Raw genomic sequence first — 72,089 nt, forward strand, 5'->3', positions numbered from 1 at the left:
GGGAAGGAAAAATGAGACATATTGTTAGAAATTGCTTTTATTTTAGATGAAGTAGTGTAATATCACTGAAACATAGTCTGGTAAGTTAAAGAGGTATACACACCTTAAAGCAATCATTAAAATAGCATAACAGAGTTATAGCTAATAAGCCAACAAAGAAAGAAAATCCAGAATCATAAAGCAAAGCAAAACAAAATAAAAACAAACAAACAAAACCCCTCAATTAACCCAAAATAAGTCATGAAAAAAGGAAAAAGAACTCTTGGGGCAAATGAAAAACAAACAGCAAGATGGCAAATTTAAAGATTTGTGTAAATTAGATTAAGTTGTGTAAACACCCCAATTAAAAGTCAAAGATTGACAGACTGGATTTTATTTTATTTTTCATTTTTTATAATAATATTTTTTATCATATTAGTCACCATACAGTACATCTCTGGTTTTTGATGTAAAGCTCGATGATTCATTAGTTGTGTATAACACCCAGTGTACCATGCAATACGTGCCCTCCTTACTACCCATCACCAGCCTTTCCCATTCCCCCACCCCTCTCCCCTCTGAAGTCCTCAGTTTGTTTCTCAGAGTCCATAGCCTCTCATGCTTCATTCCCCCTTCTGATTACCCCCCCTTCTTTATCCTTTTCTTCTCCTACCAATCTTCCTAGTTCTTATGTCCCATAGATGAGAGAAACCATATGATAATTGTCTTTCTCTGCTTGACTTATTTCACTTAGCATTATCTCCTCCAGTGCCATCCATGTTGTAGCAAATGTTGAGAAATCGTTCTTTTTGATAGCTGAGTAATATTCCATTGTATATATGGACCACATCTTCTTAATCCAGTCATCTGTTGAAGGGCATCTCGGCTCCTTCCACGATTTAGCTATTGTGGACAGAGCTGCTATGAACATTGGGGAGCATATGGCCCTTCCCTTCACTACGTCTGTATCTTTGGGGTAAATACCCAGTAGTGCAATGGCTGGATCATAGGGTAGCTCAATTTTTAACTTTTTAAGGGACCTCCACACTGTTTTCCAGAGTGGCTGTACCAACTTGCATTCCCGCCAGCAATGTAGGAGGGATTCCCTTTCTCCACATCCTCTCCAACAATTGTTGTTTCTTGCCTTGTCAATTTTTGCCATTCTAACTGGTGTAAGGTGGTATCTTAGTGTGGTTTTTATTTGAATTTCCCTGATGGCTAATGATTTTGAACATTTTTTCATGTGTCTGTAAGCCATTTGTATGTCTTCATTGGAAAAGTGTCTATTCATATCTTCTGCCCATTTTATGATTTCTTTATTTGTTTCTTGTGTATTGAGTTTGAGAAGTTCTTTGTAGATCTTGGATACCAGTCTTTTATGTTTTGTGTCATTTGCAAATATATTCTCCCATTCCGTGGGCTGCCTCTTAGTTTTTTTTACTGTTTCCTTGGCTGTGCAGAAGCTTTTTATCTTGATGAAGTCCCACAAGTTCATTTTATCTTTTGTTTTTCTTGCCTTTGGAGATGTGTCATGAAAAAGGTTAGTGTGGCCGATGTCGTAGAGGTTGCTGCCTGTTCTCCTCTGGGATTTTGATGGATTCCTGTCTCACATCGAGGCCTTTCATCCATTTGGAGTTTATCTTTGTGTATGTTAAAATGTCCATGCTACCCAGAGCAATCTACACTTTCAATGCTTTCCCGGTAAAAATACCAATGACATTTTTCAAAGAACTGGAACAAACAGCCCTTAAATTTGTGTGGAACCAGAAAAGGCCACAAATTGCCAAGGATGTGTTGAAAAGGAAAAACAAACCTGGGGACATCACAATGACAGATTTCAAGTTGTACTACAAAGCTGTGATTACAAAGACAGCATGGTACTGGCATAAAAACAGACACATAGACGAATGGAACAGAATAGAGAACCCAGAATGGACCCTGGGCTCTTTGGGCAACTAATCTTTGATAAAACAAGAAAAAACATCCAGTGGAAAAAACACAGTCTCTTCAATAAATGGTGCTGGGAAAATTGGACAGCTACATGCAAAAGAATGAAACTTGACCACTCTCTCACACCATACACAATGACAGACAGGATTTTAAAAAACAAAAAACAGAAAAACAAGATTCGACTGCTTGTTGCATACCAGATACACCCTTGAAGTACAGAGACAAAAATAGGTTTAAAGTAAAAAGGAGGAAAGATGTACCAGGCTACCACTAATGAGAGAAAGCTAGAATGACTATATTAATATCAGATAACTCATAGCAAAGAATATTATCAGGGATGTAGAGGGTCATTTTATAAAGCAATGAGAGTAAATTAATCTAATGGTATATAATAATCCTAACTGTTTATGCACCTAATAACAGAACTTCCAAATACTTGGGAAATAACCTGATAAAACTGCCAGGAGAAAGAAATCCACAATTAAAATTGGAGATTTCAACATTCCTCCATGAACAAGTAGATAATTGATAGAACAACTAGACAGACAATCAGTAAGGATATAGAAGATTTGAAAAACACTATAAATGAACTTAACTACTTAACATTTATAGAACACTCCACCCAACAAACAGAATGTCTATGATTTTCAAGTACAAATGAAACATTTATCAAGATAGATTATATTCTGGCCATTAAGCCAGTCTTGATAAAATCAAAAGATTCATGTCTTTCAAAGTATTTTCTTTAGTTCTGGTGGAATTAAATTAAAAATCAATAATGGAAAGATAGCTGGAGAATCTACAAATATTGGAAAACTAAATAACATACTTTGAAGTAAACAATGAGTCAAAGAAAAAAATCTAAAGAAAGATTCCAAAGTATTTGAACTAAATGAAAATGAAAATACAACATATCAAAATTTAGGGAAGCCCAAATATGTGATTTGTGAAGTAAAAGTAATGGGCAATTGGTTACACAAGGTAGTATGGGTGAATTTTAAAATAATTATGGTGAATAAAGGAAGCCAGAGGAAAAGCAAATATCCACAGTATAATCCTAAAATGGAGTATGGATTAGGAAGGCAGAGGAAGGAAAGATGATAAGGTGCATGAGGAAACATTTGGGCTTGAAAAATATGTTTTAGAGATGGTTTCATGGGTCATATGGACAAACCTGTCAAATTTTACAGTTTGAACATATATATTGTAAAATATATAGTATGTCAATATACCTTAATAAAATTTTTAAGAAAAAAAGAGGGTTCTGAGGCTCCATCTAGGCTCAGCTGAGGAGTACAGCAAATATGCTTCACAGATGAGAAATGTATTTCTTAATTCCTCCCAACTGCGAGAAGTAAGCCAAGGTGTGATAGAAACACATACAAAGGGCAGGAGGCCAAACTTTGGGAAGTCAAGATAGCATCCTAGAGAAATCCTATCTGTGTTCATCTTTAAACACTGGTAGGAAATGCTAAATGAAAAGGAAAAGAAGGACATTAGTTTTCCCCCACGGAGAGTCTTGCATAAGCAGAGACCCAAAGGTAAAGAAGAGAATGATTCATTTTAGGAACTTGAAATAGAGTAAATGATTCTTAAATAAAATAATGTTAGAGGCAAGGGGATATATGTGAGTACAAAGATCTGTGATGGCATTATGTTGACCTTGAGGAACTGGAATACACTGAGGCATTCCCTGCTTCAGTAAGGTTAAATCACTTTCATCAGTTTTCAATTGTGAACATTTTGATACATTCCACTTTTTTTCCAAGATGGCAATCCATATATGGTAAATTTTCTTTTAAAACAGGTGTTTCAAATGGCTCCAGTCTTTTTAATATTATGGATAAAAAGAGCTCACCATCTTGATTAAGGCAATGCTGTCCCTGATTAACATGAATCCATAAGCTGATATCCTCATTATCTGCCTACATATTATCAATTTCAAACTCCCCAAACATTTCCTTTGGCTGAGTCAATATAGATTTGTGTGTTAGCATTAAAACCCATACAAGCTGCAACTCCTTTGCGTCTAAAACAAGTATTTATCCAGCAAATTGCTATGTGACAGGCATAGTGCCAGGCACTAAAGAAATAAGAAGAAGAAAAACAAAGACCCTACAATTGGGGAAAAAGGAGATTGCGGAGTAATTAGAAATAAGTACATGGGCCTTATTTCCCCTTTACTAACCATAAAAGTCAATGTGCTCTGCTGAACACCAATTTAATGGATTTAGAAATATGTTTGAAGCCTGAAATTTTCATAGTTACCAATTTAGTCACCAAGGGAGTGTTCACCCATATTAAGAGAAAATGGAATGTGACCTGAATTTTGCATCCCAATGACTGTCTTAAGTACAAAACCCTTTCTGTGAGGTCAAGATTAGAAAGAGTAGGGGCACGGAACAATTTTTCTTAAAAGAGCAAGCTCTAGGCTTGTAGGTCTGCTTGATAACAAGGCTTTGATCTTTCTCATTTTGTTAATCTGTAAATCCAATCACACTTGCTGTTGAGCACACAGATCTCGTTCCCTTTCATGAGCACGGCATCCCTCTGAACTGCGATATGTCTAGGCAGAAACCTTCCCTCAGAGAATTCATGTTAAGTCTCATGACTTGGATTTATTGTTACAAAATGCATTTTAGTCTTAAAGGGAGATAGGAAGAATATGATAACTACTTTAAGTATTGTGTATAATTTAGATAGACTGAATCAGTAAACCACACACCGCTTTCTAACACAGCATATTTATTTTATATATTTGCATGCATGCATGTTATTAAAATTTCCACCAGAAAACAAGTTTTAGCAAATTTAACGCACTATATTAGATTTATAAAGGCTTCTAGAATTATAGTAGAACAAAACCACAGTATTTACAATGGAAAATAGAAACATCATTGAACTGGATTTTCTATTAGTCATTAAGGAAATGGAATTATTCAAGGAATGAATGAGACAATTTACTAGCTATAAAAAAAGTCATTACTTCAGTCCTTATACAAAAATCTATTGCCTATGAATAAAAATTTAGATGTTGGGAATTTGAAAAGTGTCATATTGGACATTTAGCAGTGTCAAAAATTGCCTGTACGATAATTTTTAAATAATAGTGGATAGAGAAGAAAGGACACAGAAAAATGAATATCATAATGGAAATTATTGAAAATATTGTCTATATAAAAATTTTAAACCTCTGAGGAGAAGAAAATGTCGAAAAGAAGGTCAAATAAAACAACAAAGTGGACAAAAATAAATTGTTTGCCTTTAAAAAGTCAATAATGTTTGCAATATGTGTCAAAGGACTAATTTCTTGATTCTACCTAAAAAATCTTGCAAACCAATAAGTAAAAGACAAATCAACTTAAAAAAAAAAATAGAAAGGGAGCCAAGATTAAGAATAAGCAGTTGAGGGCGTCTGGGTGGTTCCGTTGGCTTTGGCTCAGGTCTTGATCTCAGCATCCTAGGATGGAGCTCCCTGTGGGGCTCCCTGGTCAACAGAGATTCTGCTTCTACCATTCTCTTCCTCTTTCCTTCCCCCCTGTTCATGTGCTCGCTCTCTCTTTCTCCCTCAAATAAATAAATAAAATCTTTAAAAAACAAGAATAGGTGGTTTAGATAGAAACACAAACAACTCATAAACAAATGAAATTTTCTACTTTAGTCATAGTAAGAGAAATACAAATTAAAATATTAAGATTCCATATTTCACATATCCAGTGAGAAAGACTCTAAAGTTTGGTAATACACAGTGTTGGGGATGGTGTGGAGAAATAAGTACTGTTTGTGGGAGTGTAAATTGAGAAGCTCTTTGGAAGAAAACACCTATATTGACTAGAATATAAAACTGTACATAACTATTTAATCTAGCAATTTTAGTTTTAGAAATTTACCTAGTCATGTTCACACATGCAGAAAGATATATATAAAAAATGATTATTAGAGCTATATTTTAAAAAGCAAAAATCTGAAAATAACATTGATTCTATAAATAGAAAGTATTTATAGAAATTTTGTTACATTTACACAAAGCAATATGATGCAGCTATTAAAGAATGAGGTATATTTGTACGTGTTAAAATGAACAGAACTCAAGACATATCATTGGATGAATAAAAGCAGAAAAAAGCATGTATAAAACATTTATGTTTGCATTAATATCATGAAGCTACAGACTCCCATATCTATATACCATGGCAAAATTTTGGAAGAATACATATGAAACTGTTGCTAGCATTACCTCTCAGATGTATGATTAGAGCTCTGAGGTGGCAGGCAGACACTTCCTATTGTGTAACTTTTCATACTACTCAGATTATTTTTATTGTATCTATATACTATTTTTATATAATGAAAATATTTTAAAAACATCACTGCACTAAATATTTTAAATTTGATGACAGAATAATGATATCCACTGGTTAAGTGCTTATCGTGTCAAACGCTATATTATGTGCTTTAAAAACACTATTTCTAGACTTCACAGCTATGAGATAGCAGTTATTTCTATCTTCATTAAATGTTTAGTAAAAATTCACATAACTGATAAGTGCTGCATTTACTCCATTCAAATGTCTCATTAACCAGATGAGTTGGAAGTTTGGATTCTTAAGGACCAGTGCCAGGACCTAGCACATTTGTGAACATGGAAATAATTTGCTATCTTTCTGAAGTTTTACTGGCTCATTGATTTGATTTTTAAAATGTTCATGGGAGGGAGAGGACTCCTAATTCTAGTATGACACCATAGCTGGTAGTTGTTGAGTCCTTCTGTCATAAACAACCATAACATTGGGTAAAATATATGATATTTTTAAAGTATTGTACAATAAGCAGAATAAAACCAAGACCACCAAATAAAGGAAACAAATGATGTGAGCCTCATGATTGTCCTAATGTTCTGCTCAGAGGCATGTTCTTGCCATTAGTACTTGGAGCTAAAGCCAAGAAGAGAACAGGTATCTTGCTGAGGTAGAGAGACAGAGATCAGTTTGGAGCTACTGTGGGAGACTGGAATTCACAGGCAGGGTATTAGAAAGGTGCAGAAAAAGAGAGCTATAGATGACTCATAAGGCTCCCGTTTAGTCTTTAGCTGAATACTAAGCTATGCAGTATTGCATGAGACTCTGAAAGGCCAAGCAGAAAACAATTACCAGGGAGCTGAGAAGTGATGGAGATTTCAAAGTTTTGAGTTCCAAGCACCCAGAATAATAAGACCTTGTTGGATACCTCAGATAATTGGAACTTTAGAATGACCACATCTCAAGATTAGAGCTTTTATAGCCTAACCCTACTAAACCTTACAGAGAAGTCTCAAAATGGTCAAGCTGATAAACAAGTAAATTAGCAGCCTGAAAATAAAAAACTTTAGTCTCTTTAAGCAAGATAAAATATGGCATCTACAACATCTAAAATTGAATAAAACATCATGAGACATACAAAGAAATGGAAAAATGTGAATTATAATCAGGAGAAAAATAAATTACATGGGGAGTTACAGAAATGACAAAAGTGATAGAATTAGCTGACCAGGACACAGAACAGCTACTACAAATATGTTCAAGGACTTCAAGAAACACATGAGCATAAGAAGGGAATGTGTAAAGGATTTTATTTTAAAAATGGAAACTATAAAAAAATAAAATTTTGATTAAAAAACATAATATCTGAAAAAATTCATTGGACAGCTTATCAGTAAATTATAAACTACAGAAAAAAATATACAAGTGACACTGAAGACAAGAAAATAGAAACTGTTCAAAGTGAGACAGGAAAGAAGAAAAAAGCAAATCTCAGTGATGGAAAGAAATAATGGCTGATTTTTTTCAGTTTCCATGAAAAATAAAAACTCATGGTTCCAGGTCCAACAAGCCCCAAGAAATATAACAAAGAAAATCACACCAATATACATCATAATAAAAACGTCACAAACCAATAATAAAAAATCTCTAAAGTAACAAGCAAGATGAAAGGAAATAATAAAGATGAGAGCAAAAACCCATAAAAGAAAACAGAGAAAATTAACGCAGCCCAAGTTGGTTCTTTGAAAATGTAAATGAAATAAACTCTTAGTAAGAGAAATTAAGAAAGGACAAAATGTATTACCAATATAAGGAACGGACAAAAGCACATCACTGTATATGGTACAGACACTAAAAGGAATTTAACAGAATTCAGAAAAACTTAATGCCAATAAATTTGATAGCTTAGATGAAATGGATAAAAGTTCTTGCAAAAACATAACGTATCAGGGGCATCTGGGTGGCTCAGTTGGTTAAGTGTCTGCCTTCGGCTTAGGTCATGACCTCAGGGTCCTGGAATCGAGACCCAGGTCAAGCTCCTTGCTCAGTGGTGAGCCTGCTTCTCCCTCTCCTTCTGCCCCTCCCCACTGCTCATGCTCTCTCTCTGTGTCTCAAATAAATAAATAAATAAAATCTTAAAAGAAAAATAACATATCTATGGAAAGAGCCAGATGTCCATCGACAGATGAATGGATAAAGAAGATGTGATATATGTATATATATATACATATATATATACACACACACACAGGCACGTGCATACAAACAATGGAATATTATGCAGCCATCAAAAATGAAATCTTGCCATTTGCAACGACAAGGATGGAACTAGAGGGTATTATGCTAAGCAAAATAAGTCAATCAGAGAAAGACAATTATCATATTATCTCACTGATACGTGGAATTTGAGAAACAGGGCAGAGGATCATAGGGGAAGAGAGGAAAAAAAGAAACAAGATGAAATCAGACAGGGAGACAAACCATAAGAGACTTTTAATCTCAGGAAACAAACTTATGGTTGCTGGAGTGGAGAGGGGTGGGAGGGATGGGGTGGTTGGGTGATGGACACTGGGGAGAGTATGTGTTGTGGTGAGCACTGTGTATTTGTGTAAGACTAAAGAATCACAGACCTGTACCCCTGAAACAAATAATACATTGTATGCTAATAATTTTTTAAGAAAAAAATGTATCAAATTTTATCCCAAAAGAAAATCTGAATACTTATCTACTAAAGAAATTAAATTTATAGTTATACATAAATTTCCCACAAAGAAAGTTATAGGCCCAGGGGTATTCTCTGGTAAATTCTAGCAAACAATTAAGGAATAGGGTAATCTTACACAAAATCTTTCAAAAAGAGGCTTCATTGCCTGATACCAAAATCAAATAAAGAATTTATAGGCAAAACCTATCAAAGACTAATATCCTCAAGAATATAGGTTTCATAATCTTTTATGAAATATGAACAAATCAAATGCAGACACATATAAAAAGATAATGCATCAAGAACAACTTCAATTTTTCCCAGGATTGCAAGTTTGATTCACATTTAAAAAATATCAGTATAGGGGTGCCTGGGTGGCTCAGTCGTTAAGCACCTGCATTTGGCTCAGGGCATGATCCCGATGTTCTGGGATCGAGCCCCTCATCGGGCTCCTCCACTTGGAGCCTGCTTCTTCCTCTCCCAATCCCCCTGCTTGTGTTCCCTCTCTTGCTGGCTGTCTCTCTCTCTGTCAAATAAATAAATAAAATCTTAAAAAAATATATCAGTATAGTTCAACCTATCAGAATAAAAGGGGAAAATCATATAGCCATTCCAAATTAAAAAAAAAATTAAAATTTAAAAATTTTAAAAGGCAAGATTCCATATTAATTTATGAAAAAATTAGTACACTGGACTAAAACTAAGTTTTCTAAAGCTAATAAAGAGCATCTGTAAAAAACCCACAGTTAGCATCATTCTTTTTCTTTTTAAGGTCTTATTTAAATTCCAGCTAGTTAACACACAATGTAATACCAGTTTCAGGTGTACAACATAGTGATTCAACACTTCTATGCAACACCTGGTGCTCATCATAAGTGCACTCCTTAATCCCCATCACCTATTTAACCCATCTCTCCATCCACCTCCTTTCTGGTAACCATCAGTTTGTTCTGTACAGTTAAGAGTCTGTTTCTTGGTTGGCCTCTCTCTCTTTTTTCCCTCTGTTCAATTGCTTTGTTTCTCAACTTCCACAAATGAGTGACATCATATGGTATTTGTCTTTCTCCTTCTCACTTATTTAACTGAACATAATACTCTCTAGCTCCATACAAGTGACTGCAAATGGCAAGATTTCATTCTTTTTTATGCTTGAGTGATAGTTCATTGTATATACTATACCACTTCTTCTTTATTCATTTGTCAGTCCATGGACACTTGGGCTGTTTCCATAATTTGGCTATTGTAGATAATGCTGCTATGAACATCAAGGTGCATGTATCCCTTTGAATTAGTATTTTTGTATTCCTCGGATTTAGCGTCATTCTTTTTTTTTTTAAGATTTTATTTATTTGATAGAGAGGGCGAGAGAGCACAAGCAGGGGGAGCAGCAGAGGGAGAGGGAGAAGCAGGCTCCCAGCTGAGCAGGGAGCCTGATGTGGGGCTTGATCCCAGGACCCTGAGATCATGACCTGAGCCGAAGGCAGATGCTTAACTGACTGAGCCTCCCAGGTGCCCCTGGAGTTAGCATCATTCTTTATGATGAAAGAGTGAATGCTTTGCTATTAAGACTGGGAATAAAGCAAGGAATGTATGTCCTCATCATGTCTATCCAACATGGAATTAAAGATTCCAACTAATACAATTAGTCAAGAAAAAGAAATAAAGACAGAATATTTGAAAAGATGAGTAAAACCATCTTTATTCACAGAGAACATCTTGTTTATGTAGAATATCCTAAGGAATCTATGAAAAAAAGTCCCTATCAGAACTACTCAATTGTAATTAATTATTAAATTGTATTTAAATTATTAAAGTATGTTTAGAATGACAAAGTAAATTATAACTAATTATTAAGTGTATTTAGAATTACTGAAGTGTAATTAGGAAGGTCATAGAATGTAAAATTAATAAAATTTGTGTATATGTACAGAGATGATTATAAACAAATTACATTATTCATATATCTTCTCCCATGGTCCAGCCTTTGCACTTTCCTTTGTTGGTGGCTTTGTTGAGCTCTCTCTTTCCTTTGCATGAGATTTCTCACATGACTGGAAGTAAAAAAGGAAAAATCAGCAAAACACAGTAACATATTCAATGTAGTAAGTGATTCTAGATACTACATAAGCCAAATTCTACAATATTAATATGGTTTTAATCAAACCATGAGTTGAAGGACTTTCATGCTTAGTTATGTTTATTAATGTCCCAAAGTCCTTTTTATTTTATTTTATTTTTTTTTAAAGATTTTATTTATTTATTCGACAGGATAGAGACAGCCAGCTAGAGAGGGAACACAAGCAGGGGGAGTGGGAGAGGAAGAAGCAGGCTCATAGCGGAGGAGCCTGATGTGGGGCTCGATCCCATAATGCCGGGATCACACCCTGAGCCAAAGGCAGACACTTAACCGCTGTGCCACCCAGGTGCCCCTCAAAGTCCTTTTTATAATAGAATGGTACTTTTAAGATTCTTAGAGTGAGTACAGTTCAGGTAATTACATTATTCTGAAATGATTTACTGTTTACGTTGAATATGTGGAAACTGTTCCTCTCTTAGAATCCCTGATCTTGTGTGTCTATTTATTAACTTCATTGCATCAGCATATCTGTTGTTGAGAGTAAGGATCAAACATGAGCAATTTTAAAAGCATTTCTGTTAATTCTAATGTGTGGACAGGATTTACTAAGGATGAAAGTACAAGCAGGCTAGAGTATGTAGAACTAGAGCCCTTCCAAGAAAGCTGTGATTTCGTTGTTGTTGGATGTAGAGAAACATTCTGCGTGAATTTTGAGGATTCAAAGAAGTCAGTTCAAAATGAAATGAGACTTCTAGAGAGTATAACGTAAAGGATTTGGATGGGAATCCATAAAGGATGGGTGTTTGGGTAAAATGCATGAAAGAAGAAGATGAAGGGATGAGACAGGAGAAAATGCCAGAGGTTCTTCCCCACTCCCACCACCATTTTTTTTCCTTTTTCCTCTTCTTTTTCTTCCCCGCCTTGGTAACACCAAGTCTGAGAATATAGGAGAGATTAAAATTAGATGAATATTGGGAACAGTGAATTCTAGCTAATTTATCAGACAGAAGGTAACATTTAGAGCAAGAAAACTTGCTGGTAAAGATAAATATTCAAGAAGGGAACAATACCATCTCTAGGCACTTGCTGAATTGTTTTTTGTTGATGTTTTCTGAGCAAGCTTATGGGTTTCGTGTATTATGGCCTGTCGAGACAATAAGTGCTCTTACAATTTTCTTTCCTATTCAGATGGTGTGGGGGGTCTTGGAGAGCTTGTGTATTCCTTGGCAGCTCATTGGTGTCAATTTTTATGCCATGACAGGGTTAGCTGAGGACAAGGATAGGCTTTGGGACCTTAGCATATGATGTTTTCTTCCTCTAGAAAGTTTTAGTTTACTCCTACCACATGGCCCCTTTTCCCCCAGGTAAGTCTAGTCTTTCATAATGCCTCTCAATTTTTCTGTCTTCAGGTAGACCATTCCTAACACACCTGACCAGGTTAATTACTCTATTACTCAGTATCAGTCTCCTGTATACCCCTCCTTCTTATCTCAGTTGCCATTGTCATTTGACTTTTATTTTTAAGATAGTTCTTTATTATTACAAGTCTTTCTTCATAGATGAAAGCTTCATGGTGTAGTGACCATGTCTGTTTTGCTCAGCATATCTTTACATCCAGCTCAATATCTCTACAAAAGCTCAATAAATACTTGCCGAATGAATGAAGAGTGGCCATTGGGAAGAAGGAGAGGAAGAGAAAGAGAGAGAAAACCTGTTGCAGTGATGGACCAATTGAGATCTTGTCAGAGATAAGAGTTTTATTTTGCCATTGTTTTCAGATAATAACTCTTTACAAGAGGGAAGCCTGAACAAATCATGCAACTAACATCATGACTTTTGGCAATTATATCCTATACAAACTTTTTTTTCACTGTAAGAGGTTGCAGTGGAGAGGTTATACTCTGGTGTGTCAAGAAAGAAGCTACAATGGAACTCACAGGGGAATCCAAGTGCCCTGGATGAGTCAATCTTCTCTGCCACTTGGCCATTGGGATAGGGAGGAGTGGTGGTGCCCCTTTCCTGATGCTCGTTGTCCTAAAACTTTCCTTCCAACCAAACTACATAACAATGAAGACACCGGAGTTTTTCTTGATATAATAGTAGCAAAAAACATGTGTTTAGTGCTACATAGTTCATATAAAATTTTACAGCTGTTCTTTTTAAATTATTCCAAAGCTCTTCAAATAGCCATAATTAGAAATGGAGACAGGCTTAGGGAAGTTAAAAAGCACTCTTTCCCAGTTCATAAGAGTGCCAGAAACTCATAGCATCTTATAGGTAGAAAGAATCTTAGGGACCACCCTCCATCTCCATACCCAATATAGTAATCCCTGCTACTGTGTTCATGAGTAGCCATCCGCTTTATGTGAATATCCACAGCAATAAGTACTTTATTCTTTCCTCTGGCTGCCCATTCATTATTAAAGGGTCTAATTATTATCTGCCTCCATACAAATGTCTAGTACCAGCAAATGTGCACTGATAACCCAATTCTTGTCTAAGTGTTAGAGACAGTGGCATCATTCCTGAGAGTATTTCCATTAAAAAAAAAAAAACAAAAACAAAAGAACAAAACTTCTAGAACACAAAATACTTTAACATAGCAAAAAAATGTGAAGAGTAGTCGCAGGCATCAATAGGGGTTATATTAGGGTCCAACTGCCCCCTGGAGACTCAGTCCTTACTACATGAGGAACTGCTAGTCTGTCTTGTGGCCACATCCTTGGCACCTTCTCCTGCTGCCCTGTCTTAGTTATACTCTCACTATGGTGGAATGTAGTAACAGAAATTATTACCATAATTACTAAGGTAAGGGCCCCTTAAGAATGTAGAAATGTAATTGTAGTTCTCACATTCCCCAGCCTACTACATTTTTAAAAAATGCTCATTAAGGCAAAAAAGTATGCCTTGTTAGAAGCCTTGAAATAAAGAACGCTGAAAAATATGCATGGCAGCGTACTCATTGATCTAGTCCTTCAACAAATATTTATTAAGCACCTAATATGTGCCACATGTTAAGCATGGTGCTGAGGATATAATGATGAGCAAAACCAGTCATGCCTCTGTGGTTGTAGCGTGCACAGTCTAGAAGGGAGATCAGATACTCATTTTAAAAATTGGAAGCAAATGTGAAGTTATACCTGAGATTTGTAGACTCAAAAAGCAATTTTTGCATGTTGAGGTGATTCAGGGAAAGTGACTCTGAGGAGTTGATTGGTCTGAGATCTGAAGAAGACTAGAAGCATATTAGGAAAAAGTGGAGGACAGCGGTATGGGAAAGCTTCCCCCCCCCCATAAAGGTAGCAGCATGTTCAAAGGCCTTGTGTTTGGTTGGAATATGGCACATTTGGGAAATGAAAGAGTAGTGCATTTGAAGAACAGAAATTCAGTAGGATCATAGTGCCTGATGAGGCCTTTCCCTGGTAAAAGTCAGATGTTTGTTTCATCTTTTTTTTTTTTAAGATTTTATTTATTTATTTGACAGAGAGAGAGACAGCCAGCAAGAGAGGGAACACAAGCAGGGGGAATGGGAGAGGAAGAAGCAGGCTCCCAGTGGAGCAGGGAGCCCAGTGCGGGGCTCAATCCCAGGACTCCAGGATCACACCCTTAGCTGAAGGCAGACACTTAACAACTGAACCACCCAAGTGCCCCAGATGTTAGTTTCATCTTGACCCAATTCTTACTGTCTCTATTGAGTTGGTAGTTCTTGGAGGTTATTCAATTGAATAGTTGGGATAGTTCTCTCTCTCTCTCTTTCTCTCTCTCTCTCCCTCCCTCTCTCTCTCACCTCTGGGAACCATAACATAGGTCCATAGACAAAAAAATTGAAGATCATTCAATCCTGAGTTAGCAAATAGATATTATCTCTAGTTACAGTCCTTATAGATTCATGGTGGCTGCCTGTAATCACATTATGAAAGGGATTCTGTCACGTCTTTGTCAAGTCCCATCTTCCCATTCCCCTGTGTTCAGTCTCTAACTCAATTCTAGTGTTTGGCTACTCTACTTTCCTCCTTTGTCCTGGAAACCAAGAAAGGCTATTTTCTACTGATGCTGAAAAGTACTCTGAGATACACTTTCCCCTTGTACATTAACAGTGGAAGAGTCCATTCATGGCATTTACCCTGGCAGGTGGTTCTGCCTTGAGGGAATTCTAGAGCTATTTCTTCTTTTTCAGCTTTTAAAAACAATTTCATATGGACTGGTGCTTTGCAAATCCATGCACAATTTAGGCAAATACATATGTTTGCTTTAGAAATTTGAAAGGAAACCCTTCCATTTATCAACATTTCTACTGCTTTTCAGTTTCACTAAAAGAGAACAGCAACAAACCTGCAGAAGAAATAAAAACACCTATCTTGACGCTATTCAATATTAACTTCCAGACCTTCAGGTTTTTAAGTTCTGGGAAATCTGGCCACAGAACTTCATTTCACATATTGCATGCTACCCAAGAAAATGAAATATTTAGAAGCTGGAGATTGCTGGAGGCATAAAAAATACTAGTGTTTGCAAAAACTTATAATAGTAAAATATTTACAGTCTTCCCAAATGGAATATTAATAAAAGTATCAGCAGGTAGAGCTTTGGGTTCAGATCTGAAGTCATATTGACTGTTCCATGATTTTTGACATATGGGACAATTACCAAGAATGATGCCAATTTTTATTTATGGTTTATGTTAGTCTTTGGGCAAGTTTGAAAAATTATTTTAAATGCATATTAGCAGATGTTCATTCTATTTACTTTAAACTTATTGAATTTCCCAACTGTTGAAAAAATATACCCTTCTAAGCTATAGAGTAACTCAGATGTCTGTACTTAGATAGCAAAAGGAAGATCAGTAAGATTGGTTTCAAATAAAAGATATATATGGAGTCTTTCCACAAGCATGTAAACTATTAATGAATCATTCTAGTGCCTGATACAGAGTAAGATAAACCCAACCTGGATGCATAGCAGAGAAATATGTTAGCTCTGTTGAGTGCCCAATATGAGTGCCTAATATATACTTATTCACCGCATACTTTGTACATATTAGTCTCTTTAATATTCACAAAGAAACTTCACACAGGCAATACCACCCTGGATTACAAAGAAGGAAATTGAAGGTCAATAAGATAAGTCACTTGTGCAACATGCACATCTGAGATATGAACCCATGTCTGTCTAACTTAGAGATGCCTTCTCTGTTTTCCACATCCTGGAAGTATTGGTTGAAAGAACAACTAATTCCCTGTACTTTTTCTGTTTCCCAGCTCAACACCCACAGGAGACCTTTGCTTTGGAAATTTTTCAGCAACTGTGGTTTGAGATTAATGGAGACAGAGACTCCAACTCTTCTGTCATAACTCTCAGCAGAGAGCAATAGGTTTGACGTAATGTGTCTGCACCCAATTTGAAATGGTTTTCTTTCTTATAGATGAGTTGACCCAGATTCCAGCAAACACTCTCTCCTTATTTCAAATCAGATATTACCTCCTCATAATGTATCACTTTTGGTACAGACATCTTGTGGTCTAGAGTAGAAAACTCTTACAAAAAGTGTCTGGAGGAGGATTTAATGGACCCTCTGCATGGTCTCCTTCTAAATGTCTGGGTGGAAATGGAAGGTCAGAGAGCTTTGACTCAGCAGTGGTCACACAGCTGGTGAGTCGCTGAACCAGGATTTTAATTCAGATCTTTCTTACTTTAATCTCTTTTTCCCTTTTGCCAATTCTTAATGAGCAGGATTCAATCTTATACTTTACTATATCTTCCTGAGTATTTGGTACAGGCTTGATTACATGACATTTATCTAAATAAATAATATTTTGGGGGTTGCCTGGGTGGCTCAGTTGGTTGGGCATCTGCCTTCGGCTCAGGTCATGATCTCGGGGTCCTGGCACTGAGTCCTGCCTCAGGCTCCCTGCTCAGCAGGGAGTCTGCTTCTCCCTCTCCCTCTGCCCTTATGTGAGTGCATTCTCTTTCTCTCTCTCTCTCAAATAAATAAATAAATAAATAAAATATTTTTAAAAATAAAGTAAAATAGCTCCAGTCACTGAGCTGCAGCCAAGGACTCAGTAGCCTCCCCCTTGAGCCCCTTTGCTTCACCACAGTCCATCCCCCTCTCCCCCGCCTTCTTCAGCCACTGCCTTCTGCAGGCCATTTCCACCAAGGAAAAGGAATCCTATCTTGTGTCTGCTATCCAGAATCTCCACTCTTTTGACCCCTTTGCTGATGCAAGTAAGGGTGATAAGATGCTTCCTGCTGGCACTGAGGATTATATCCATATAAGAATTCAACAGAGAAATGGCAGGGAAACCCTTACTACTGTCCAAGGGATCACTTGGTTATGATAAAAAGAAACTAGTGAAAGTGTTTAAGAAGAAATTTGCCTGCAATGGTACTGTAACTGAGCATCCAGAATATGGAGAAGTAATTTAGCAATAGGATGACAAGTGCAAGAACATATGCCAGTTCCTCATAGAGACTGGACTGGCTAAGGATGACCAGTTGAAGGTTTATGGGTTTTAAGTGCTTTTGGCTCACTGAAGCTTAAGTGAGGATTTCCTTGCAATGACTAGCATTTCCTTCCTGTCCCTTGTCACAAGTTTAAAAACCTCACAGCTTGTATAATGCAACCATTTAGGGTCTGCTTTTAACTTGGACTAGTGTAACTCCTTCATGCGACAAACCAGAAAGAGCTATAATAAATAAATAAATAAATAAATAAATAAATAAAATTGAAAAAAATTTTAAATGTATCTGAATTATTAACTGACTTTCAAAATAATAAGCAGGCTTAAATCATTTAGAAGGAATGGGAGAAGAAAATAAGTACAAAGGCACAAATAGGTATGAGGGAATAGTGTGTACGAGAAATGTTCCTTTTGAAGACTTCATTTGTACCTTAATTTATAGCATTCATCATAATCTGCTATACATTTATAATAATAAGTATAAGTCAGTCTTTTCAACTAGGTTGTCAGCATGCTCCATGTTTCATTTCTGCATAGTCCAAGTGGCCAACACAAAGTAGGCTTTCTCATTGTGTTCACCACCTGGGTTGGAATTATAGATGTATGCCAAAGCAGGGCAGTGAACACTATCCTCTCCTGAAGCAGGGTGGTATGGTAGAAGTATGAGCTTTGGAGTTAAGGAGATTCTCCTTTATCTAGCTGTGTGCCTTAGTTGCTCATCTGTGAAATGGAGGTAATAATACTTTGCTTGCTGAGAGGTTGAGAGAACTAAATGAAAAACTTAACTAGGTTCCCCTTCATAAACTTGAATGAAACAAATTTCAGGGGTCCCTGCCCAATCCTCTTTTCTTGCTCCTCAAAGCAAGTGCTTAAGAAGTCTGGCTTTCAGTGAGCCAAATTATTCTCTCTCAGCTCCCCATACAGGGACTGCAAGCCTGCATTCCCTGTAATTATTTTTCATCTCCCAATTGTCTACTGCATTTGATTCCAGGAATAGAGCTATTTTAAAGTGTTTATCCCCTACCCTTGCCCCATCGTCTGTGCTCTGCTTCACTCTCATCTAATATGGACAGGGATGTTTCATGACTTCAACTTAGCTACCACTCTCTTGAGTCAATCAAGCTGCTTTCTTTCTAGGTCCCCACTAGAGCAATTCACCCCCAATTCATACCTGGGGGTACTTTTATTGTTCTCTTCAAACAAACTCATTCTGTTCTCCAAGCAGCCATTTCTTTTGAACTCTATCAACCCCACAAAATGGGGCCAGAGGGTGCTGGCTAAACAGCACATTTCTTTTGCAGATATTGAAATGACTTAATACATTGATAACTGGTGGCTGCTCCAGGAGGCTCATTTATAATCAGAGCTACATAATCCTTTCTTCTTTGCAAAGAAATTAAATTCAATATGTTTATGGTTCTAGCTCTTTCATAATGTTAAACGTTTTATCTATATTACCTTCTCAACTGCTATGGTGAGTAATATATACATATGCACATACATATACATATTACAAATGAAATCTATACATATATGTATGTACACATACATATGTATATATACATATATGTGTGTATATATATTATATATATTCACATATGAAAAAATGTGTTTTGTATGTAAGTCATCCAGCATGTTTCATACACAATAGTAGACATACTTGATGTTATTTTAACATTACTTCCACAAATTTGAATATGAAATGAATATGATTACTGCCAGGCAAGCAATAAGGTACCAAGGGTATTTCTTTAACCAACACAACAGAATTTATATATTCACATGATTATGGTACATCTATCTCAAAGTTATCCTTTTAAGAGGCAGCGCATTTGATGCAGTAGTTTCATCCTTCATCAGTAATATTTTGGATCTATTTTTAGGGATTCTATCACATAAAAGATAATACATTATTAAGATAATTATCATCATCATCATTAAAATGGCCGATATAGTAAGTACATGCTGGTTTTGGCTATCTAACAAAACTCCTTTACTCTGGGAATAGCATGACCTTTCTTTGCAGAATTCTTTCTTCTTCCCTCACACCCTACCCCCTACCCTTGACTGGCCTTTTTTTAGTAGTGAGGTTATCTTGTTATCAACACTGTGCCTCCCAACCACAATTGAGTGGTCCAGCAGAGGGCTCCTGACTTTAGCTAGGCCAAGCAAACCCCTTCGTAGCATAGTTTTTAATAAGAACTGGTAAAAGGACCAACTCACCTTTAGTAACTAAAACTCTAAGAATAATAAGATTTGGTAACTGCCACTGTGATATTTCCTGACTTATGAGAGAATTGGTCTTCAGTAAGAGAGAAACAGAGTGAAGCACTGAGGAAAGATGAAAATGCACTGGCACCTAAGAGCTAGCTACATCCTTGCCACTGATACCACCATCAACATCACAGAAACAACAGGTTATATATGGAGCATCTGTGGAGCAGAATACTAAATGTTTTATGCTCATTATCTCATGAAGTAAGTTCATAAATCTTGTACCATGGTCTTTAACTTCCATAATCTCATAGTCTGCCAAGATGATTGAACATGCAAACAGGTAATTTCAATAATAACAGTAAGGTCTATTAGAGTTATATAATACTGAGCAAAAGAGAGAAATATTGGGCTGACTTAGTGAAGACAATGATCAGGACCTTCTTGTAGAAAATGTCATTCAAGCTAAGTCTTAAAGGATGGATAGAACTGAGCTAAACAAATAAATGGGGATATAAGATATCCCAGCACAATGCATGAAGTCAAGAAACAATACCAAGAATATTTAGGATTGCCAAAGATTTCACCAAGAAGTGACATAGTAGGATCTGAGGTCAAGAAGTGTTAGTTCAAAAAGAGCCTGATTGACCATGTTCTGAGTAAATCCTGCTAGTAATCACTATACTCTAAAAGGCTTTTGAGCAGGACAATAACATGTTGGATTTGCAGTTTAAATTGATTATACCATCATGGTGAAAGATGAATTTAAGGGAGATAGGTAAGGAAAACCAGTTAATAGTCCAGGAGAAATACTAAGAGCCTTATAATTAACATAATGATAGTGAAAATGGAGGGAATCTGTATTTATTAAGTAATCTTTTAAGACCCAGTAGTTAATTAGATGGAGGAGGAAGGTTAATAGTGAGGAAGTAAAAAAGTCAGGCTCCAAGATGTTACAGAGGTTCAGCCAAGATCCTGCTCCCTCTGCAGGTGGTGAGCTAGAACCTAAACTTAGGTCTTTTTATTCTCAGGTCAATGGTTGTCAGGACTGTCAGTCTGTCCATGGCAGTTCAAGCATTTCCTGGATGCCTGTTGCTATTGGTTTTGCTTCACTTAAGTATTTCTTATTAAATAGACATTGATAATATACTGTGTAGGTATCAGGGATAAGAGATGTGTAAATTTAGATGTGTAAATTATAACTCTTGTCTTTAAGGAGCTCAAGGATGGTAGCCAGGTAGGTAGACAATTATACTATCCATGACAGAAGGTATTATTCAGATGTGTACAAAAGGCTGTGAGAGAAGAAAAAAATATCATTGTATTATAAAGGTTTTATAGATGAAAAGATGTTTGATCACCTAGATTCTAAGTTTTAGCAGAGCAAAAAACTGTATTCTTTCTGTTTACTTCTACATCCTTAATGCTTAGCTATATTATTTTATAACATGTGTTTCAAACCATTAATATACATATAACATATAGACTCAAAATCTTTTTTGAAATATTTTATTTATTTATTTGACAGAGAGAGAGTACGCAAGCAGGCAGAGTGGCAGGCAGAGGGAGAGGGAGAAGCAGGCTCCCCACAGAGCAGAGAGTCCCACATGGCACTTGGTCCCAGGACCTGGGATCATGACCTGAGCCAAAGGCAGATGCTTAACCAACTGAGCCACCCAGGTGCCCCCAGACTCAGAATTTTGATATTATTCATTTTAACTCCTGGGTAGCACATTCACAGGGCTAAGAGGACCTTTGTAACCAGAAAACAATGTTTCCAATTTATAGTTTAAATATACTATAGAAATACTCAGCAAATGATAAGAAATAAGGCCTTTCTGATCTCCAGAAACCTTCTGTCCTCATATTGTGCTTAAATCTCACTTACTTTTAGCCAATAAATAAAGCAAACACAAAACCCAGTTCAGTTTACTCACCATTGCTAGACCAATCCAATCACATAATCTTGCTCATTAATTAGCAAGTGTTGAGCAACCATGTTGAGTGGTATTCATTCTTCCTCTATGTCTATAATAAATATGGCATAAAAATAACTGGAATCAAGGTAAGGGATTATAAATCTATATATTGTCCTTAATACCAAAGCACAGACTCTGAATCTCCTCCTTTATTCTGCATTCTTGGAGATGTCTGTTAGATGTCTGGTGCCTTGGCAATGATGAAAAGTAAGAAGAAAATGGAACAAAGTGAAATGTAGATGTTCTAAGGCTACCCTAAGCCAAGAACTTCCTTTACTAATACTCCTAGCATTCCTATGTAATGATTTTTTTTAGGGAAGTAAAAATTTAGGGTTTTTACTCCTTTCTGTTAGATATATAGCAAACTAATACAGTCTAGATGAGAGAGAGACAAGGCGGGGCTGGCTTCATAACCACATGGTCTGTGCAGCTGACTTAAAATGGCTTCTTTCTTGGTTTAATGTACTGCTGTTGTTGTCTTGACGTTATTACTAATAAAAAGAGGCCCCATGTTTTCATTTTGCACTGGATCAGTCCTAGAATGCATATACTAATACAGTACCTGGCACACATTGACTATTCAATAAGTGAATAAATTCATGAGTGAATTAAACTTCTTCCTGAAAAATAAGTTGGAGGTTTCCAAGTAGGAAAGGAACATGGTCAGTACAAAAAAAAAAAATTGTGCAAGAGCGCAGAGGAGAAAAGGACTTGTATGATTCAGAAAGTGGCAAGAGATTTGGTTCATGGCTGGATCCCAGCCCGTTGGGGGTCTGTTAGGGAGAGATAAAGTTGGAAAAAATAGATGATGAAAATTTTGAAAGCTTTGGATACCATTCTAAAGAGTTTAGACATTATTCTATGGCTTAAATAATTTGTGTAGTTTCATTAAACAGGTAAATGATCAGACGTGAATTTTAGAAAGTTTCTCTGGATGATAACAGACTAATGGCTAGTAGGTTTCATGGATACTTAAGCAGTAAAGGGATGTGCAACAGGAAAAATAATTTTCCCTCTACCCTTCTTAGTTCTTGACTGATAACCCCTGTAATAAAAGACAGACTAACAAGAGAAAAACAAACAGAAGTTTATTGATGTGCAGCTCATGTATGTGTGGAAGGTATCCAGGGAAAAATGAGTTAACTCTCGGGAGTGGCTTAAATACAATCTTTAGCTAAAGACAAAAGAAGAAAAGTGTGTGGGGGGGGAAGTCATTTGTGGGGAGGTTACCACTAAAAGCACACTAAACAATGGTAAGCTTTGTTATACAGGTTTAAGTTGGTACCTTTTCCATTGATAAGATTGTCTTGTGATTTACTTATCCTTTTCTTCCTGATAGAGAGAGAGACTTCCTTACATATGGAAATTTCGTTTATAAATACAGAAGTGACTTCTACTCTGTTTTCAGAGCTTTTCCTGTGTCTGCTGTTTCTCAAAATAATCAGCTCAAAATAACCTTTACGCCAAAGAGGCTTATTTTGGGGTGATATATTCTGCTACTATTCACCTCTTAATCAGGTTTTTCAGTTTTCACCACCGGTTTTACGTGTATTTCCTTTCTGGGTAGTTGATTTTTTAAATTCTATATTAAAAAAATACATACTTATTAAATCTATTTTTTTTCAACTTTTTGTTGCTAGAATATAAAAATAAAATTAGGGTTTTTAAAAAATTATTGGCTTGTCTCTGCAATGAACTATACTTACATTGTTATACATGATCATTCAACTGCTTTTAAAGTTCAAATTAGCACATTCTTATTTTGTATCTGTTCACAAACATTGTATTTATTCTACATGGTAGTTATTTGGAGAATTTCCTGTTATACAGTCAGTCCCCCAAAAGACTCAGCTACACATAATCCTAGTAGATGCCTCCACTTAAAGGTTTAATAATCATCTTAAACTTAACATAATTAAACATAAGCACCATAGTTTCACTCCCAAATCTGCTCTACCCACAGCCCTCCCCATCTCAATTGATAGCAGCTCTATCACTTCCAGTGGCTTCAGCCAAAACTCTTGGAGACATCCTGGACTCCTCACTGTCTTTACACTTCACATTCAATCAGGAGATCCTGGTGGTTCTACCTGCTAAAATATATTCAGACAGAAATTCAACTTTTAGAAACTGACCTAAAAACAAAGGTTAAAATATTTAATATCATTATAGAAGTAAATAGAAGAACTCTCAGCTTTGACAGGAAAAGTAAAACTTTGGGTGACAAAACTTGAGAGAAAGGTAAAGGCAATGTTATCCTAGTCTTTCCAAGAGGGAATTTAGGGTATATTGTCTGTAGAAGATGAAAGAGTAAATAGGTATTTGTGTATTTTTTAAGTTATTTAAGTTGAACCATGAAATTGTCATTTTTGTGGGTCAGTATGATTGAATATGGGTGAATTTATATGGTTTAATGAAATATAATTTTCTATCAGCCTAGAGAAAATGAAATAGTATAGTGTTCTTATATATGGAAGTAATTATCAGAAGAAATAAAACAAATATTAATAATTGCATGTAGACAGCAAGATACTTTATAGTTAAGTTTTCAATTTTTTTGAGAATTAAAATTTCCATCTGTGGGCTTATTACATGTAAGGATTTGGGAGACTTTTCTGTGTACAGGTATTTAAGCAATCCCTTGGTGTGAGTTTCATTCCTCACTCCTGTCCTGTATTGTATCTGCCCTCTCTGCACCCAACAATACTCAGTGTTTCAGTTCAGGTGGACACCATGGCCTCCTCCTGGGCTACAGCCCTTCAGCTTGTCTCCACAACTGTACTTTGCTCTGTCCCCTTTCAGCATTCAACGCTCTCGCTTCTGCCTTCCTTCATTCATTAATTTGTTGATATCTTTCATCTATTGATGCCTCCATTATCTTTACTATCACTTCAATTTAATTTCAAAAGATGAACTTGTACCCTGGTCTGCCATGTCTTCCAGTACAAAAGGCAGGTCAAGTATGAGCTCCCACATTTCTCCTGCAATTCTGGATGCAGTTGTATGCAGGAATGAGATGGAACCCACGGCAAAGTGGAAGTGTCACTTTAAAATAAAATCTATTTAATCTTAGGCAATATACTTAATCTCTCCAACCTGACTTCCTTATACGTACTATAAATAGCCTGAATTACATGATCTCTGAAACCTTTTCTAGTCTTAAGATTCTATGATTTTATAGGTGTTTATACTATGCAAAGTTATGTAAGAATATATGAAAATGATTCTTTCTATAATTCCACTAGACTGTGAGCTCCTAGAAATCAAGTACGTTTTCTTCTTCACTTTTCTGTATCTAATACCTAGAGTAATGTCCTGTACATACAAGGTCTTTAACAAATATTTGTTGAATGAATAAAAAATATAATATTCTGTCACTTATAATTTATATATATTTTATATAGTTATAGCCAATAAATACTCATTATGCCTTTAATATTATGAAGTTCTGATAGTGAGACTTTAGATGAAAGGCATGATATCTGCCCTTAACTACAACATACTCTGACAGCAAAAATAATAGAAAAATAAATATACATATATGTGTGTATATATATATGTGTGTGTATATATATATATATATATATATATATATATATATACATACACACACACGGAGTATGGAATATTGTCATGTATGAGGTTAGTATGATCTAGGAGAAAGATTATGAGCTTTGGAGTCAGAAAAACCTGGGTTCGAATATAGACACTGCTGTTTAGCTACTCTGTCAGCTTGGAAGTCTTACTTGGCTTTTCTGTATGCTTCTTCTACAAAATTAGAGATCATACTTTTGTTTCAGAAATATTGTGAAGATTATATTATATAATACATGCAAATAACTTCACATATTGTAGGTGCTCAAAAATCCTATCATTTTTTTAAAAGATTTTATTTATTTATTTGACAGAGACAGCCAGCGAGAGAGGGAACACAAGCAGGGGAGTGGGAGAGAAAGAAGCAGGCTCCTAGCAGAGGAGCCTGATGTGGGGCTCGATCCCAGAACGCTGGGATCACGCCCTGAGCCGAAGGCAGATGCTTAACAACTGCGCCACCCAGGCGCCCCCCAAAATCCTATCATTATTAATATTATTATCAATGTACACACAGTTGGGAAAAAGTCTAGGTAGAACAAGTTAGGAATAGCTTTTCAAATGAGTTGATCTTGAACTGATTCTTGAAAGATGAGAAGAAATAAATGAGGCAAGAAAAAACAGATTATTCCTGGGCAAAGGAAAGAGCACATGTGCTTTGGGAGGTCATGGGAGTTCGTGGCAAGTCATTCTGTTTGGCTCCAGCAAAGTAAAAGCTACCTGCAGGAGTCATTAAGAGAGCAGATGGAGGAGGGAGTGAGCTCAGGGGCTCCTCTGTCTGTATGTTCTTTCTTCCTTCTGTACTTAACGGGACAGAGGGCACTTCAGTGATTTCCTGACCTAATAACCAAGAGTTCTTTCATTTGGAGAAAAATATAAGGTCATATTCTTTTTACACACATATTTTCAAACTTTGAAAACTATTGTTGGTAAGAGGAAAACAAATCTATTAGTGAGTGCTGTGTTCTGTATGGTTTTCCCTTTAGAGCTACATGAGAGCTAATTAGGGAGAAATCTTTTCCTTAAAGTAATGTTATCTACTTTGAGCACTGCAATCCTGTACTTACAAACAGCACTAATTGCCAGTGGTATCTCCGTGGAAGTAGCCCATGCCTTCATTATCCTTTTGTACTATCAGTTGGGTGGTGCAGTACTTAATTCCACCTTCAGGCAACTAATGCATTGGATTAAGTATTTGAGAAGTTAGTTCTAATATATTACATTTAGGAAAAATAATCCTTGAAACAATCCAAGCCTCTTTCTTCCTCCTTCCCTTATAGCAATGCTATGCCTGATTCCTTACATGATGCCAGCCATGAGGAAGGAGCAGGTGGGGAAGGCTCTTCTCTAAACACCTTGCTCTTGAAGGTTTACCAGAAGGCAGCTGATGAAGAAGGAAAGTTAGTGTATCAATGATGCTTTTACATACACAATCAATTCATTCCACCTAATGTCCCTTCAAGGTGCGCATTCTAATCCTCATTCAACAAAGAGAGAACCAAGGGTCAGAGAGACTGCAGTATGTCCATGGTCACAAAGATGGTGGTAAGACCGGTATTCAGACACAAGTTTGTCTAACTCCAAAGCTGGTGTTCTTTTCATTACCACAGTACTTTATCCTTTCCCTGGCTGTTCACAACTTACAGTATTTCATCAATTATGAGACACTTTTTCTTTTTTCAACGTTATGAGCCTTTCTGAAAAGGACATACACAGTGTGCTACAATTGCTGTTAGCAAAAGAGAAGTTGTAACTATATGTCATTGCCTGTGTGTGCACAAATTTGGGTGTTGTTCTTAAAGCATGATTTGATAATTGCAGTCTCTTGATGTTTTTACCACAACTCACTTAAGGAACATTTAATGAAAGGATGAGTCTTAGTTGTTTTCGGCAAACCTTCCCTGATACAAGGTAAAACCAAGAAATCGCTACCGTTATAACATGTAGAATGAGAGTCTGGGGCTTGGGATAAAATCACAAAGAAAATATTAGAGCACTTTTCGGAAATGCTGCATCACCAGTGCCTTTGATGGCACAAGAACATTGTACAGAAAAGCAGTAATTAAAAGATTCTTAGACTAAAGTTATTCAGAATAGTCAAATTGGTTTTGCTCATATTGTTATTGTATTTTTTGCTTGCATTACTATTTTCCTTTATTTTCTCATTCTACAAAATTGCTATATGCTAACAATCTACGTTCAAAACACCCCAGACAGTCCTCGGATCCATTCATGAGTTTGCTGTCTCACTTTAGCCAGATGTGTTTCCCGGAACAAGGTCTGGCTATGACAAAACTAGCCACCATGTTTTTGAGATCCTATTGTCTTCAAGTAGTGCGCTGCAGCATAAATAATATCCTCTAATCCTAACAGTCTTGTCAAGTAGTTATTATCTTCCTGATTTTACAGAAGAGGAAGTAGGAATTAGAGAGGTTATACAATTTGCCCAAATTCATGCCACTAGGGAGAGACGGGATTTTTAACCCATGGTTTTCAGACTTAACAATCTTGCTGTTATGCATTACATTCTATTACTTTTCAAATATTTTCTGGACATGACACTAAAGGTATAGCACTTTGCAGAGCACATGCAAGTACTAGTCAGTTTCTGGCTAATTAAATAACAGATTTCTGTTTTGCCCACTGAAGGAAGAAAGCAAGAGTACCCAGAGCAACAGTGAGTGATTAAGTAAAGGCTCTCAGCCTTTTTATAGCACAGGGGGATCAGGCAGACTTTGGAATCAAACACACCCAGGTTTGAATCTCTAATAACCCACTCATGGATTGCAAAAACTTGGCAAGTCATGTAGCCTCTCAGAGTCTCATTTTTATGTAAAAAGGGTATGATAATCACAAGTCAGCAGGGTTTTTGATTGCCTTAGAAGAGATGATGAATGTGAGTTTGTCACACTTAGCACACTGCCTAGCACAAAGTCACCATGGGGAGACAGTTCTCTTTTCCCTTTTCATAGAGTTAGTTTGGGGCTGAGGATCTCAGTCCAATTTTAGTCTTAGTCCTTTTTTTCAAGAAAGTTAAACTGGCTAAGGAAAATTATTTTCTATTTGTTCTGCTCCCAAACTGGGTGGCACGTGTAATCTTTTATTTATTCAACACATATTCATTCAGCACAGTGATAGGCCATACAATGTGCTGGGCAGCAGTATAAAAAGAAAAAAAAGCAATAGCTTTGACATCAGGATGTTTTGTGAGGGCCCTGGCTCCTTCACATGGTATAATTGTGGACAATCAGCTCATTTTTCTGAACCTCGCCTTGTTTATATAAAGTGAATGATGGTGTCATTTTTCCAGAGCGGCTGTAAGGATTGGGATAGATAATCAAAATAAAAATGTTTTTCATTAAGAAGGAGTTAGTGTAATAGCTAGTTCCTCTGACGTTGATAGTCTTGGTTAGAATCAAACTACCAGTTAGAATCAAACTAGTTTGACTAGTTGCAAACCAACTGATCATATGTTGGCAAATGCTTAACATCGGGTTCTCTGGGGGTGTGGGGGGGAATTCTCTGGTGTGGCATTTGATGATTTCCGTGGTGTAAATCTTTCTAGGCAGCTCCAGTGCACCATTGACCACTGTTTCTCTTGTCTGATCTTGACCGCATGCAGGCCTGTCCCTTGATTTGCCAAGTAAGGTAGCATATTTACAGGTTCCAGGGATTTGAGTGTGGATACCTTAGGGGCCACTTCTCTGCCTACCACAAATGGCAACCATTTATTATGCTTTCTGTACATTACCTTATCCTCTCAGCAACACCGTTGTATACAGACTCTTATCCCTAATTTGCAGATGAAGAAACTGTGGCTCAGAGAGGTGAACTTGCCAAAAGTGACCTAGCCAGCCAGTGTCAAACAGGTTTGAGCTGAAGTCATTTAATTCGCGAGTCTGTGTTCTTATCCACCTCCCTCTGCTGTCTCCCCTGTCAAGGATTCAGTAAACCAGCTCCCTGGTTTTTAGCAGAGAATTTCCATGGAAACAGTCAGATTGCTGTGGTGGTGGTGGAGGGGGATTTATTCTGAGGTGCATGGTGTGATTTAGAGTGGATGCTAAAAGTAAAAATTGATTTAGGTGGCATATCTGGTTAGTGGTGACCTCCCCACCTCCCCACCCAGTAACCAGAGTAAATCCACTAAGAGTGTTTCTAGTCTTTTGCTAGGGTGATTTCATGAAGCTTTGTCCACTATAGTCACACAAAGAAAAACAAATGTAAAAAAGAAAAATCAGTGAAAATTAAATGAATCCTCTCCAAATAGCTGTATTGGAACTCGAAGCTGTCTTACAGAACAATAAATACAGGGAAAATAGAGTAAATTCCACCTTTAATCTCAGCCAGATTTATTGTCATCTTGGGGAGAAAGGGAAAGCTTACAAAAACCATGCCTTGTAAAGCCATTTTCTGAAAAATAAACCAGACACTCCTTAAGAAAATAGGTTTACTTAGTTTCCCTGAGAATGGTCCATGATGCTGAGATTCTATGGCCAACAGGAAAAAGTGACCACGACAGAGAGACCAAAATGAGTGTAGCTGTAGAGACATCTTGTTTCATGATCACATCCTATTCTAATTGCTCCTTTACATTTCAGACCTCACCCCCCATTGTATTTTGAGGACAGGAACTAACTTACTCAGTTTGTATCCATATCATGTAACCTAATGTTTAACAGGAAGTATGTGCTTCATCAGTGTTGGTAGAATGCAATTGAATATTACATTACCCTGGTGGAGTGGTTCCCAAATGTAATCTGTGGATTGGTAGACCTAAAATCACCAGAGGAGATCTGAAAACTACAGGTTACTCCTATTTATCACAAAGGTTCTCAAGTATAAGATCTCCAATGGAGCCCAGATGCTTGCATTTTTATAAAGCCATACAGGGGATTCTGAAATGCACCCAAGTTTTAGAACCAACAGTTACTCCTATACACAAATCCATAGGCAGCATGCTAGACTCACATTTGACAAAGTCACATTTGAGTTAATATCCCCTGTGAACAAGTATAGGAAGTATTTCTTTCATTCATTATGGGCCTCCTATGTGCCCCGAACTGGGCCAGGGAAAGTCAGGAATACCAGAATGATGACCCCTATCTCTGAAACATAAAATTATTATAGAAGACTAAGGATATCTTTATGACTCAAATCTGTCTGACTGTCTTAGGAAACTTCAGGTAATAATTTGTGTTAAAGAGGGTGGTTGGAAAGTGTTGATTTGGTTCAAGGGCAGTGCAAATAAATGTATGGCAGGAATGGAAGATTGGTGCCAGTTACCATTGACAGTAATGCTGCCTTGCCAGACCCCAGCCAGCCCTGTGTATGTTGATCCACAGTGTTCTTGCTATGGATGTTGAGGCAGGAGCAGCAGCATGAGCACCACTCACACGATTTGGCTGATATACTTTTAGCAGGAGCAAAACTACAGTTCTGGCTTTTAATATTGAAGTGACAGGAATGTGACCACAAAGCCAGAGCAGAAAATGGGGGAAACCAGAGCAAAAAAACTTGATGGCAAAAAGAGCTGACTTACGGATCTCATAAGAGACAACCCACCAATAATTCTTAAATACCTACAACCACAGAGATATTGTTGTCATTAGAGTCCTGTTCTTACTCATAGCATGGCTAGAAATACTTTGGTTATAATGAAACAATGAGAATAACAAATATGTATAAAGAAAAGGATAATAAACACAATACCATGTGACATGATGTAGTCTCTAAATTCAATATGAGTTTATGCCCAGAAGATAAGGACGAAAATAAAAGTAATGTGAACCAGATAAAAAATAAAAGTAGAAAGACAAGGAAAAGACAATGAAAGACCCAGAACTGTTGTATTAACAAGTGGACAAACATCCAATACTTTAGTGCCTAGTCTGGAATCTGTCTTTTAAGCCAACACTCCTTCCATAAAATATGGCTCAATAAATGGCCTGAGCTGCGATCACAGGGCAGAAGGGACAGTGTTTTCCCTACATAGCCTGCAGCATTTCCTTCCCCTCAGTGTAGTCTAGGCACCAGTGTTCTTATGCATTGAGGATACCATTAAAAAAAGAAAATATCCCTGCTTTATTTTTCACCAGAGCACTCAATGCTAGTTGATATTTTATTAGTAATTCATTATTTTCAATTGTCTGAAATAGTGCCCTACACAAAAATAAGCTCTGTGAGGGAAAGGAGCTTTCTTGTTCACCACCCTATTCTCAATGCCTTTTGTAAACCCTACTCATCAACTATTAGTTGATGAAGAAATGACTGAGTGAAAAATATGAGTAGGCATAAGGTGATTAAGCAGGAAATTCTGAGTTCCTTTTGAACTACTATCTGGGGGGATAGTTTATCGAAAATAGAACCTAGAAAGAATAGTGTTGCTGGTCATATAAGATATATACTTGCTGTTTCACATCAAACAGAAAATGACTCTTCACACCAAAATGGAATATAAAATCTCTCAGCTTAAAACAATGTATTAATGTAGTCTAGGCTAAATGTGGTAAAAATACACTTCACAGTTTAGCCACTTAACACAATAAAATATCTTTTCATATCACAGTCCCTTGAGTGGTTCTCTATTAGCTGTGACTTGGGGATCTAAGGTCTTTCCATCTGTGGCTCCACCATCTTGAACTCTTTCTTTTCAAGGTTTTAAAATGTGGATAGACAGAGCAGGGAAGCTGTGTGTGACATTTCATGGCCAGTACTTGAAGTGAGGTACATGGCTTCCATCCATATTCCATTTGCATGGTCTCATTGAGTTGTAAGAGGCCTATACATTATAGTCATCTTGTGTGCCAAAGAGGAAGATTAAGTGGTTTGTTGAGCACATGGCATTGTCTTATGTTTTATTTCCAACACTGAGTTTAAAAATAAGAAGGATGGTGGTATTTCTAACCATAGCCAACAGGTATAGAAAATATAGATGGGAAATAAAATAGTCCAAAGAAATCCTTTAATAAAGATCCAATAATCAGATATTAATTAATTCAGTCACTAGGTATATATGAAATTATTACTGTGTATTACTGTTCCCACTCTCTAGAAGGGGAGATAAATGAGCCATTATGAAGTAAGATAAGTGCTTTGATAGAGAAAAATAATGCAGAAAAACTAAAATAATATTTAAAAATAATAATTACTAATATTTTGAGCATTTCGAGCACCTTAAAGATATTATTGTATTCATTTTTTACAATGCTAAGACATAGACACTGTTACTATTGTTTTATGGATGGGTGAACTAAGGCTTAGAAAAAGACAGCAACTTGCTCAAGGTCACACAGTAATTAATGCACTTTGCTTAATGGAATAAGCAATGATTAGCCCTGGTAACGAAAGTTTTTCAAAATAAGAACTGGATGGTTTTGCCCCAGAATAAAAATAATGTAAAACTCTCAGGAGAAAATCCACATGAGATAAGCATTGAGACTATTCTACAACAACACAGAGATTCTCACCGGCTCCTTAGTGAAGAACTAGAGGCGACAGCAGAACCGGTTATACATCCCCTCAGTCTGCTGCACAGAGCCCTAAAAATAAAGCTCCCAGAGTTCTCATTCTAGAGTATGGGTCCTACCTTTTTAAACAAGTCTTTTTGGTTTTTGTAGTCCCAACTTAAAAAATTTCACTCACTGCAGAACTCCTCTCTCTTCCTCCCACTCTCTCTCTCTTCCTCCCTTTATCTAATTTATCTTATCACCCTTCCATCCCCCCTCCCTTCCTAGAGAGAGAAGTGAAGCAAAGCAGAGGGAAGCAAAGCAGGTGCTCCTTCTGAAATCTGTCCCTTAGGCTAGAATGTGCTGTGCCCTGGCAAGGTGGTTACATAGCCACATAAACAAGAAAATATTTGTGAATGTATACAGTCCTATTGCAAGTAAATAAGAAATTTTATGCTCAGCTCAAGTAATTTATTGTTTTAGTGATTGATGTAGGAATTAGTAAACAATGTAATTTATATTTATGATATTCTTAATATAAAACCCATTATCTTTCCATGGTAAAAAAGCAAAACAAAAATAGCTAGAGTTCTGCCTTTCTTTCATATGACCTGCCTCCCCACCCTTCCAACTCCTTTGCCAGAATTTAAATTCCTAGGCAATGTAAGTTTCCTACCGAGGCAAAAAAAAAAAAAAAGAAAAAAAAGACAGATTCAATAATTGCTCTAAAAATTAGAGAAACCAGCTAGGATAGGATACTCAACTTGGCTATTTTCCATTGCAATAACGTGGAAATAACCGATTTAATGAGAATGGCATAACGAGGCGGGGTAACAATTTCATCCTTGAGCCAAAATCTCATTTTTCTCTCCATGGGATGGATTAAAGAGGTGTATTGAGCAAGGAGCTCACCTGGCGAACCACTGTTTTTGCAGATGTAAGTGGCACACAGCTGGCTTTAACTGCTGTGATTTGCTTCCCTGTATGTGGTAGTACATGAATTAAAGAGGAGCTAAAACTGGGGAGTGGGAAATACAATTTTTAGTATAGCCTCACTGTCAGCAATGGGAATTGCTTTTCTAACACTGAGATTATCCTTGATGAAAACATTCTTCGACATGTTCAACATTGCCTTGGGATAAATTCTTCCAGAAACCATGGAACGCTTCCTCATCATTTTGCAGTTTTATGGCTTTTTATTGTCTACTTTCTGGAATGTTATGAAGCTTATGCACAATCCTCTGCTGTTTTCTGAGTGGCATAACCAGGGGTCCACAAGTAAGAGACTGAGATCGTTTAATTCAAATTAAATACTTCTTCGAGCATGTGTGAGGCGTTGGGGACACAAGAACAATTACAATTTTTAAAAAGCAAAGTCCAGGTTTTAGTCAGGCAAAATGAGTCCTTAGCCTACCCCCACCTCATGCCAGCTGTGGGATTGTGGGGAATTTATTTAAATTCTCTCAGGCTCAGTTTCCCTCTATGCAAAATGGGAATAACACTTATTTGCATCATGTATCAGGATAAGTAATGCATGCAGAGTGTGAAACAGAGTAGACACCACAGTATGGAGCTGTTATAATAAACACTGGTCAGGAACTCAAAAAGAGTATAAATATAAAATTAGTGGAGAATCTGGGAGCATAAGATTATGTAGGAGGAGGAGAGTGTGATTTCATGGCTACTACAGAGACCTGGGTGGTAAAATGGACCTCACTGAGGATATCAGCTGTGAGGATGAAACTACTTTAGGAAGTCCACACTGGTAGCCAAGAGGAACTCATTCAGTAAGGTTGGTGGGGGAGAGAGAGGAAGAAGATGAATTGGGCTACATACTTATGACTTGTCCATTTTTTTCTATGTCTATTTCTATGAAATTGTACTTAAAAATGCCTGAGATTTTTTTATAGACTAACTCATGCTGTTTATTGGAAGACACTAAAAAGGACTTAAAATGCGTATGTGTTTGTGTATGTGTGTGTACACCACAAACTTCTGGATCAAGTCCGAAATCCAGGCACATAGCACATATTTGGGGATTTATTTAGTAAATGCAGTCTTTTCTCACGTGAAGGCTGACATCGTACCTAAGCTGAGCTAGCTAAGTTCTGATCCCTGCTTTACTGGAGCTGATAGCAGAAGGTGGGGAGGGGTTGTTGAGAATGGATCACAGTCTGCCTCTTTGGAATCTAGACATTTCACAGCTTGTCCTGAAGGCAGTCAGAATACACAATGACATGTTTTGACAAACAAACAACAAGCTTGAATCATATTTGGACCCTCAGGTGAAATCAACCAAACACAAAAATGGTTTTCTCAATATTGTTTAGTTTAATTTTTACATATTACATATTAAACCCAGTGTTTGGATCCAGATTAAAGTTTGGAACAAATGGAATAGTTTGTACATAAAATATGGTTATCAAACCATTTTAACATTTTGCATAATAAAGTAAAACACAACATAATGCTATGAATGGTATAAAAATTCAATTACATAATACAGGATTGAATGGTTGCATTACAAATGAAAAACCATAATTTTTATTTGGTCTGAGCAAAAAGTACAAACATAGAGACTATGATCGTCATTCTATACACAAACACCAGACTGAGAAAAATCCCACATGATTTTGAGGCTGTCACTTTCAAGAATGTGAATAACAATCAGTGCCAAATAAGTATTTACTTTAAAAGGCTAAATTAGTATCACAGCTAATCTAAACTAAAGCTATTAATTTTATAAAGGTCTAAACTGGCTTGGGCAGCGAACAGGAGCCATTGTGTTACATCTTTGCTTAAGTTATTTTCCTTCTGCAATTTATGTGGGCATTTTTTTTAATGTGGAATGTTATTAGCAAATACAAATAGGATGCTATCTTATCTCAGAAACACAAAAAGAAAGACAAGAATAAAGAAACATGAATGGCCAAAAAAGCCAGAGGAGCCAAAGCCCATAGTAAAGAAAAGTGTTGGGGCCCTGGTGAAAATATGTGTGTAGACCCTGCCATGATTTATTTTTTATGATTTTTTTCTATTTGACATAAGGCATTAAAAAAAAGCTTGAATTAGGAATAGATGTGAGCATACAAGTTGTGTCATAAGCACAAAGCCTATTTTAACTTAGGAATAGATGTGAGCATACAAGTTGTGTCATAAGCACAAAGCCTATTTTAACTTTGGGTTACAGCTGTTTTCTATACCCCTGAATGGCAATGTTTCTGACCCATTGTGACAATGACTCATGGAGGATGATGTTCATATGTTTGACATTCTGAGCCTATACAGATTTCTTCATGGAACTGTAAAAGCTTTTGTGAGGAAGCACAATAAACAGCCTCATAGAAATCTTTTCTTTTCAATGAAGCACTCATAAAAAATATTTATTGTCAGCATGTGAGCAATAAAATCAGTACCAAATAAGCATTTACTTTAAAAGGTTAAATAATACCATGTCTAAAGTTATTAATTTTAGAAAGGCCTTTTTTTTTTCCGACTTCTGTTCCACAGGTATTATTAAGATGAAAAACTTTATATCATTTCAGGAAAAGCACATAATTTATTTTGTTAAAATTATGATGGATAGAATTTGACCTTTTTGAAGATTTTATTTATTTGAGAGAGAGAGAGAGAGTGAATGGGGGTAGGATCAGAGTGGGAGGGAGAGGGACAAACAGACTCTGTGCTGAGCCTGATACAGGGCTGGCTCCCAGGACCCTGAGATAATGACCTGAGCCAAAACCAAGAGTCCAATGTTTAACTGCTTAACCGACTGAGACACCCAGGTGCCCCAGAATTTCTGACTTTTAACCCATATTATGTGGTAGTCATTTTTTTCATGATATTAGCTCAGTCTATTTGCCTTTGATTTGGCAATAGGCACATGTTTTTGTGAATTGAGTTACAGAAGTATCCTGCACACCTCCCTCACTGATATACATCAAAAAATAGGTGTGTAGGAATGCAATTGGTTGGCTGAGTTGCGTAGATGGGAAGGTTGTAGGTTATGAGCTATTTCCCACTCAAGAAGGAATAACAGAATACAAACTATTGTGAAGTTATTAGAGATAACTAATGTATCCCAATGGGTTTTTTTCCAGTAAATCCTTCACATATATTTGCCTTTAAAAATCACTGAAAACAGCAGAAACATATACCTAATATAAACTCTATAATAATAGCACTCTAACATTGCTGCTGTGGTATGTCCAAAACTATAAAACTATTGCATTTCCAAAGAGAATTGATACTTTTGTCAATTCAGTCCTGCTTACAGAAATTTTGTAATAGAGTGAGCAGGGTACTAATTTGGGGTAAATGTTCATGATTCACATTGAGGCTCTCAAGGTAGGTGACTGTGAGTGGTCATTTGATTTTTTAAAAAAGATTTATTTATTAGAGATTGAGAGTGCGTGCTCAAGTGAGGGAGGGGCAAAGGAAGAGAGACTCTTCAAGCAGACTCCCTGCTGAGCATGGAGTCTGAGGCTGGGCTCAACCCCAGGACCCATGAGATCATGAACTGAACCAAAACCAAGAGTCATTTACTTAACCAACTGAGTCATCCAGGTGCCCCATGATTTCTTAAGAAGATTAAATGAGATGCCATGTTAGGTGCTTATCCCAGTGCCTGGAGCATAACAAATCATTTTAAAAAATAGTAGCTGCACAATAGTAAAGGACAATTTGCCATAAGAATGTAAGTTTAAGTAATAGTGTCATTTAAAATGGTTGCTTTTGTACTTTTACTTTCCTGGATTCTGGTATGAGTAAGAACAGGATGGGACAGTGGAAAAAGTGAATCAACAATGATGTCTCAGGTTTGGACTCACTTCAGTCTGTTCCCAGTGGGGAGTTCTGAAGTATGAACAGTCTGACAGTCTTGGTTTCCACTTGGGACAGTGGAGGCAGTCTTTGCTACCCGGCCCCAGGCACTCAGTATTGGCCACAATATAATGATCCAAAGGAGATGGGACTAGGGTGGGGAGCATTGCTGCCTAGTAGGGGGCAGTTCTCCTGAGAAGAAGGCAATACTGGAAGCAGCTGGGGTGGTGTGTACCAGCCAGTAAAGGAGATATGGGCAGAGCACCAACAATAGGGTCTCAATGACTCCCATCCTTCCTCAGTGGGGGCTACTCAGTAGCAGAGAAGACTTCTTGCAGAGTATATGGCCCAGGTGTATACCTACCCTCCAAATTATCCTTTCTTTTCTTTCTCTCTCATTTTTGCTCTCTCCCCCTTCCCTGATCTGGATCACTTTTTAATTTCTATTGTCACAGTCTCTGTGCATAATGTTCCCAATTTCCAAATATTCCATGTCATATTGGTGTTTTCGTTGTGTCTGCCCTGACATGTCCACTGAGGAGGGTTTCAACATCTGTGTCCATAATTCAAGTGTTTGGCCTTTTACAGTGTGTGGCACTGCAGACTGTGCTGGGTAAGGCAACGTAACTTGAGTTTGAGGCTTATCTCTACTACTTACTAACTCAGTGAACTGACCTCTGGCTTTTAGGTTCTTCATCTGTAAAATAGAAATAATAATGTCTGCTACCTCTTAGAATTCCTTGATAATTCAATGAGCTAATATGTTCAAATCAGCCAGGACAGCATCCATACAGGATGGGTACTTGGTTAAATATTAAGTATTCATAGTCACAAAGTACAGAGGCTGCCTTTTTCAACTTCAGACTCTATCAATTATGTTTTCCATTCTCTGGTTATTACCATAGCTCCAAATTGCCATTGACCACATTTGTGCAGTTCGCAATATAAGGTCCAATTCTTCCTCAATGTCAGGAAGTTTACTAATGTCTTCTGCCTATAAACAATTTCCAGAAAAGCCTTAAGAGTGTTCTCTGTTGCTATACTAAAGAGGTTTGGTTTTCAGCAAGGCAATGGATGACTTTTAGACCAACTGTTGCCTAAAGGACTCTTCATCGTTGGAGACCTTTCTTTTTATGGCATTGTTCTTTTTAATCTCATATCTACTGTCTCCCAAACTCCAAAGACCGAGACTAAAATTGCCTCATAGAGATAAAATTTTCATCTTTAAAACTAATGTGTACCCCTGTCTGGCTACTACAGTGCTCATTTAATCCTGAAAATTATCCTGAGACATATGATCTCCATTGACTTAGAAACTAAAGCTTGGAGGGATTCAATTCACACAAAAGGTTGCAAAGCAGGTTCTGATTTATATTTACTAGCTGTGGACTACCTGAGCTGCCCCAACATGCTACCCTATGGACTCTTCCATCAAGGTTCTGCGTGGGAGAGATGCCCAGGCCAGATTCTAAAGCATTGGTTGTGTCTCATTCCTCACCGAGGCTTACACTCAGAGGAAAGTAGATATTAGTTAGTCTCTTCTGTTATCTAAGCAATTAGTTACTTAGAATTATCTTTTTAGTGAGTAAAGATAGGATAAATATCACTTTGTAACTAAAATATATTGTCCTGTCAATGATCACTGGATCCCTGATTCCTCCTCCATTTACATCTTAAACTTCTGGAGGTTTTCACAGAATGCGCTGGGTAAAGTGCTCTGCTGTAGTGGTGGCTCAGAAGATTGAACCACTTCATAATGGTGACTCTGGGCAGTTGTCAGACCTCACCATGCCTCTCTTTCTTCTTCTGTCAAATGAAGGCTAATAATACTGGCTCTTTATAGGATTATGGAGAACAAATAAGATATGTATAAAAGTGCATATTTAAATGTCAGCCACTATTATTATAGATGGTTCTAAGAAGATAGAGGGAAGCATGGTTTGTGAATAAGTATTAACTAAAGCCTTGCAGTGTCTTTGGATAAATGGAAGAGTCATGATTTTAATAAGAAAACTATTAGACAAATATGTATGTGGGCATTCTATATGATGATTGGGCTGGATTCTTTAAAAATGTCAATGTCATTAGAATAAAAATGTCAGGAACTTTGCATTAAAGGATACTAAAGAGGTAAGACACATAAATTCTGTGTGTGATTCTTTCAACTGGATCTTGGATTTTAAAGGGAAAAAAAAAGATGCAACAGTGATTCTCAAACTTGTATGTAGTTTAGGATCACTGGGATCCTGTTAAATGAGTAGAGTCTGAGGTTCTACAATTCTAACAAACTCCCAGGTAATACAGTTACTCAGTCTGTAGGCTGCACTATTGGCAGTAAGGGCTAAATAGACAATATTGGAACAATGGGGATATTTAAATATAGGCCACATATGATTACATAGTATATCCATGATAAAGTGCAATAAAGGTTTTGGGCATACATGGGAGAATGTAATTATTTTTAGGAGATCCCTGTTGAAATACTCAGTGTTCAGATATTATGATATGGGAAACTTACTTTCAAGTGGTTTGAAGGGGGAAAAAAACCATATGTGCATGTGTGGGGGACAACTGGGGCAAAATATTAACAATTTGTCATTTTAGTTGAATATCTGTAAGTTTGAGATTTCTCAAAATGAATATATTTGATAAGATAATATGGCTCCCCTCCATGGTAATTTTACCAATTTTTCCAAGATATTCCTTTTCTCATCCCATCTCATGGTAAAACTTGAAACATCTTTACCTCCACACATCTGTCCCTGCTCAATTAGGAATCTACCCCAGAAGTTTTTCTTCAGAGTAGAGGGTCTATCTTCTGAGCAAATTGATTTATAGTTATTTCTGTTTGTGAAGAAACACAAGTCAAGAAAGCCATAGAAAGTGATGGTGATGAAGGTGACTCAGTTGGAAAGGTACTGCCCATTGCACAGCATCAGTGCTTGCCAGAGAGATTGCCACGAATTAAAGGCAATGCACATCTGGTGACCCAGAGATCTTGATATTTATTTCTTATGGAACTCTTTTCTCAATATTCTGGTGATATTCAGTGACTCTCAGTCTCTCTTCCTCCACCCCCACCCCTTTTAGGCTTTGGATTCAGTTCTTTTTCCAATGTGGTTTTCAATTCTGGCTCCACTGTTTCAAATAACTTTCTAGATGTACTCTCATGGCAACCTTCAAATGTGCACTATAGTACCATTGACTACAGTCACCATGCTGCACCCCAAATCATGATCTATTCATTTCAAAACTGGAAGTCTGTACCTCTGGATCCCCTTCACCCATCTCTCCCACCCTCTGCCCCTCTCCCTGTGGCAACCACCACTCTCTTTTCTGTATCCATGAGTTTTGTTTTGCTTTTTGTTGTTGTTGTTTTTTAGATTCTACCTATAAGTGAGATCATAAGATGTTGGTCTTTCTCTCCTTGACTTTTTTTTTTTTTTTTTTTTTTTGCTAAGCTTAATATCCTCAGGGTCCAACCATGTTGTGGTAAATGGCAGGATTTCCTTCTTTTTTACGGTGAGTATCTTTCTTTACTACAGCATAGTGAGTACTTCCAGGTATTGACTCATCTAGCATCCTTTTTTTTTTTTTTAAGTAATGAAATCCAAATGACTTGGAATCTCCTCCACAACTCTTCAGTGTTATTCAAAATGACCCATTTCATCCCATGAGCATGATGGCTTTTATTTAATTTAGAAGAAAAACATTATATTCCACTTAATATTAGTCAGATACAATACAATGTTGAAACTGCTACCATTTTCCTGCTACCACCATAAATGAACCTACCTGGGAATGGAGCCAAAGTAAGGAAGCAGAGCCAAGAAGTAGATGGAGAAGAAAGTCCTGTTGACCTAATGTCAATCCCTGAAACAAGATGTTTGTGATGCCAGCAAGAAGTAGCCCTGGACTTTATATGAACCAATAAATTTCCTTTTTCTGGCTACACCATTTTAGGTTAGCTTTTCTGCGGATCACAACCAAAAGATATCTTACTAATGCTGATAGATACCTAGACGTATAAGTGTCAGACTTGGAGGGTATGCACAGTTAAAATTATTATAGATATTGACAAAATGCCCTTCCATAGACTCAACCAACTTAAAACACAACAAACCCCTCTCCATCAAAAATATTATAAACAACTTTATCTTTTGACAAAATATAGTAAAAAATAGTATCTTTTTAAACTGAAGTATCTGATAAATAGGTAGGTTGATAATTTTTTCATGTATATTTGACCATTTATAAATTTTCTTCTGTGGCTTTACTGCACATACATTTTTCCTGTTTTTTATTAGATCATTTATGTGATTTTCAGATGGTCTTCACATATCCTTTATTATATAAGGTGAATGTATTTTCTTCTAAACTACCCCTTTTCTTGAAATTTTATTTATGGTATTCTCATATAGATGTTTTAAAATTTTACTAGTGACATCTGTCAATAATTTTCTCTGTAGTTGATACATTTTTTTAAATCTTGCTTAGAGGTTCTTCCTAAAATCATAACTTCTAAAAAAAATCGTATTAACTTCCTTAATTTTTTTTAAATTTTATTTGATTCTCAATTGTTAAATTTTAATTTACTATTTTAAAAAAAGATTTTATTTCTTTATTAGAGGAAGAGAGAACACAAGCAGGGGGAGCGGAAGAGGGAGAAGCAGTTTCCACTGAGCAAGGAGTCCTATTCAGGACTCCATCAGGCCCCTGAGATCATGACCTGAGCCCAAGGCAGTTGCTTAACCATCTGAACCACCCAGGTGCCCTACTATTTGCTTTTTAAAATATTAAAAAATATTTTTTTAAGTTTTGTTTTTTTATTTATTATTTTTTAGTATAGTTGATGTACAATGTTACATTAGTTTCAGGTGCATAAGATAGTGATTCAACAATTCTATAGATTATGTTATTTCCAACACAAGTATAGCTACTATCTATTGTTGTATGCTATTAAGATACCATTGACTATATTCATTTGGTTGTATATTGTGAGATAATATATAATAAATAACCAATTGTGCTACATACTATCTGTTAAATAGTTCATTCCTTAAATAGTGATTTGAAATGTCATTTTCATCATCTGTTATGTTCGTGTATGTAAGTTTGTTGCTTGATTTTATTCTGCTTCACTAATCCACCTTAATTTTTTCCTTTTGAACTCCATTACAATTTCATTAATTATATCTCTTGTTTTATGACATATTGCCAACATTGGCTTATGAATTACATGGCTTCATTTATTTGGTTGGCTTGACAATTTAAAAAACATCTGCAAACCCATCACTGAGGACTTTGACGATGACCTACAAAATCCAGGACTTTGACAATGACCTGCATCTAACTACTTGGTTATCTTCTTCCAATCTCTTTTTTTTGAAGTTTTTATTTAAATTACAGTTAGATAACATAGAGTGAAATAGTAGTTTCAGGTGTACAATATTATGATTCAGCACTTCCATACAACACCCAGTGCTCATCAGGCAAGCATACTTCTTAATCTCTATCACATTTTTAATCCGTCCCCCCTCCCATCTTCCTTCTGGTAACCATCAGTTTGTTCTCTATAGTTAAGATTCTGTTTCTTGGTTTGCTTCTCTCTATTTTTCTTCCCCTTTGCTCATTTGTTTTGTTTCTTAAATTCCATATATGAGTGAAATCATATGGTATTTGTCTTTCTCTGACTGACATACTTCACTTAGCATTATACTCTCTAGCTCCATCCATGTTGTTGCAAATGGCAAGATTTCATGGCTGTGTAATATTCCATCATGTATATTTTATATATATACACACCACCTCTTCCTTATCCATTCGTCAGTTGATGGACACTTGAGCTGTTTCCATAATTTGGCTATTGTAGATAATGCTGCTGTAAACATCAGGGTGCATGTATCCCTTTAAATTAGCATTTTTGTATTCCTTGGGTAAATACCTCATAGTGTAATTGCTGGATCATAGGGCAGTTCTATTTTTAACTTTTGAGGACACTCAATACTGTTTTCCAGAGTGGCCGCACCAATTTGCATTCCCACAAACAGCGCAAGAGGGTTCCCCTTTCTCCATAGCCTTTCTTATACTTATTATTTCTTCTGTTGTTGATTTAATCCATTCTGAGAGATATGAGGTGAAATCTCACTATAATTTTGCTTTGCATTTCCCTGATGATTAGTGATGATGAGCATCTTTTCATGGGTCTGTTGGCCATCAGGATGTCTTCTTTAGAAGAGTGCCTATTCATGTCTTCTGCCCATTTGTTAACTGGATTATTTTTTGGGGGGGGGGCATTTTCTCAATTAACATAGCTTCATAGAAATTCTTATATCTTATAGGGAAAGTGTTATTTCCTTCTCTTATTCTTTACTAATATTTGACTATCCATGGCCCTATTCTTCATCTAAAAGTAGATTATATCCTTTCCTTGTCAAATGAAATATTTACCTACTGGACTGAAATATAGCTTGCCACCTACTTCAGTCAAGTATGGTAAGCCTTGATGATGATTTCATGACATAATCCAGTCCCCATTTTATGTAGAAGCAGTTGTTCTCAAGTTATACTCTACTGGGAACAAGGGATTCTAATGATAAATTTGAATTATTTCAATAATTCCTAGGTGTGATGAAAAATGTTTTTCAATAAATTTATCTAAAACTTTTGATGTTTGTTATTATTTTCACATACTAAAATCTATATAAGATGTATTAGGATAAGTGTGCCTAGTTGCTGAAACAAATCACCTCAAAATCTTATTGGTTTAAAATAATAAAGTTTTACCTTTTGCTCATATCACCGTCCAATGTGAGTTGGTGAGAATTGTGCTCCATGGAGTCCTTCAGGAATCTAGTCATATCCATGTCATGTAACCTCCATCTTTAACATAACATTTCAGCAGGACAGGAGAAGAGTATGTGATGAATCATCTAGATGGTCTTATGTGTCAGTCATAGAACACATCACTTTCACTCAATTCTATTGGCCAGAATGAAGTTTATGATGCCAAATTTACTTCTAATGGTAGGATATGCAACTCTCCTGTTTGACCAGGAAGAAAATGAAATAAATTTTTTAAGTTTATAGCACTTTCTCTGCCACAGATGATAGCTTATGTATCACAATGTATGTTTTTAATTGTTTTAAGTTTGTATTTAAATGCATCATGGTGTTTTATAAAATTACAATGGCTTTTAGAAAGCCATTAGTTTTAAAAAACTTGAGGAACACTTAAGTAAATGTTGGAAAGATCTGTGAGTGTTTTACTACCAATTTTGTATTTCCCTATAGAAAATATATAGATAGTATAGAAAGAAAAATATAAAGATAGAGCTGCTGAACAAATATGCTGAGGCTATACTAATTCACTAGTAGAACTATTAGAATTATTCATGTTTGTTTAAAAGAAAAATGTAAAAAAAAAAGAAATCTAAATATCTATTACAACTGGAAAGCAGAAGTATTTTCTACATAGGAATAAACTAAATTCTAACACCTGCATTCCTATTTTTATTTCGTAGGTTAGGTGTTTATTTTATAAAACACCATCATATAATTTTTCTTCTCTGATATCTTTGAAAATAGGTGGTATACACCATTATTTATGAAGTCATATTTTAAAACTTCCACTTCACTCTACATTCTCTATTCTCTACATTAACTTTAATGACTTTGAATAGATCAGATTGAAACTGTGGTTTACAATAAATAATACTACAAATGTAATGACACAAAAAATTTTTTTAATCCTTAGTAACTGTGAGTGATGCTGACATTACCACTGTTCTGAATTGATTTATAACTTCAGTAAGCCAGTAGAGGTCTACAGGGGTATTATTGAAATGGAAGAGGAAGAGATTATTGAAGAAAAGGAGATCACCAAGGAAACTATGCTTTTCCCTGGATATTTCATCCAAAGACTATGGAAATATTCACATGCACTGAAAAAACCATGAAAACTTTTAGGACTGATTACTCTAATTTTGATGAAATCTGGGAGTCTTTAGAGCACCAGAACAATACAAATTTTCTCTGCTTACTAATAGGAATATTTTCTAAGGAAAAATAGAGGGAATCTTCAGTCCGAATTTTAATAAGCTTATATTTTAAGGGATCTCAGCAAGTCCAACAAATGCATAAAATGATCAAAGAAAAAATTTTACACTATAACTTTATGTATTAACTTTTCGTTTGTTACATAATTAAGACATGTTTGTAAACAAGGTGTTTTATTTTTGATCAGTTATTTTTAAAATCAATATTGGTAATTTTATGGCACAAAATGTACCTTTTAAACAGAAGTCCAATTATAAAATTTTGCTTCTAGGAGGAAAATATTTCACTTATGGCTTTACTTGTGGTTGCTACACATGGAAAATGTTAACAGACTAAGAGACACTAACTTTAATAATTTAATTTTAATAAGAGGCAGGTTTTAAAATTTACCTCACAGTTGTTACAAGTATTTTTGTTAGACACATTCAATTTTGTTGTGAAATATTTCTTAAGAAGTCAATTTCAGGTAAATGTATAGCAACAGGATCTGGATTTTGGTTAGTGTCAAGGTTTGAGATAAAGGAATCTTAATGGCAGAAGCATCACCGAGAGATCCAGGGGTTTCTGAAAAGAAGACAGTAGAAGGACAACAAGGTATTGGAGGAGATCATCAAGAGGACATGACCGCAAGTTGGCCCTCAAGTTAAATCTGGGCAATAAGAAAGTCCTCACTGTCTCTGTACTTGGAATGTATGCTCACTGTTTCCACAGCTGGAACCATTTTTAGGGACCCAACCTTGAGAGAGATTGAGACTATCTAGGTGGTACATGCAACCAAACCCTATTAAGGCCTCTATAAGGCCTTGTCAGATTCTGGTGAGTGGATGCAAAGATCTAATTGTCTTGCTGCTGCCCATGACAAGCCTTGTATGTCAGTTCTCTTGCTTATTAAATCCTACCAACCTGGAGTTCATCTCTCTTTGGTCTCTCCTTTCCCTCTGTATACAGGGGCTAGTTTGAAAAACCAACTGACAGGGAGAGAAACAAAGTAAGACTGTATGCTGTTCTATTATATGCCCCTCCTCCTAACCCTCAATGGTTATTAATTGGGTATGTAAACCATCTTATCTATTTCAGCAATTTTTGATTGTAGCCCTGTGAAAAAGATATAAAATAGATACTTTTTAAAGATTTTATTTATTTATTTAAAAGAGAGAGAGACAGGAAGAGAGGGAACACAAGCAGGGGCAGAGGGAGAGGGAGAAGCAGGCTTCCTGCTGAGCAGGGAGCCTGATGCGGGGCTCGATTCCAGGCCCCTGAGATCATGACCCGAGCAGAAGGCAGACACTTAACGACTGAGCTACCCAGGCACCCTGATATAAAAGATATTTAATGAAGGGATGGGGAAAGAACATTTCATTTTATGTTGAAATTTGCTATTAAAATTGAAATCTCTTGCCTTGCATTGAACCATATCATGTCTCAATTCAGGGTCTTTAGGATCAATTTTAAGAAAGATGTATTAGCCAAGCATTTAAAGAAGAGTTAATATCTACTCTGCTCAAACCTTTCCAAAAAATAGAAAAGGAAGGAAAACTTCCAAATTTATTCTATGAAGCCAGGATTACCCTGATAACAAAACCAAATACAGACACTATGAAAAAAGAGAATTACATGCCAATATCTCTGATGAGCATAGATGCAAAAATCCTCAACAAAATATTAGCAAACCAAATGCAACAATACATTAAAAAACATCATTCATCATGATCAAGTGGGATTTATTTCCAGGATGCAAGGGTGGCTCAATATTCACAAATCAATCAATGTTATACATCACATCAATAAGAGAAAAGATAAAAAACATATTTCAATAGCTGCAGAAAAGGTATTTGACAAAATATAACATCCATTCATGATAAAAACCCTCGAAAAAGTAGATTTAAAGGAAACATACCTCAACATAATAAAGGGCAGATATGAAAACCCCACAGCCAACATCATACTCAATGGTGGAAAATTGAAAGCTTATTCTCTAAGATCAAGATCAAGACAAGGATGTCCACTCTCACCATTTTTACTCAACATAGTACTAGAGGTACTAGCCACAGCAATCAGACAAGAAAAAGGAATAAAAGGCATCCAAACTGGTAAGGAAGAAGCAAAACTTTCACTATTTGCAGATGATATGATACTATATATAGAAAACTCTAAAGATTCCATCAAAAAAACTGCTAGAACAGATAAACAAATTCAATAAAGTCTCAGGATACAGAATCAATACAGAAATCTGCTGCATGTCTATATACTAATAGTGAAGCATCAGAAAGAGAAATTAAGAAAACAATCCCATTTACAATTGTTCCAAAAAGAATAGAATGCCGAGGAATAAACATAACCAAGGAGGTGAAAGACCTGTACACTGAAAACTATAAAACATTGATGAAAGAAATTGAAGATGATACAAACAAATAGAAAGGTATTCCATGTTCATGGATTGGAAGAACAAATACTGTTACAATGCAGATACTATTCAAAGTAATCTGCAGATTTAATGCAATCTCTATCAAAATGCCAACAAAATTTTCACAGAACTAGAACAAATAATCCTAAAATTTGTATGGAACCACCAGAAGACCTCAAATAGCCAAAGCAGTCTTGAAAAGGAAGAACAAAACTGGAGGTATCACAATCCTAGATTTCAAGATATAGTACAAAGCTGTAGTAATCAAAACAGTATGGCACTGACACAAAAATAGACACATTTCTTTCAAGTTTTTATTTAAATTCCAATTAGTTAATATACATTGCAATATTAGTTTCAGGTGTAGAATTTAGTGATTCTTCACTTACATACAACACCCAACGCTCACCACAAGTGCCCTCCTTAATACCTATTCCCTATTTAATCCATTCCCCCCACTGACCTCCCCTCCAGTAACTCTCAGTTTGTTCTCTATAGTTAAGAGTCTGGTTTTTGGTTTGCCTCTCTTTGTTTTTTCCCTGTCTTCATCTGTTTTGTTTCTTAAATTCCACGTGGAAATGAAATCATACAGTATTTGTCTTTCTCTGACTGACTTATTTCACTTAGCATAATACTCTAGCTCCATCCAGTTGCTTCAAATGGCAAGATTCCATTCTTTTTGATGACTCAGTAATATTCCACTGTACATATACCACATCTTTATCCATTCATCAGTTGATAGACATCTAGGCTCTTTCCATAATGCTGCTATAAACATGATGATGTATACCTTCAAATCAGTAATTTTGACACATAGATCAATAGAACAGAACAGAGCCTGGAAATAAACCCATGATTATATGGTCAATTAATCTTCAAAGGAGGCAAGAATATGCAGTGGGAAAAAGACAGTCTCTCCAACAAATGGTGTTGGGAAAACTGGACAGCAACATGCAAAAGAATGAAACTGGACCACTTTCTTTCACCATACACAAAATAAACTCAAAATGGATTAAGGACCTAAATATGAGACCTGAAACCATAAAAATCCTAGAGGAGAACACAGGCAGTAATTTTTCTGACATCAGCCATAGCAGAATTTTTCCAGATATGTCTCTTGAGGCAAGGGAAACAAAAGTGAAAATAAACTAGGGACTACATCAAAATAAAAAGCTTCTGTTGTGCCTGGGTGGCCCAATTGGTTAAGTATCTGCCTTTGGCTCAGGTCATGATCCCAGGGTCCTGGGATTGAGTCCTGCATCAGGCTCCCTGCTCAGCCAGGAGTCTATTTCTCCCTCTCCCTCTACCCATCACCCCTACTCATTCTCTCTCTCTCAAATAAATAAATAAAATATTTTAAATAAATACATATATAAATAAATAAATAGCTTCTGCACAGCAAAGGAAAAAATCAACTAAACTAAAAGACAGTAAGAATGGGAGAAGATATTTGCAAATGACATAGCAAATAAAGGGTTAGTATCCAAAATATATAAAGAACTTATACAACTCAATACCCAAAAAACAAATAATCCAATTAAAAATGGGTCAAAGACATAGAAAGACATTTCTCCAAAGAAGACACACAAATGGTCAACAGACACATAAAAAGATGCTCAACATCACTAATCAGGGAAACACTAATCAAAACCACAAGATATCACCTCACACTTGTTAGAATAGCTAAAATCAACAACACAAGAAACAACAGGTGTTGCTGAGGATGTGGAGAAAAAGGAACACTTGTACACTGTTTTTGGGAATACAAAATGATGCAGCCGCTGTGGAAAATAGTATGGAGGTTCCTCAAAAAATTAAAAGTAGAATTACCATGCAATCCAGTAATTCCACTACTAGGTATTTATCCAAAAAATACAAAAAGACTAATTTGAAAGATACATGTGCCTTTATGTTTATTGCAGCACTATTTATAATAGCCAAGTTATGGAAGTGACCCAAGTGACCACTGATAGATAAATGAATGAGGAGGAGGTGGTATGTATAAGCAATGGAATATTACTCAGCTGTAAAAAAAAAATGAAATATTGCCATTTGCAGCAACATGGATGGATCCAGAGGGTATAATGCTGAGCAAAAGACGTCAGTCAGAGAAAGACAAACACCATGATTTCTCCGATATGTAGAATTTAAGAAACAAAACAATGAACGAAGAAAAAAGAGACAAACCAAAAAATCAGCTCTTCACTATAGAGAACAAAGTGCTACCAGAGGGGAGGTGGGTGGGAGATGGGTGAAACAGGTGAAAGGGATTAAGAGTACACTTAACTTGATAAGCACTGAGTAATGTATAGAATTGTCAAATCACTATATTCTATACCTGAAAATAATACAGCACTCTATGTTAACTATTCTGGAATAAAAATTTTTAAAAATTAATAAAATTATGAATGAAAAAGGAGAGGTCACAACCAACACCAATGAAATTGGAAGGATTATTAGAAGCTTTTATCAACAGCTTTATGCCAATAAATTAAGCAATCTGGAAGAGATGGAGGCCTTCCTGGAAACCTATAAACTACCAAGACTGAAACAGGAAGAAATCGATTTTTTAAGCAGGCCAATTAATTACAAAGAGATTGAAAAAGTGATAAACAACCTTCCAAAAAACAAAACTCCAGGCCCGGACGGTTTTCCTGGGGAATTCTACCAAACATTCAAAGAAGAAATAATACCTACTCTCCTAAAGCTATTTCAAAAAGTAGAAACAGAAGGAAAGCTACCAAACTCATTCTATGAGGCCAATATTACCTTGATCCCCAAACCAGGCAAAGACCCCCTCAAAAAGGAGAATTACAGACCGATTTCCCTAATGAATATGGACGCCAAAATCCTCAACAAGATCCTGGCTAATAGAATCCAACAGTATATTAAAAGTATTATCCATCATGACCAAGTGGGATTCATCCCTGGGATGCAAGGGAGGTTCAACATTCGCAAATAGATCGGTGTCTTAGATTTTATCCAGAAGGAAAAAGCCAAAAATCATATGATTCTCTCAATAGATGCAGAAAAAGCATTTGACAAAATACAGCATCCTTTCCTGATTAAAACCCTTCAGAGTGTAGGGATGGAGGGTACATTCCTCAATCTCATAAAAACCATCTATGAAAAGCCTACAGCAAATATCATTCTCAATAGGGAAAAGCTGGAAGCCTTTCCCTTAAGATCAGGAACACGACAAGGATGCCCACTCTCGCCACTATTATTCAACATAGTACTAGAAGTCCTTGCAACAGCAATCAGACAACAAAAAGGGATAAAAGGTATCCAAATCGGCAAAGAAGAAGTCAAAATGTCTCTCTTCGCAGATGACATGATACTCTCTATGGAAAACCCAAAAGAATCCACTCCCAAACTACTAGAAGTTATAGAGCAATTCAGTAATGTGGCGGGATACAAAATCAATGCTCAGAAATCAGTTGCATTTCTATACATGAAAATGAGAATGAAGAAAGAGAAATTAGGGAATCCATCCCATTTACAATAGCACCAAAAACCATATGTTACCTTGGAATTAACTTAACCGGAGGCGTAAAAGATCTATATTCTAGAAACTACAGATCACTCTTGAAAGACATTGAAGAAGACACAAAAAGATAGAAAAATATTCCATGCTCATGGATCAGAAGAATTAACTTAGTTAAAATGTCCATGCTACCCAGAAAAAACTACACTTCCAATGCTATCCCGATCAAAATACCGAGGACATTTTTCAAAGAACTGGAACAAACAGCCCTTAAATTTGTGTGGAAACAGAAAAGGCCCCGAATTGTCAAGGAATTGTTGAAAAGGAAAAACAAAGTTGGGGGCATCACGTTGCCGGATTTCGAGCTGTACTACAAAGCCGTGATCACAAAGACAGCATGGTACTGGCACAAAAACAGACACATAGACCAATGGAACAGAATAGAGAACCCAGAAATGGACCCTCAGCTCTTTGGGCAACTAATCTTTCATAAAGCAGGAAAAAACATCCAGTGGAAAAAAGACAGTCTCTTCAATAAATGGTGCTGGGAACATTGGACAGCTACATGCAAAAGAATGAAACTTGACCAATCTCTCACACCATACACAAAGATAAACTCCAAATGGATGACAGACCTCAATGTGAGACAGGAATCCATCAAAATCCTAGAGGAGAACATAGGCAGCAACCTCTATGACATCGGCCAAAGCAACCTTTTTCATGACACATCTCCGAAGGCAAGAGAAACAAAAGAGAAAATGCACTTGTGGGACTTCATCAAGATAAAAAGCTTCTGCACAGCCAAGAAAACAGTCAAAAAAAACTAAGGCAGCCCACGGAATGGGAGAATATATTTTCAAATGATACCACAGATAAGAGACTGGTATCCAAGATCTACAAAGAACTTCTCAAACTCAATACGTGAGAAACAAATAAACAAATCATAAAATGGGCAGAAGATATGAACAGACACTTTTCCAATGATGACATACAAATGGCTAACAGACACATGAAAAAATGTTCAAAATCATTAGCCATCGGGGAAATTCAAATCAAACCCACACTAAGATACCACCTTATGCCTGTTAGAATGGCAAAAATTGACAAGGCAAGAAACAACAATTGTTGGAGAGGATGTGAAGAAAGGGGATCCCTCCTACATTTTTGGTGGTAATGCAAGTTGGTACAGCCACTCTGGAAAACAGTGTGGAGGTCCCTTAAAAAGTTAAAAATTGAGCTACCCTATGATCCAGCCATTGCACTACTGGGTATTTACCCCAAAGATACAGATGTAGTGAAGAGAAGGGCCATATGCACCCCAATGTTCATAACAGTATTGTCCACAATAGCTAAATTGTGGAAGGAGCCGAGACTCCTTTCAACAGATGACTGGATTAAGAAGTTGTGCTCCCTATATACAATGGAATATTACTCAGCTATCAAAATGAACGAGTTCTCAACATTTGTTGCAACATGGATGGCACTGGAGGAGATAATGCTAAGTAAAATAAGTCAAGCAGAGAAAGACAATTATGATATGATTTCTCTCATCTATGGAAAATAAGAACTAGGAAGATCGGTAGGGGAAGAAAGGGATAAAGAAAGGAGGGGTAATCAGAAGGGGGAATGAAACATGAGAGACTATGGACTCTGAGGAACAAACTGCAGGCTTCAGAGGGGAGGGGGGTGGGGGAATGGGATAGGCTGGTGATGGGTAGTAAGGAGGGCACGTATTGCATGGTGCACTGGGTGTTATAAGCAACTAATGAATCATCGAACTTTACATCAAAAACCAGGGATGTACCGTATGGTGACTAACATAATATAATAAAAAAATTTTTTTTTAAACTTTAAAAATAAAGATTCATTAGGACTAAGAACAAACATCATTTTCGTAAAAATATTTTGCTCAGGATCTTTTCAAACAAAATTTCTTTTCAGTAGCAAATTTGCCTTAATATTGTTATTTCCAACAGCAGTAAAATGGGGGAAAAAACAACAACAAAAAACCCTGAAATGATTAGGAGGCCATGTCTGTGAATTTCAGAGGTCAGCCAACCATTCCAGGTGGTAGGGTTCCCCAGAGGGACTCAGGTTCTGTGCAATGGTTGAGTTCTCAGAAGGATCCAGGCTCTGTGCAGAGCTACAAATGGCAAAGTTAATCTTGGGATTAAGATATGGCAACTTCATACTCACATGGATTTTTTAAATGTAGAAAATGGAAACCACCTTCCCTTTCCAGCAGTGTAGCTTTAGTTTTTTTTGTTTTGTTTTAACCTGGTGTTTTAATGCTATTAGGTTTAACTTGTGTTCATATGTAGGTAATAACCGGGAAAGAGGGAGGTAAGCAAGTGACCCAGATAATTCAGCCCAAGGAAACAAACAACAAAAACACTTTACTTCTAAGTATCAACTCCTCTAGCCATGAAATGTCATCCTAAACACTCTGTAGGTAGTCTAAAGGCTTTGTGAATTGTGGGAAAAAGTAACTTGTGATTCAGTTTCATATAAAATAGTATGGCTTCCATGATGTGGAAATCAGTTCAGTTCATTTTCATTAACTTCTACTCGGCCATGCTAGATCCTGAAGATCCTGAAGTCAGCAAAACACAGCCTCTACAGTCAAGGGGTTTACAATTTAGCTGTGGGGCATTGGGGAAGGAAGACAGGCAAATAAATAGGTATCCTCAGGGTAAGAGATACCAAATTCAGTCTCACAATTCATCTTATTATTATTTTCAGTTGAAGGAGGTGTAGGAAATTTCTGTAAAACACCATCTTTACTTTTTCCAGAGGAAAGGCTGGAGATGCGTAGTATGTTAGTCCATGTGCATCCTGCTCCTTCACCTCCAGATCTGAAGCTATTGCTCCAACCATGAAATGCAGACCCTCAAAACTAGATTGGTTTTAATGGGTGTGTTTGAATTTTACCAATAGTGATGAATGTTCACACAGCTCAATGAAATGGACAAGCCCTCTGATGCTCCAGAATCAGGTGAGATGTGTTTTGGAAATCAGTTGAAGCATTAAGCTAAAATTCTTAAGATTAAATACAAAGCATGGTGACTAACATAATAAAAATATTATTAAAAAAGATTAAATACAAAGCAGTACTTTTAACACTTTGATGGTGGGGTGCAGGCATTAATTGCGTGTCTGTTGGTATGTGTGTGTTGGTGCTGGCCTGGATCATTAGAAGTTAATTCTTCAATAAGTTTTTGGTACCAAATTTTGGGAAGAGGAAGAAGAGATTAAGAAAATAAATATGTGGGGGCGCCTGGGTGGCTCAGTCATTAAGCATCTGTCTTCAGCTCAGGTCATGATCCCAGGGTCCTGGGATTGAGCCCCACATTGGGCTCCCTGCTCAGCAGGAAGCCTGCTTCTCCCTTTCCCACTCCCTCTGCTTGTGTTCCTTCTCACTGTCAAATAAATAAAATCTTAAAAGAAAGAAAGAAAGAAAGAAAGAAAGAAAGAAAGAAAGAAAGAAAGAAAGAAAGAAAGAGAGAGAGAGAAAGAGAAAGAAAGAAAGAAAGAAAGAAAGAAAGGAAAGAAAGAAAGAAAGAAAGAAAGAAAGAAAGAAAGAAAGAAAGAAAGAAAGAAAGAAATATGTGGTGTCTAAAATATTTTGACGAGCAAAGACTACAAAATTGAGCGAGACTTTGAGCCACCACAAAGAAGCAGTTCCTAAGGGGCTTTTGTGCATTCCTTACTACCTCTCCCCCAACACCCTGACCCCCCCCCACACACACACACAGACACTTCTTTAGGAGGATTATTTGTGGAAGAAGGGAATTATGGTTAAAAGCAACAGAGTTAGGGGATGCAGTGAGGGAATTGGAACCTCTATGTTTATGAAGTGTGCATACGTGTGTGTTAAAGGGAGAAGCAAGGAAAGAGACTCCTTTTTCCATTTCTAGGAAAAATCAACTATTATAGGATGATTTCCCTGGGGAAAGAGACTAGAGCAGAACTGATAGCATTTTGCTGAATCAGTGTTTCAGTGATTTACTTATGGTTTATTTTATGAAGACTTGCTATCTTTGCAGACAAAAAATTAAATTGGTTGAGTGAGTTATTGTGCTAATTTTCAAAGATTTTAATGTAGAGTATGTGTGTGCATGTGTTTGTGTGTGTGTGAGTGTGTGTGTGTGTGAAAGAGAGAGAAAGAAAAGATATGCGTATTTAAAAGGAGGTGCACAGTGAGGCAGAACTTTTTTTTTTTTTTTAAAACGAGCTATTTTTCAAAAGAAGAGCCATTTAAAAGATGCTTGCTGGAGCACCTGGGTGGCTCAGTCTGTTAAGCGACCAACTCATGACCGCCCAGGCCATGATCTCAGTTCAGGGTTGTGGGATTGAGCACCCTATGTCGGGCTCCGAGCTGAGCATGGAGCGTGTTTGGGATTCTCTATCTCCTTTTCCTTGTGCCCCTCCCTGCTTGTGCTCTCTCTCTCTCTTTCACCTTTCTTAAAAAAAAATACAAATACAAAATTTAAAAATTAAATAAAAGATGCTTGTTATTTCTGTTGATGATGGTGGCATGATCAAGCCACCTGTGACCAGAATGTTACTGGTTTAAGAAGGTCATCATCATTTAGGAAGGTCCTTCAATTGTTAGAAAGCAAAGCAAATACCCACATATTGGCTGGGTGGTATGCGGGCATGAACAGGATCATTTTTTGGCTTTGAGAGAGTCTAGGATTTAAATCCTGTTTGAAGGTGAAGTTCCAGGATACTTACTTATTCCTCATTTATTTGACCCATCATATCTTTTCAGGGAAGTTTCTAGAAGGAAAGATGGCAGGATGGAGATTATTTCTTTTTGAAGACTTAAGTTATTAACCACTCTGGCTGGCTGGCAGGAAAGGACAACAAAGCTTTCCAAATGATACTCATAATAAGGAAGGGGTAAGCTATCCGGGTTCAATATCAAAACCTACATTGTTGTAAGGAGGTAAAGTGCATGTGGCTGGTGCTAAGACCCCTTCTGACACAGCACACTGACACCATAAAGCGACCATATAACTCATAGTCCAAACCAAACCAACAGCTCTTTGAAAGTAGTAGTATGAGGGAAGATGACTATTAATAATAAAACGAGGAAAAGAGGGATAAACGGATGCTGTCCTGGGCAAACTGGGGTACAATCCCCTAGAAATTTGAGCCAGATTGGTGGAATAGTCTATCTCTGTTGCAACTGCACTCTTTGTGGTACCCAAAACTTTGTACCAATGTATGGACTTCCTGATTTCAAATGAATGCTCTGTGGTGGTAAAAGTCATGATACTGGGTCCTTTTGATTTGCTGTAAAGAATATAAAGTGCTGCTGGGACTTGAGTAAGCCCTGGTGTGAGAAACTGGAACTTATTCCTGAGCCCAGAGTGAAAAATACCTATCTTATAACTGATGGTCTAGAGATACAGGGCCATTTTTATTAGCAGGAAAGAGGACTTACAAGTTCAGCAGCATTAATGTTGGAATCAATGTTTGACCATGTGAATCAAAGGTTAAATTAATGATAAAATTGCATGTTACTGTGCAATTAATTAATACCTCCTTTTCTTCCTAAGGTATGCACTGATTTTCTGATAATCTGTTTCTAAATAATCCAAAGCTTTTTCAGTCTCCGGTGTAGACCTGATGAATTGGTGCCTTGGTTAAGCTCTACTGTTTTCCCTGGCTGCCCAGAGAGATAAGACACTTCAAAGCTGTGTGAGCATGAAATGTTATTGCATACGGAGCGTTCATTAGCATGTGGAAGAAAGGCATTTCTAAATTTGGTGTTTATTAAGTCTTTTTTGTCTGGATCTTGTGGAGAATATAGGCATGTGAATGAACATATTTTGCAATTTTGAGTGGGAGATAAATAGAATGATAAATTATAAATAAAAGTAAAAGCATAGATTATAAAAGAGATGATGTTGAGATAATTAGACTTACTTAATAAAGTAATTTTAATTGCCATTCCTTTCTTGCTCATTATCAGAAAGACTACTAACTTCCAACATTTTTCGGAGGAACAACTTGTTTTTTCTGTTATTATAAATCATCAGACCTGGGAGTTGGGAGAAGGGGGGCCACGGACCACAGACTAACTTTAAAGATACACCTAGTTGAGTACAAAGAAGACTCTGGTCAGAAGCTAGGAGAGGAAATTGGATGCCAGCTGTCCTTTTGTACCTTCTCTACCCCTGTTTCTCTGAACTTGCTAAGTAGATGGTGATTTATTCCCCAGGATGATAAACCTGTAGATTAGGGGTGGGATAGGAAGGTGATGAGTCAAATTTAGGTTAAAAGTGCAAATAGGTGTAAGAAATTGAGGTTATACTTTTCTGTTTTAAAAAAAGTGGAAAAAATAAAGCAAAGGTAGGAAATTATTATAATAGAATAAAGATCTATTCAATTTAATTGTGTACCTTGATGTTTAGAGACTTATTTAATTAAAGACTGTTGGCCTCTGATTAAGGTTCTCAAGTCTTCTTTTTCTCTTAGCTCTTTTATTCTGGCCTACATTCTATCCTTTAGGGGAAGTAATATATATGTATTTGCCTCAGGACATTGACATTGTTTATTGTTACTCAGTGAAAAGACTGGTCTTTTCCTCCTCCGAGTCTCCATTTCTACCCCTTGATTTGTGGCTGGTTGATCGGGTTAAATTGATAGTGTAATAAGATGGAGGAATTTTTTTTTAAATCCAGTATCCAAGCATCCTATATAGCCTTATCCTGCTGCAGCCCCCGTGTATCTACTCCACACTCCCACCATCCCTCCTCTACTCACCTCCTATAGGAAACATGCAGTGATGTCCCCAGGGGAAGCAGACTCAGAGAAGACACTGCCAATGCCACAGTGAAAAACCCTAGCTCGGGAGTTCCAATGTTGGGTAAGAAATTCCATTTCCTCAATTGACATAAGACTATTATTCAGCTTTTCTGTTTCCTTTTGTGTCAATTTTCATAAATTTTATCCTTCATAGCATCTGTCCACTTCATGTAAGTTGTCAAATCTTTAGCCCAAAATTCTTTTATTCTTTTAATGTGGAGAGTCTGTGGTGACAAATCCTGGAGATCAAATGTTCATTACTGAGGTTGCTGGTTTGTATTGTCCCTCCTTTTGTCACAAAAATTCTAGCCATAGGATCATTAATTCTGTTGATTTTTCTCAGAGCACCAGATTTTTACTTAGTTATTTTTTCTATTATCTATCTCTTTTTAATATAATTTATTTCTGTTCTTTATTAGCATACTTTTACTTTGTTTTTGCTTTTCTAGTTTCTACAGATGGAATTTTACACTGATTGTAAATCTTTCTTCTTTCCTAGTATCTACATATTAAATTTTCCACTTACTAGCTTTAGTATCCCCTTACACATTTTGATATATTGTAATTTTTAAAAAGATTTATTTATTTATTTTAGAGAGAGAGAGAGCATGCACATATGTGAATGGGGTGGGGAGAGGGATAGAAAGAGGAAAACAGAAACCCAAGCAGACTCCATGCCAAGCATGGAGCCGGTCACAAGGCTCAATCTCACAACCCTGAGATAATGACCTGAGCCCAAATCAAGAGTCAGACACGTAACCTCACTGTGCCACCTAGGTGCCCTGATATGTTGTATTTTAATTATATCAATTCAAAATATTTTGTAAATTTTCTTGTAATTCAGTCTTTGATCCATGAATTATTTGAAAGGTGTAGTTTAATTTCCAGATAAATAGGGTTACCTCAATATTTATCGTTATTAGGTTCTAATTTAACTACATTGATATGAGAGAATACACTGCCTAACTTAGATTCTTGAAGTTATTTGTCTTATTTTATACTCGAGAAGATGGTCTATCTCAGTGAATCTATCATGTGTACTTGGGAAAAATGTGTATTCTTCAGTTATTGGATGGAGTACTCTATAAATAAAATTAGATTAAACTGGCTCATAGTGCCATTGAGATCTTTTATGTCCTTGTTGAGTTTTTACTTAGATGCTCTATCAGTTGCTCAAAGAAAGTTGTTAAAATCTACTTTGATGAAAAAATTATCTCCCATTAATTCTCTCAATTTTTGATTTGTGTATATTGTGGCTCTGTAATTAAGTGCATAGACATCTTTAATTGTTATTTCTTCCTCATTATTTCTCTTAGTTTTATAAAATGTAATCTGTAGTATTTCTTTTTTTATTAGAGTCTATTTTATCTGATATTAGCATAGCCAGTCTAGCCTTCTTTTCCTTACTACTTATATATCATGTTTTTTTTTTCATCCACTTACTTGATACCTGTCTATGTCTTTATATTTTATGTGTGGCTGTTATGGCAGCATATAGTTCAGTCTTGTTTTTATTCATCTGTGAATCTCTACTTGTTAATTGGATATTAAAACCAATAATGGCTTATGTAATTATTAATATAGTTGGGTTTAGTCCTAACATTTCCTTATTGTTTTTTTGTTTCTATATTCTCTCCTTCTTGATTTTTTGGGGAAATATTTTAGTATTTCATTGTAATTATTATTTGACTCTTTTGATATGCATGTGTGTGTGTTTTGTTTTATTTGTAGTGGTTCCTTTGTGGATTATAGTATACATACCTCACTTTTTACACTCTACTTACAATTTCTTCTAGCATTCCCTACAGAAAAGATCTGTTAGCGACAAATGCTCCTGATTTTATTTCATCTAAAAATTTCTTTCTCTCACCTTCATTTCTCAAAGATATTTTCATTGGATATATTGAATTTTACTTCAACAATATAGTTTTCTTTCTTTTATCACTTTAAAGGTGTTTGTCTTCTGGCCTTGATTCTTTCTGATAAGAAATCAACAATCATTCAAATCATTGTCCTCCCATAAATAGCATGTCATTTTTCTCTATATGTTTTCAGGACTTCATATTTGAATTTTAAAAATTTGTCTATAATGTGTCTAGTGTTTTCTTTGGATTTATACTTTTTAGAGTTCACAAAGCATTTTGAATCTATAAACATATGTCTCTTAAGAGATTTGGGAATATATCACAAAATATATATGTATATATATATTTGCTCTTTTACTTTTCTGGAGCTCCAAACATGCATATATTAGAGCTTTGATATCTCATAGGTACCTGAGGCTCTGCCTAATTTTTTAAAATCTTATCTTTCTTTTTTATTTTTAGGATTTTATTTATTTGAGAGACAGAGTATGTTAGGGAGGGTCGGAGAGAGAAACAGACTCTCCATTAGCAGGGAGCCTGACGTGGGGCTCAATCCCAGGTCTCTGGGATTATGACCTGAGCCGAAGGTAGATGCTTAACCAACTGAGCCATCCAGGTGCCCCTTATCTTTCTTTGTTATTTCTACTGTCATATCAATTTTGCTCTTGAGTCTATCCAGTAATTGTTTTTATCTCAGATATTAAATTTTTAACTTTAAAATTTCCATTTTTAAAATATTATTTTTATTATTTCCTGTTGAGATGTCTTATCTTCTAATCCATTGCATGTGTGTGATTTCTTTTTTGTTGTTTATTTGTTTCTGACCTTGTGGAGCATGGTGTTGCCTTAAAGTTTTGAAAACTCCAGTATCTATTTTTGTCATTTTGGTGTTGCATTCTTTGCTTGTGTGTGTGTGTGTGTGTGTGTGTGTGTGTGTGCGTGTGCGCTTTTTTGGGGGGTGGGGGAGATGGATCGCATTTTCCTGATCCCTTATATGTAACATAATTTTGGATTGTATCAGACTCTATGACCTGTTATAATCTTCTGCAGAACGTTGGAAGTTTTATATTAGCAGGCAATCAACAAAGGAGATTTAGACCCTAAGTTCCGTCCTGCCTCCTGTGGGTGGTGGTTCAAACTTCAGTTCAGTTCTTCAAATCTTTCCTATGCTTGTTTATAACTATTATAGGAATGCATGATTTGAAACTTATGCTGAGACTTGTACAGGTGATCAAAATCTCAGTTTAATTTTCAAAACTTTTGCTGCACTGGTTTGAATCTGCCCAAACACCTGTATTTTAGAAGTCAGGCTCATGTTAGTGGTTCAAATCTCAGCTTAATGATCTAGGTCTGTGCCACATTGGTTTGGGGCTGTCAGTGCATGTTTGTTCAGAGTTTGAGCTAAGGTTTGCCAATTAACTTTAAATTTCCCCATACATGCAAAGCAGATTGATTAGGTTGAAAATAAACTTTTGCTTTAGATTTAGTTCTAAGTTAGCCATTTATAGATGCAGAATTGTAGAAACTCAGTGATGAAAATGGCAAGAATACCCACTGAAAATTAAAAAGGTATATTTGAGGAAAGTAAGGAATCTAACATAAATCTGAGAGGGAGTTCAGCATAGTAGTTAAGAGCATAGGATGTGGGATCAGACCGAACTGGAGTAAGGCTCCAGATCTCCTACAATCCAGCTCTGTAACCTTACGGAGATTACTCAGCCTCTCGGAGCCCCGATTACTTCAGCTGTAGTGGGAAGAATGATTCCTCTCTCATAAAGTTCTCATGACAGTTCCGTATCTTTGTGCAAACTATTTAGCATAGTGCCTGACACACATAGAGATTTCAGTGTACGGCGAGAAAATATTAAAGACACACCTGAAACAAGTTGTAATAATGACAGTGTTATGGGTTAGAAAAACCTTGAATTAAAAATGAATATCTACCTTTGTATGTTTTAGTTTCCATATACATCAATTTAAAAGAGTAATCCCTGTTCTTTTGAAAGTATTCCTGTGGGAGTCAAATGCAATAATCTATAGGAAAATGTGTTGATAACTATAGTGCACCATATAAAATGCAAAGGAGTACTGGTAACTTTGAATTTGATGGGACATTGTATGAAGGGTAATGAGCAGAAAATACATAACATGTGCAATACGTGCTCTCCTTAATACCCATCACTGGCCTATCCCAGTCCCCCCCGCCAAGCCCTCAGTTTGTTTCCTAGAGTCCATAGTCTCTCATGGTTCATTCCCCCTTCTGTTTACCCCCCTTCATTCTTCCCTTCCTTCTCCTACCGATCTTCCTATTTCTTAAGTTCCATAAATGAGTGAAACCATATGATAATTGTCTTTCCTGCTTGACTTATTTCACTTAGCATAATCTCCTCCAGTCTCATACATATTGATGCAAATGTTGGGTAATCGTTCTTTCTGATGGCTGAGTAATATTCCATTGTATATATGAACCACATCTTCTTAATCCAGTCATTGGTTGAAGGGCATCTCGGCTCCTTCAACAATTTAGCTATTGTGGACAATGCTGTTATGAACATTGGGGTGCATATGGCTCTTCACTTCACTACTTCTATATCTTTGGGGTAAATACCCTGTAGTGCAATTGCTGGGTAATAGGGTAGCTCTAGTTTTAATTTTTGAGGGACCTCCGCACTGTTTTCTGAAGTGGCTGTACCATCTTGCATTCCAACCAACAATGTAGGAGGGATCCCTTTTCTCCACATCCCTTCCAACATTTGTTGTTTCCTGCCTTGTCAATTTTTGCCATTCTAACTGGCGTAATGTGGTATCTCAGTGTGGTTTTGATTTGAATTTCCTTGATGGCCAATGATGTTGAACATTTTTCATGTGTCTGTTAGCCATTTGTATGTCTTCATTGGAAAAGTGTCTGTTCAGATCTTTTGTCCTTTTTTTTGATTTGATTATTTGTTTCTTGGGCATTGAGTTTGAGAGTTCTTTATATATCTTCAATACCAGCCTTTTATCTGTAGTGCATTTGCAAATATCCTCTCCCATTCCATGGGCTGCCTCTTAGTTTTTTTGACTGTTTCCGTGGCTGTGCAGAAGCTTTTTATCTTGATGAAGTCCCACAAGGGCATTTTTTCTTTTGTGTCTCTTGCCTTTGAATATGTGTCATGAAAAAAGTTGCTGTGGTCGATGTCAAAGAGGTTACAGCCTATGTTCTCCTCTATGATTTTGCTGGATTCCTGTCTCACATCAAGGTCTTTCATCCATTTGGAGTTTATCTTTGTGTATGGTGTGAGAGAGTGGTCAAGTTTCATTCTTTTGCATATAGCTGTCCAATGTTCCCAGCACCATTTATTGAAGAGACTGTCTTTTTTCCACTGTTTTTTCCCATGTTTTTTCATGCTTCATCAAAAATTAGTTGGCCAAAGAGCCGAGGGTCCATTTCTGGGGTCTCTATTCTGTTCCCTTGGTCTATGTGTCTGTTTTTGTGCCAGTACCATGCTGTCTTTGTGATCACAGCTTTGTAGTACAGCTTGAAATCCGGCAACGTGATGCCCGCAACTTTGTTTTTCCTTTTCAACAATTCCTTGACAATTTGGGGCCTTTTCTGGTTCCACACAAATTTAAGGGCTGTTTGTTCCAGTTCTTTGAAAAATGTCATTGGTATTTTGATCAGGATACCATTGAAAGTGCAGATTTCTCTGGGTAACATAGACATTTTAACTATGTTTATTCTTCCGATCCATGAGCATGGAATATCTTTCCATCTTTCTGTGTCTTCTTCAATGTCTTTCAAGAATGATTTGTAGTTTCTAAAATATATATCCTTTATGTCTCTGGTCAAGTTAATTCCGAGATAACTTATGATTTTTGGTAAATGGAATCAATTCCCTAATTTCTCTTTCTTCAGTCTCATTGTTCGTGTATAGAAATGCAACTGATTTCTGAGCATTGATTTTGTATCCTGCCACATTACTGAATAGCTCTATAAATTCTAGTAATTTGGGGGTGGAGTCTTTCGGGTTTTCCATATAAAGTATCATGTCATCTGCGAAGAGAGACACTTTGACTTCTTTGCCGATTTGGATACCTTTTATCACTTTTTGTTGTCTGGTTGCTGTTGCAAGGACTTCTAGTACTACGTTAAATAATAATGGCGAGAGTAGGTCCTTGTCGTGTTCCTGATCATAAGGGAAAGGCTTTCAGTTTTTCCCCGTTGAGAATGATATTCACTGTAAGCTTTTCATAGATGGTTTTTTATGAAATTGAGGAATGTACCCTCTGTCCCTACACTCTGAAGGGTTTGAATCAGGAGGGGTGCTGTATTTTGACAAATGCTTTATCTGCATCAATTGAGAGGATCATATGGTTCTTGACTCTTTTCTTGTTGATGTGATCATCACACTGATCGATTTGCGAATGTTTTTTCTTTAATGGTTTTTTATTATATTATGTTAGTCACCATACAGTACATCCCCGGTTTCCGATGTAAAGCTCGATGATTTATTAGTTGCATATAATACCCAGTACACCATGCAATACGTGCCCTCCTTACTACCCATCACCGGTCTATCCCATTCCCCCACCCCCCTCCCCTCTGAGGTCTTCAGTTTGTTTCTCATAGTCCATAGTCTCTCATGTTTCATTCCCCATTCTAATTCCCCCCCCCTTTCTTTATCCCTTTCTTCCCCTACCGATCATCCTAGTTCTTATGTTCCATAGATGAGAGAAATCATATGATAGTTGTCTTTCTCTGCTTGACTTATTTCACTTAGCATTATCTCCTCCAGTGCCGTCCATGTTGCAGCAAATGTTGAGAACTCCTTCTTTCTGATAGCTGAGTAATATTCCATGGTATATATGGACCACAACTTCTTAATCCAGTCATCTGTTGAAGGGCATCTCGGCTCCTTCCACGATTTAGCTATTGTGGACATTGCTGCTATGAACATTGGGGTGCATATGGCCCTTCTCTTTACTACGTCTGTATCTTTGGGGTAAACACCCAGTAGTGTTTGATCATAGGGTAGCTCAATTTTTAACTTTTTAAGGGACCTCCACACTGTTTTCCAAGTGGCTATACCAACTTGCATTCCCACCAACAATGTAGGAGGGATCCCCTTTCTCCACATCCTCTCCAACAATTGTTGTTTCTTGCCTTGTCTATTTTTGCCATTCTAACTGGCGTAAGGTGGTATCTCAGTGTGGTTTTGATTTGAATTTCCTTGACGGCTAATGATTTTGAACATTTTTTCATGTGTCTGTTAGCCATTTGTATGTCTTCGTTAGAAAAGTGTCTGTTCATATCTTCTGCCCATTTTTTGATTTGTTTATTTGTTTCTCGTGTATTGAGTTTGAGAAGTTCTTTGTAGATCTTGGATACCAGTCCTTTATCTGTAGTGTCATTTGCAAATATATTCTCCCATTCCGTGGGCTACCTCTTAGTTTTTCTGACTATTTCCTTGGCTGTGCAGAAACTTTTAATCTTGATGAAGTCCCATAAATTCATTTTATCTTTTGTTTCTCTTGCCTTTGGGGATGTATCATGAAAAAGGTTGCTTTGGCTGATGTCGTAGAGGTTGCTGCCTATGTTCTCCTCTAGAATTTTGATGGATTCCTGTCTCACCTCGAGGTCTTTCATCCATTTGGAGTTTATTTTTGTGTATGGTGTGAGAAAGTTGTCAAGTTTCATTCTTTTGCATGTAGCTGTCCAATGTTCCCAGCACCATTTATTGAAGAGACTGTCTTTTCTCCACTGGATGTTTTATCCTGCTTTATCAAAGATTAGTTGCCCAAAGAGCCGAGGGCCCATTTCTGGGTTCTCTATTCTGTTCCATTGGTCTATGTGTCTGTTTTTGTGCTGGTACCATGCTGTCTTTGTGATCACAGCTTTGTAGTACAGCTCGAAATCCGGCATTGTGATGCCCCCAGCTTTGTTTTTCCTTTTCAACAGTTCCTTGGAGATTCGGGGCCTTTTCTGTTTCCATACAAATTTAAGGACTATTTGTTCCAGTTCTTTGAAAAATGTCCTCGGTATTTTGATCGGGATAGCATTGAAAATGTAGATTGCTCTGGGTAGCATGGACATTTTAACTATGTTAATTCTTCTGATCCATGTGCATGGAATATCTTTCCATCTTTTTATGTCTTCCTCAATGTCTTTCAAGAGTGATTTATAGTTTCTAGAATATAGGTCCTTTACATCTCTGGTTAAGTATATAGGTCCTTTACGTCTCTGGTTAACGATTTGCGAATGTTGAACCACCCTTGCATCCCAGGGATGAATGCCACTTGGTCATGATGGATAATCCTTTTAATGTACATTTGGATCCTCTTAGCTAGGATCTTGTTGAGAATTTTGGCAACCATATTCATCAGGGATATCGGTCTGTAATTCTCCTTTTTAATGGGGACTTTGTCTGGTTTTGGGATCAATGTAATACCAGCCTCATAGAATGAGTTTGGTAGTTTTCCCTCTGTTTCTATTTTTTGAAACAGCTTCAGGAGAATAGGCTTATTTCTTCTTTGAATGTTTGGTAGAATTCCCCGATGGAATCCATCAGGCCCTGGATTCTTGTTTTTTGGGAGGTTTTGATCATTACTTCATTCTCTTCATGATTACTAGGTCTATTTAGATAATCAACTTCTTCCTGTTTCAGTCTTGGTAGTTTATAGGTTTCCAGGAAGGCATCCATTTCTTCCAGGTTTTTTAATTTATTGGCATAAAGTTGTTGATAAAAGTTTCTAATGATCCTTCCTATTTCATTGGTGTTGGTTGTGATCTCTCCCCTTTCATTCATAATTTTATTAATTTGGGTCCTTTCTCTATTCTTTTGAACAAGTCTGGCCAGTGGCTCATCGTTCTTATTTATTCTTTCAAAGAACAAGCTCCTAGCTTTGTTGATCTGCTCTACAGTGCTCCTGGTTTCTCATTCATTGATCTGTGCTCTAATCTTGATCACTTGCCTTCTTGTGTGTGGGTTAGGCCTGTTCGTCTATTCCACCTTAGCTTCTTGAGGTGAGAATATAAAAACTGCATTTTAGATTTTTCTATTCTTTTGAGTGAGGCTTGAATGGCTATGTATTTTCCCCTTAGGACTGCCTTTGCAGTGTCCCATAAGTTTTGGACTGATGTGTTTTCATTTTTCTTGGTCTCCAAAAATTGCTTAATCTCCTTCTTAATTACCTGGTTTACCCAATCATTCTTGAGCAGGATGGTTCTTAGTTTCCAAGTGTTTGAGTTTCTTCCAAATTTTTCCTTGTGATTGAGTTCCAATTTCAAAGCATTGTGGTCTGAGAATACGCAGGGAATAATCTCCGTCTTTTGGTATCGGTTAAGACCCGTTTTGTGACCCAGTATATGGTCTATTCTGGAGAAAGTTCCATGTGCATTCGAATAGAATGAGTATTCTGTTCTTCTGGGGTGTAGTGTTCTGTATATATCTATGAGGTCCACCTGGTCCAGTATGTCATTCAAAGCTCTTGTTTCTTTGTTGATTTTCTGCTTAGATGATCTGTCTATTGCTGAGAGCAGAGTGTTGAGGTCCCTACTATTAACGTATTATTATCTATACGTCTCTTTATTCTAGTTAAGAGTTGGCTTGTGTATCTAGCTCTCCCCTGTTGGGGGCATAGATATTTATAATTGTCATATCCACTTGTTGGATACATCCTTTAAGAATAATATAGTGTCCTTCTGTATCTCTAACTACAGTCTTTAGCTTAAAATCTAATCTGTCTGATATGAGAATTGCTATCCCAGCTTTCTTTTGAGGTCCATTGGCATGAAAAATGGTTTTCCATCCCTTCACTTTCAGTCTGGGTGTATCTTTAGGTTCAAAATGAGTCTCTTTTAGACAGCAAATGGATGGGTCATGTCTTTTTATCCAATCTGCAACCCTGTGTAATTTTATGGGAGCATTTAGGCCAGTCACATTGAGACTGATTATTGAGAGATATATTTTAATGTTGTCTCTGAAGTCTTTGTTTCTATAGATTGTAAATTTCTGTTCTGTATCACTCCTGGGGCCTTTTTACTTTGATAGAACCCCCCCTTAATATCTCTTGTAGGGCTGGAATTTGTAGGTCACAAATTCCTTCAGTTTCTGCCGGTCTTGGAAGGTCTTTATCTCTCCATCAATTCTGAATGACAACCTTGCTGGATAAAGGATCCTTGGCTGCATGTTTTTCTCAGTTAGAGCTTTGAAAATACCCTGCCAACCCTTCCTGGCCTGCCAGGTCTCTGTAAACAGGTCTGATGTTATTCTGATATTCTTTCCTCTATACGTAAGGATTTTCTTCCCTCTGGCCACTTTCAATACTGTGTCCTTGGATCTAATATTTGCGAATTGCACTATGATGTGACGTGGTGTAGGTCTGTTCTCATTGATCTTGGGAGGGGTCCTCTCTGCCTCTTGGACATGAATGCTTCTTTCCTTTGCTAGATTAGGGAAGTTCTCAGCTACAATTTGTTCAAATATCTTTTCTAGACCTCTCTCTTTCTCCACCCCTCTGGGATGCTGATGATTCTGACATTGGAATGCTTCATTGAGTCAGTAATCTCCCGTAATCTACATTCTTGAGATTGGATTTTTTTGAGCCAAGTTTCCGATTTTACTTTCTCTTTTACCATCCCATCTTCCAATTCACTAATTCGTTCTTCTGCCTCATTTACCCTGGCCATCAGAGTGCCTAGTTTAAACTGCATTTGATTCATAGCATTTTTAATTTCTGCCAGATTCACTCTCATTTCTGCCCTTAGAGTTTCTATATTCTCGTTAATATTTTCATTAATATTTTTTCAAGCCTACACATCATCTTGACCATTGTTACTCTGAACTCCATTTCTGACAATTTGGTCATATCCATATCCATCAGTTCTGTGGCAGAGGCCACAGTCTCTGTGTCCTTTCTTTGCTGAGGGTTTCTCCTCCTCGTCATTCTGATGAGGAAAGGTTGCAGGGATGCACAGAGCCCAAATTATTGACCAGGACCCAGGCAGTGTGCACTTGTTCTTTAGGGACGTTAGGGATGTGGGCTTCTTGATTTTTCAGGCTGCCTTCTGGGGGAGGGGCCTGCCATGCTGATACTCAGGCAACCCTCTTTGGGTAGAGTTGCCCCAGCCCCTGTGATTGGGGATAGGGATGGGCACAGTGTGAACTGGTATTTCTGGGCTTTTGTTCTCTTGCAGCTTTCCCTGACAGTTTTCTGTGTCTCTTTTGATAGAGCAGCAGTGGTTGTATCCTAGCCTCTCTCTCAGAACAGAGAGATTGCAGTCTGCTCTCCACTGAGCTCTCCTGGCCACTTTAACTCTGTTTCCGTGGGTGCTGCTACAAACCCCGCAGCATCCTGGGATGTGCACCCCAGAGGGACTCCCCCAGCCCTCACAACCAGGGCTGACACATCTCTGTCCTTTGTGCTTCTAACACTGCCAGCCGCCGTCGGTTTCTTTGCGTGCTCCCGAGCTCCCTGTTTCAGTGTGGTTAATGATTGTTCTAGATCACCGGTTTTCCGTCTCATTGCGTACAGGCTCCCGAGATCCTGGTTATAGTCTACTTCGAGTGTGTGCTCTGGAGCTCTGGTTTTCAGTTTGGACATGCGTGTGCTCCTGAGCTCCCAGTTTCAGTCCAGTTCCAGTGAACGTTCCGGATCTCTAGTTTTTAGTCTGGTCGCACACACATTCCCGGGCTCACAGTCTCAGTCTACTTTCTCCCCAGTGTGGGTCCACAAGTCTGGCGCCCTCCGCAGTGCAGGTGGCTACTGCTTACTGGCGCCCAAGTGTGATGGCTTCCTCCCCCTTCCATTTATCTTGTGATATCTGTGCACGGATTCAAGGCTCCCCACTTCGTATCTCAATACTCAGCGCTGGAGATGTTCGTTTGTAGAGATCCAGATGTATCTTCCTACGTCTCAGGCTGATTTCGTGGGTGTTCAGGATGGTCTGGTAGATATCCAGCTTGATTCAGGGGACCAGCTGAAAAAAGTGTCCCCTACACCTCTGCCATCTTTTCCCCCCCACCTCTCACTTAGCATAATAATCTTGAGCTCCATCCATGTTGTTGTAAATGGCAAGATTTTATTCTTTTTGATGGCTGAGTAATAGTCCACTGTATGTATATGTATACACACACACACACGCTTCTCAAGAGTAGTGTTCCTTCTTCCTTGCTATGAGCTCTCAGTACACATGCCCATGAGCAAATGCTTTTTCAGAAGCATTTCAGGTGGAACCCCCTGGCCTAGGTGAGGCAGCAGATACTGAGTATTCAGCTTCTCAGGAATCAACACCTATGAAGCAACACTGGCACATAATTCCTGCTTATCTGGAGAGATATGTGGAATCTCTTAGTAACCTCACTACCCATCATAACTCCCAAAGAAGGAAAACTGAAGAAAAAAGGAATTGAGATGATTCTCCCTGGAGACTAGCCAATAAAACTTTGTATGAGGAGAGAAGTTGCAGATTGTGGCTATTGAAACATATGTGAACTAGGCTTCTATTGGAAGATGCTTCCCTCGCATCTGGCCAGCATGGAATTGGAGGGGTGAACATAATTGGGTACAGCTGTCTACAAAACATGGGGGCATCAACATAAGCTCTGTGGTGCCCACTTCTCAGTGCATCTCGCTAGGGCCAAATGAGGAGTCTAAACAAGGAATCTGGGATCTGAGAAAATAATAAAATGTTTGTGGACCTCATGGGAGGGAATGGAACTCCAATAGCTCCCAGCTAGAGCCCCCACTCTGCCTATTTCAGCCAACACACTCTCCTACAGCTTGTTTCCATGGCTGCAAAGCCCAGCCTGGCCAAATATAAACTTCCCATTGAGACAAATCTCATATCTTTTATGAAAAATGCCTTTCAAATGGTAGTGGATTGTGGGATGGCCGGGGTGGGGGGCTACTGATAAGGGCAAACTATTTTGGCCAAGGTGGAAGATTGTGTGTTATGAAATAGGGTCATTTCTAGAAACGTAAAGTTGAAATAGAGATAATATGCAAAAGTAAAGTAGAAAATAAAGAACAAGATAGTTTTGGTCAAAGGACTGTTAGCACATTCATTTGTGTAGCTCACAGTTTGTCACAGTTTTTGGATAAGCATACCTTTAGAGATATTTATGTCACACATTAATTTTCCAGATACCAATCAGGAGTTTCTCTCTGAATTGTTCAGTGAGAATGGAGTCCCTCCCCCACCCTCCCCGCCAACTGCAGTTGAGGCTGCTTTGGGCTTAGGATGTCAACACATGAGGGGACCTAAAAGCCTCTTTGAACAGCTTTACTTGGACTCCAGGATTTCAACTTGACTCATGTGACCTTTCACCCAAATTTAGCACAAACAATTCAAAATTTTATTTTTTCCTTCTCTGTCTCTTTCTCTCTCATTAACACAGCTTAACAATGTTTCATTGTTTCTTCTGTGGGGAAATTCTTGACCTTCACTAGGGCTGCAGGCTCCCACGTCATCTTCTCCCTCCACATTACTTACTCTGGTCTAGTAAGCTGAAATTCCTTATTCTCTTTGGAATAGCCCCCTTAATACATTCTTCTTTGTTCATCCATGATATTTCTCAAATCTCACTTTAATAGGACAGCAAAAAAAAGTAAGGTTATTCAAAGATAATTTCATCCTTCAGCCTCTGAGCCTTATCAGCCTCCCTTCCTTTGACAAAATGTATCAAAGAACAACAAAAAGAAAGGGAAAAACAAATGGAGGAAGGAAAAGGTAACACATAGCCAGGCAAATCTCAGAGAACAGAGAACTACTTTTCTAATTCATTCTTAAAATGTCCTCTCACAGAAAGCAGAAGTAAGTTACACGTGAGGTAACCATGCATCCAGTGTTGCCCAGGACATACTGGTTTATGTTTATCCTCACATCTAATCCCATTAGCACCACCTTTTATTCTCTAAAGTGTCTAGATTTGTTCAACTATTGATTAGAAGAATGTG

General features: G+C 37.0%; 1 pseudogene; it reads left to right on the forward strand.

Annotated features, from left to right (window-relative positions):
- The first annotated feature begins 16,613 nt into the window (after positions 1 to 16,613).
- LOC113269473 (eukaryotic translation initiation factor 1-like) lies at positions 16,614 to 17,679 on the forward strand (annotated as a pseudogene).
- Positions 17,680 to 72,089: the final 54,410 nt, after the last annotated feature.

The sequence above is a fragment of the Ursus arctos genome, unplaced genomic scaffold (assembly GCF_023065955.2).
Source record: "Ursus arctos isolate Adak ecotype North America unplaced genomic scaffold, UrsArc2.0 scaffold_22, whole genome shotgun sequence".
Classification (NCBI taxonomy): domain Eukaryota; kingdom Metazoa; phylum Chordata; class Mammalia; order Carnivora; family Ursidae; genus Ursus; species Ursus arctos.